At 35.0% G+C, this 72,089-nt stretch overlaps 2 protein-coding genes across 5 annotated transcripts; one reads left to right on the top strand and one right to left on the bottom strand.

The window, feature by feature from the left end:
- Window positions 1-14,676: 14,676 nt before the first annotated feature.
- On the top strand, window positions 14,677-31,995 carry LOC110898133 (exportin-4). The gene is made up of 33 exons (XM_022144886.2): window positions 14,677-14,841; window positions 15,015-15,100; window positions 17,390-17,477; window positions 18,329-18,437; window positions 18,716-18,814; window positions 19,012-19,054; window positions 21,907-21,978; window positions 22,055-22,150; window positions 22,921-23,145; window positions 23,848-24,031; window positions 24,103-24,214; window positions 24,600-24,686; window positions 24,802-24,940; window positions 25,626-25,722; window positions 25,803-25,853; window positions 26,067-26,176; window positions 26,440-26,544; window positions 26,630-26,703; window positions 26,791-26,866; window positions 26,952-27,182; window positions 27,273-27,344; window positions 27,849-27,920; window positions 28,249-28,313; window positions 28,396-28,498; window positions 29,166-29,297; window positions 29,381-29,524; window positions 29,677-29,784; window positions 29,860-29,910; window positions 30,008-30,085; window positions 30,163-30,276; window positions 30,735-30,931; window positions 31,058-31,127; window positions 31,484-31,995. The coding sequence occupies exons 2-33, from the start codon at window positions 15,017-15,019 to the stop codon at window positions 31,670-31,672; spliced, it is 3,477 nt and encodes a 1,158-aa protein (XP_022000578.1). The 5' UTR covers window positions 14,677-14,841; window positions 15,015-15,016; the 3' UTR covers window positions 31,673-31,995.
- A 34,454-nt stretch (window positions 31,996-66,449) lies between these two features.
- Window positions 66,450-68,618, bottom strand: LOC110898134 (RNA-binding protein 42). 4 transcript variants are annotated; one of them, XR_002569234.2, is made up of 6 exons: window positions 68,413-68,551; window positions 67,758-67,976; window positions 67,553-67,650; window positions 67,431-67,475; window positions 66,853-67,084; window positions 66,450-66,770 (listed from the first exon to the last, which is right to left on the bottom strand). XR_002569234.2 is itself a non-coding variant. In XM_022144887.2 (6 exons), exons 1-4 carry the CDS (start codon window positions 68,515-68,517, stop codon window positions 67,464-67,466), a joined length of 426 nt encoding a protein of 141 aa, XP_022000579.1. In that variant the 5' UTR covers window positions 68,518-68,618; the 3' UTR covers window positions 66,450-66,770; window positions 66,853-67,084; window positions 67,431-67,463. The 4 variants fall into 4 exon arrangements, 2 of the variants coding, with proteins under 2 accessions (XP_022000579.1, XP_022000580.1); XR_002569233.2 differs by having other exon boundaries at window positions 67,758-67,927; window positions 68,413-68,550; XM_022144887.2 differs by having other exon boundaries at window positions 67,720-67,930; window positions 68,413-68,618.
- Window positions 68,619-72,089: the final 3,471 nt, after the last annotated feature.

Raw genomic sequence — 72,089 nt, forward strand, 5'->3', positions numbered from 1 at the left:
AAGCGCTCCCTTCAATCCATCAACCGCTGTGAGTATACTCGAACCCTTTTTGCTTTAGCACTTTTGGGTGTTACATACGTTACTTATCTAAATCACAATCGAACACACTAATTATTTTAAACGCTAACCGTTCTGCATGTATTACGTGACTAAATGAATGCCTGTTGTTATGTTTACACGTGGAATGCTGTCTACCTGCCTTAACGACGATAGTACTATAGTTTGGACTCAGCACCCGTTCACACGGGGGTTGTTAAGGACAATTACTTGCATGGATTACGGTGTTAATCATGTATTGCGAACTGCCTCGGGCAGTCAACCCGCAGTCATTGGTATCGATAGATCCAAGTCGATAATTAACATGCTTCGTTTTCCTCTGTGTACGTGCTGGTTATGCGCAAACTATTTCGAACTCTATATGCTATTATCAAACTTGTATGCTCACCTTTACATTATATGTATTGACTTTATTTTAACGTATGTGACAGGTGTTTAAGATGCTTACCTACTAGGGAAGCGAGGCTGGAATAAAGCTCTAGAGCCCAACAAATAGTTGTCTGTAGTGGTCAATTTAGGGGTCTCTAGAAGCAGATAAACAATTGTTGTATTTATATTTAAATCTGAGTTGTCGGAACATAATATTTGCCTAGATGTTATCTGTAATAATTTGTTTTACTATTTAGGATACGGTATGGGACGTATTATTTAAACTAAATAGTAAGGATAGTTGTTGTGGAAACTTCTGGACAATCTGTTTCGCTCAGTGTCATGCCCCGATGATTCCGCCATCGGTTGGGGTGTGACAATTTTAGTTTTCATTTAGCCATTTTAACAAACACCTAGTGTGCATAATTTTACATATTTACTAACTAGTTCATAACTAGTTACTTTTACCAAGATTAACATCAATTTGGCAATTTCACATCAATTTTAAAATCAACAAACCTGAAATTGCTTTATAGAATTCAAATAATCCTAGTGTTTTCATACTTCTAAATCACCCATTTAACACCTTCAATGGTGATTATGGAATTCTCAAGCATTGAGCATAATTTCAACAATCTAATGACTAAGGTTTATCCCTAGACACTATTTCATTCTAATTTCATCCAAACAACATTCATGCAACACAAATTTCGAATCTCATATGTTCATCAAAATTTCAAGATGTAACTAGAAGATGAAATTTGACATACCTTGTGATCCCCACGACTAGGTGATCACGAATTTGTAATCGTGCAGACGATTTGGATTTCATTTGAGCTTCAAGTTGGGGTTTAAACTTGAACTAGGGTTTACTCCCCTTTTCCCTTTCCTCTCGTCGATCCACGCACACATACACACACACACACACTAAGTGTGTGTGTCGTGTTTTATTTATTTTTATTAAAACTAGTTTACCCACTTGACAACATTAGTCCCTTGTGTTTTATCTTTCATAAAAAGGGTTATTACCCATGTTTTCTTCATTGTTTTAAGACACCTTTTTAACTAGGTTAATATTCCTAGCTACTTGGTGAATCCGGGAAAGTTATGATTTAGTTTATTTTAAGTCCCGTTAATTCGAGCCTCTTATAAACTTATTTCCTTACAAGCTTTTATTCACGTTGTATTTAATATTAGGATTATTTGTTTAAATCCTAATATTTATCGGGTTACTCTTACCACTAACGGTACTTTACCCGTCTTTTAGTATTAACGGGGTTTGATTACCAAACCCGTTTTCGGGGTGTTACAAAATGTCGGCGCCTCATCAAAATAATCTTTAATCAAACGATCGTGTGCCGCGCGTCGGTCTCGTTCAATATAACCTCTTTTTTTAATTTTTGGTTCGGGGCGGCGACAATGCTTCACATATCTCACCGCTAGTTGACAAGCACTCGTAACCGCCTCTTGCTCGACCTCCACATCGGTGGAATCATCGCCATCCGCAAAAAACTCTTTGTAGTAAAAATTTACCATGGATAAAGAACTAGGGGAATCCATCAATTTTTATAAAATGGTAGTGTTTTGAGAGAGTTTGATTAAATTTGAAGGAGTTTATATATATATATATATATATAGGTAAAAGGTTTAAAAAAATAAAAAAAAATCAAAGTAGCCGTTATACTAGCCATTGCTAGTTTCTGATTGGCCAGTCAACCCCCATCGAAGCGTGATTCAAAAAACGCCAAATACAAATTTGCCAAAAATAACGCCCAACACGCCGGGGTGTAGTGGCATGTGGGCGTTTTTCGGCGTTTTGTTCGAAAAGTTTTTATAAAACACGCCCCGTTACGGGTGGTCTAACAAGGAACATAATGTTTCATCATTTCACTCAGAATCATCTACGTGAGCAACATATGACGAAAGTGTAAATTAGGGGTGTTCATGGGTCGGTTTGGTTCGGTTTTTACTATTAACCATAACCATAACCACTAGTTCGGTTATGGAGTTTCTGTAACCATAACCATAACCAAACTTCGGTTACGGTTAATCGGTTATGAAGTCGGTTATGGTTCGGTTTTGGTTAATTTCGGTTAAGTAACCATGCAAGGTTTGAAATAAATAGGGTTGTGCACGATTTGAACTTAGCTTGAGCCTATTTTATAAGATAATGGAGACTAAACTTTTTGGTTAAACTACTGATTTAGGGTTCTTTTTAGTAAGGTAATTCTCAGACAAAAACAATTATGGCCATAACACCTTAGTTCTTTATCAAAATAAATGACATCTACATCAAGATCATTTTGTTACTAACATACTTTTATCTTACTAAAAACCCTCTATATGGTTTTGTAAAACACAAATCCATTATGTAAAGTTAACATCACAAGTTCGGTTCGGTTTCGGTTATATCGGTTAACCAAAGCTTCATAACCATAACCATAACCGATTGAGCGGTTATACAAAGTTTCATAACCATAACCATTGGTTATATTGGTTATCGGTTATTAGTGGTTCGTTTATGTCGGTTATGGTTCGGTTATCGGTTATGGTGGTTAATTTGCTCACCCCTAGTGTAATATATGATTATCAAGGGAAGTGAGATTGCTTTTCACTCACAAAAAAAAACATATTCATCAATTCACTCATGGTTCCAGTCACGAAAGAGCTTGTTGTGTGCTGGAAATATGTTCCTCTCTAATTGGTTGACGGTTCAAGTCCAATGACAGACAACAAATTTAGATCTAGGAGCAGGATTAAATAGCGTGCTGGTTAAAAAAAGAAGGGTCATGTAACGACTCTCACTAAAATTAATACTTATTATGTTAATTTTATAAAAAGGAAACCCTAATTGAGACACCCAAGTGATTCTGCATAAACCCTAAAATTTCCAGAACAATCGGAATCAGGATCAGGGCCCCTAAAACTCAAAGGGGGTAAACCCCAGCTAACGATTATCAACATAAAACGTTGTTTAATTCTTATTTGTCAAAATCATCAAGTCAGCAAGGCTAGTCCCGAACCTAGGCAGCCTATAAAAAGACTGCTTCCCTTGCGGACCGTAAGGGATATGGCTTACGGTCCGTAAACCTGCCAAATTTTGTGTATAAATAGCAGACATTGGCACTTGCTTTCTGTCTTTGAAACGACGAAGAAATTCATTGAAATCGCTGAGTTATAATAGAATCGGTCCACAACACACACTAATTCACGAAGTGCTGCTACGATGCCGGGTATTAACTCGATCGTTGTTCAATTCTTTTCTTTCCGTCAGCTTTTATTTTTGTAAATAGTAGCTCGGGATTTTACCCTCTAAATCCCTAAACTCTGCTCGTTATCAGGGTAATAACTCTAATCGCTGCTACGATTCAATCTTCGATCGACTGAAACTATCTGACGGGATGTTTAAGTGCTATCCTTTGTCATTAGTCGTGATTCCGACAGGATGTTTAAGTACCACCAGAACTCGGGGAAATACTCTGTCATTCGTTGTGAATCCGATGGATGTTTAAGTGATTACACTTTGTCATTCGTTGTGAGGGTTTTATCTCGTGATTATCGTTAAAGTTGAATTGAGTTAATACACTAATACGAGTTCTTGTGTCAAGAAATTAGAACTCATAATCAGGAAGCTGTTAAACTAGTATATCAAACTTAGCTATTAAGATAATTTAGTGGGTTAGAAAACTTAATAGCCATGACAACTTAACAGGAAAGGAAACTTAGTAAGCTAAGTAAGTTAATTAATCAGCTAGTCACGTTATTTAATCGGCTAAATAAATTACTTGATTAAACCATTAGGATTAATTAATCGGTTAAGTAAGATTAACCAGTTAATCAAGATTAATTAAGCTAATCAAGATTACTTAAGCTAATTTAATTTAAGCAAGATTGAAAAGTTATTTAGTTAAATGGTTAAGTAAACTTAATGGTTAAGTAAAACTTAATAATTAAGGGAACTTAACAGTTAAGAAAAACTAAATAAATAAAAGGAAACTTAATAATTAAGAAATCTTCCTAGCTAAGAAAGGCATACTCCTTACCTATAAATAGGAACCTAGGATTTCATTTTTCTTTGCTCATTTCTTTTCTTCTTCTCTCTATACGTTGGTGTTCTAACCAATAATCACCGATGCGATGTTCTGTCCGATCGATTCAGGAACCAACTAACGGATGCCAAAGTACTATACTTTGAGAGTTCGTTAAACGGATGCCAAAGTGCTATACTTTGAGAGTTCGTTAAACGGATGCCAAAGTACTATACTTTGTGATTTCGGTAAACGGAATCCAAAGTGTTACACTATGTGAAATTCGTTAAGGTTCGAATCTCGTGACTATCGTTAAGGTTTGATTTGGGTTTTACACAAATACGTATTCCATTCTGTTAAACTATATGTTTAACTACCAAAAATACTCCCAACTACACACTCACAATCAAACAAACTATTAAATCATCAGAAGATCCAGAATAATAAAGTGCATGCTTAATTATCGGAAGAAGTAGAATCAAGAAGCTTGCTAACTCAATCTTGCATGCTTATAAAGTGAGTCATTCTCTTTTATCAACTGTTTTACAAAACTCCAAATTATTTTCAAAGTTATAATTACAGGGATTAAGTCTTTGTAATCACCATATTACAGCCGGTATGTGGGGTTTTGTATACATTACTTGATAATCTTCACCATTGGGGCAGCCATTGGGTGATATGACCATAATCACAGACACCATTGGACAGGTGGGCCAATGGGTCGAGTGACAAAGTACCGTGGGTAGTTGGTTTGATATCAGAAACATTGTAATCGCTCTTAATACTGTGAATTATAACAAATCTGTTTTTGCATAAAACCTGAATGAACTCACTCAGTATTTCCCGCTGACAAAACCTTTTTAAAACGCGTTTCAGGTAATTACAGTAGATTGGAGTAAGGATTGGATCCAGCACTGAAGGACTTCAAGAAGTGGCTTATTTTATTAATTAAATCAAATTAAGAAACATTGTTTTTATTAAAAGCTACCTTTGTAAAACATGGAATTTATTCCATCTATTTAAATAAAATCCGGTGTTTTTAAACTCTTATATTTTTCCTAACTCACGGTCCTGATGAAATATCCGCTGCAATGTTTTTAAAAATAATCACCGGTACCACTTGACTGCTCGCGGCTTCCGATTCCGGCCAGGATGGGGTCGGGGGTCGCGACAGAAGGTGGTATCAGAGCCACTGCTTTAAGCCTTTAAGTGTTGTGATAATAATACTTAAGCTTAAATAAAAAGAGTTAGGAGATTACTGTTAAATGGTAGCACAGCCGATAGCAGTTAGACTTGAACATAAGAAAAGATGCCTTAGTATAAGCTAAGCCACTTGTTTACGCAATTAGGTGTTATAATAATACCTAAGTTTAAACGGAGAATTGTAAACTTAATATTATCTGATAGCACTCTGAATGATATTTAGACTTGAACTTAAGAATTTTGCCTTAATATAAGCTTCAAGATAAAATTTCTTATATAAGTATAATGTAATAGATAGTGGTATGCTATAAGAATGACGGTTAGCAGGTAATAACACTTAATTGCTATTAATTCTTGCTTATTGATATTACTTGGTTTAGATTAAAGATATGTTATGGAAATATAAATTTCCTTAATTCTGGATAAAAGCCCTAATAAAAGAGGCACTTTTAAATATTGAAAAGATACTATTTATGGGAAATAGAAAATTTTCTCCGGCAAAACTGGGTATAGAGTAGCAGACTCTCCAGCTTGTCCGGATATACTGAGATTACCTCTCCGGCGTGAACCGGATAAGACGGGGTACATAGTATGTCGAACAAGTGACAAGATTTCCCTAAATAATATCATGAGCTGATATCTGACTTATTTTGGAAATATGAATCTATTATATACATTTAACCTTATGAAAGGTATGTATATTACATCATGTGAAATATATAAATATATAGATATGTATATCTATAAGGAATTCCAAAAAGTCGATTAAGAATAAAGCACAAGCATATGTGTCAATAATCAATCTAGATTTCTTTATCAGGAATCTCTCGCATATATCTTTAATTTCGATGTCAAACATTCTTTCGTTTGATCATCTACCTCGTAACTCGTGCAACAAAATAATACTGGAAACCCATTAAGTTGGGACACCATCCAAAAATATAAGAATTACCAATGCGTTATCATAAACTATTAACGCAAGTAAGAAACATCTAAAGTTGTGCTAATGCACCAGAAAACACATGAAACCTAAAATTTCACGTCCACAAGACATCAAAGTGTATCACATACAATTTCTAAGGCAAGACCTTTGAAAAATATAAATTTAGGCACGATGATACCAATACTAAATTCCGTCAGTAAAAGAACTCCTAATCAAAAAGCGGCACTTTGCCACATGATCTTACAAACGATCAAAATCTCGCCGAGGTACGTTGGAACAATATTTCACAAACATTGGTGCATAGTCTAACCTGAGTCATAATTATTAGCACTACAAAAGAAGTCATATATTTTTGCAAATCCCCTATTTCATTTCACTTCATTCGACATTCTCTGGTAATGTCATTTAACAGATAGTTATCACACGAAATTCCAGATAAGAAGTTCTTATATTTCTTTCATTGCAATTCTGACTTCTGCCTATAAAGAGTTGACTTTCGTGTTTCTACTTCCTCTAATAGTCATCATACCATGAGTATTTCTTTCATAGTCGCAAATATTGATCTATTTCATTTCTTGGTAAATCCACACTTTACACATGCACTGTTTGTTGCGCATGTGGTTCGTTTGATTTATGAAGACCACTGGAGGGCTTCATTCCAATTTGTTATTTTTATCAAAAGTTCAAATATCGTATCACTATAGTTGATCTTTGCATTTATAAACCACGTTTATTGCAAAACGTTGACTCTTTGATATCGAGTTAATAAGTTTCTTGAAAAACTCAATTTCCTTTAGCATACATGGTTTTTGTTGTAACCATATCCAAAATTTCTTATTAATACATGAACTCGTTTTGTTTACACCAAGTTCAATTGTTTGAACTTGCTCACATTTCAATTCAAAGTCCCATATGATGGATTGAAGCCATCATATTCAAAATAGTCCCAACAAGCACTTCAATTCTCTTGAACCATAACATGCTTGTTTAGTCTTCGAATTCATCAAATCATTTCTTTGATTACGATCACCTTGTGGTGACATTTTTCACAAAATTTGAAAATTGCGCTAATCTCGTTTAAATTATTTATTTTTGGTAAATATTTGTAATAAAATATTAATAATAGTAGGTATTAATATTATTTTTAGGTATTAAGGTTATTATCAAGACAGGTATTGGATAGCGTAGCCTTAGTTAGGCATGGACTGATCACCTATGCTTAAACAAGGCAACACTAACCAATATCCAACCATGATAATAACTATTTAATGTATATAAATTAAGTCACCATACTTATTTAGTAAATTTCAGTTATATATTATATATATATAGAAATATATATACTTTGTACTGTAAAGATAATACATATTTTCATAAAACAATCAAAGGAACGAATAAAATTATCTAAATAATTGTCTAAGTATTCATGAACAAGACATATTATAAATAAATGTTCATCTTGATTAATATTTCACAATTATTGAATACTTATAGAAATATTCTTTTATAATATATATATATATATATATATATATATATATATATATTAAAATATCAAATGTTATTTACGCAAGCCAATATTTAAGTATGCTTGATATTAAAATAAACATTTATTATTTTACTTTTATAATTTAAAATATCCAATTATAAAATCTTATAGTTAAACATACTTGATTTTAAAAATGATAATTGTGAGTTCTAGGATATTGGGTAAACCTATTTATAAAACATATATCATTATTTTGTCAAAATTACCACGGGTTTTGATATTTTAACCTATCTACATATATTTATTATTCTACTTTATGATAACATAAAAGAAAAAGGTATTTAATAAATCAAAATATCACCTATCTTTAATCAAACATTTTGATTAAAATCATCTGAATACAATTATGTATTAAGACAAAAATACACTAACTTTATTGTCTTTTCGTGTATTCTTACAAATCACCCATCTCAGCACATTAATTCTCTCATATCATAATTCAATATTTGACAAATCATTTTCATGTTTTCATTCTACTTTGAACCTATCAATCTTAAGTCTTCCTTAGGCACCAATCAAGGTAAGTTTTCTTCTGACAAAGAATTTTACTAATTCCAAAAAGTTCTTCACCTTCATTTTAAAAATCTATAGATCATATATCTTTTGGCTTAAACATAATCACCTTGGAAACTACATCATTTCATCGGAATGTCTCATCTTTTGAAATATCTAGATTCGCTTCCTTGAAACTCTCCGTTAATTTCAAAAACGGTAAATTTTAAGTTCTTTCAATCATAACAATACCATACAGTATCCATATACATTTGTAGCCTGTGCTAATAATAAACCCTCTTCATACGCCATTCGTTTGATTTGTTACATTCTTGGTACAATTATGTACTCAGATTACGATACACTAAATTCTATTGTCCAGTATCATTTTAATAAATGATATTAATTTTTGGATAATCATTAAACAAATCATTTTCCATACTTCCATTCACAAATAGATATTTATCAATTTAGAATCTCCCTCAAATTGATCAAAGTAAGTTCATTTCGGATATTGAATCCAATTGTTTCTATAAATCATTTTTTTTTTACTTTCCAAATTCATACCCCACAAAATATCTTTTGATTCCATTCCACGATACATTGTTTCTCTTAATTAGAAGAAGAAACATAACCCAAGAAAATATCATAGTCCAAATCTCGAGGACGAGATTTTATTAAGGTGGGGAGGATGTAACGACTCTCACTAAAATTAATACTTATTATGTTAATTTTATAAAAAAGGAAACCCTAATTGAGACACCCAAGTGATTCTGCATAAACCCTAAAATTTCCAGAACAATCGGAATCAGGATCAAGGCCCCTAAAACTCAAAGGGGGTAAACCCCAGCTAACGATTATCAACATAAAACGTTGTTTAATTCTTATTTGTCAAAATCATCAAGTCAGCAAGGCTAGTCCCGAACCTAGGCAGCCTATAAATAGACTGCTTCCCTTACGGACCGTAAGGGATATGGCTTACGGTCCGTAAGCCTGCCAAATTTTGTGTATAAATAGCAGACATTGGCACTTGCTTTCTGTCTTTGAAACGACGAAGAAATTCGTTGAAATCGCTGAGTTATAATAGAATCGGTCCACAACACACACTAATTCACGAAGTGCTGCTACGATGCTGGGTATTAACTCGATCGTTGTTCAATTCTTTTCTTTCCGCCAGCTTTTATTTTTGTAAATAGTAGCTCGGGATTTTACCCTCTAAATCCCTAAACTCTGCTCGTTATCAGGGTAATAACTCTAATCGCTGCTACGATTCAATCTCCGATCGACTGAAACTATCCGACAGGATGTTTAAGTGCTATCCTTTGTCATTAGTCGTGATTCCGACAGGATGTTTAAGTACCACCCGAACTCGGGGAAATACTCTGTCATTCGTTGTGAATCCGATGGATGTTTAAGTGATTACACTTTGTCATTCGTTGTGAGGGTTTTATCTCGTGATTATCGTTAAAGTTGAATTGAGTTAATACACTAATACGAGTTCTTGTGTCTAGAAATTAGAACTCATAATCAGGAAGCTGTTAAACTAGTATATCAAACTTAGCTATTAAGATAATTTAGTGGGTTAGAAAACTTAATAGCCACGACAACTTAGCAGGAAAGGAAACTTAGTAAGCTAAGTAAGTTAATTAATCAGCTAGTCACGTTATTTAATCGGCCAAATAAATTACTTGATTAAACCATTAGGATTAATTAATCGGTTAAGTAAGATTAACCAGTTAATCAAGATTAATTAAGCTAATCAAGATTACTTAAGCTAATTTAATTTAAGCAAGATTGAAAAGTTATTTAGTTAAATGGTTAAGTAAACTTAATGGTTAAGTAAAACTTAATAATTAAGGGAACTTAATAGTTAAGAAAAACTAAATAAATAAAAGGAAACTTAATAATTAAGAAATCTTCCTAGCTAAGAAAGGCATATTCCTTACCTATAAATAGGAACCTAGGATTTCATTTTTCTTTGCTCATTTCTTTTCTTCTTCTCTCTATACGTTGGTGTTCTAACCAATAATCACCGATGCGATGTTCTGTCCGATCGATTCAGGAACCAACTAACGGATGCCAAAGTACTATACTTTGAGAGTTCGTTAAACGAATGCCAAAGTGCTATACTTTGAGAGTTCGTTAAACGGATGCCAAAGTACTATACTTTGTGATTTCGGTAAACGGAATCCAAAGTGTTACACTATGTGAAATTCGTTAAGGTTCGAATCTCGTGACTATCGTTAAGGTTTGATTTGGGTTTTACACAAATACGTATTCCATTCTGTTAAACTATATGTTTAACTACCAAAAATACTCCCAACTACACACTCACAATCAAACAAACTATTAAATCATCAGAAGATCCAGAATAATAAAGTGCATGCTTAATTATCGGAAGAAGTAGAATCAAGAAGCTTGCTAACTCAATCTTGCATGCTTATAAAGTGAGTCATTCTCTTTTATCAACTGTTTTACAAAACTCCAAATTATTTTCAAAGTTATAATTACAGGGATTAAGTCTTTGTAATCACCATATTACAGCCGGTATGTGGGGTTTTGTATACATTACTTGATAATCTTCACCATTGGGGCAGCCATTGGGTGATATGACCATAATCACAGACACCATTGGACAGGTGGGCCAATGGGTCGAGTGACAAAGTACCGTGGGTAGTTGGTTTGATATCAGAAACATTGTAATCGCTCTTAATACTGTGAATTATAACAAATCTGTTTTTGCATAAAACCTGAATGAACTCACTCAGTATTTCCCGCTGACAAAACCTTTTTAAAACGCGTTTCAGGTAATTACAGTAGATTGGAGTAAGGATTGGATCCAGCACTGAAGGACTTCAAGAAGTGGCTTATTTTATTAATTAAATCAAATTAAGAAACATTGTTTTTATTAAAAGCTACCTTTGTAAAACATGGAATTTATTCCATCTATTTAAATAAAATCCGGTGTTTTTAAACTCTTATATTTTTCCTAACTCACGGTCCTGATGAAATTTCCGCTGCAATGTTTTTAAAAATAATCACCGGTACCACTTGACTGCTCGCGGCTTCCGATTCCGGCCAGGATGGGGTCAGGGGTCGCGACAGGTCACCGATCAAATTTATAGATATTAAAAAGGAGAAAACGGTCGGATAGTCCCTGTGTTTGTCCATTTTTCACCTTTAGTCCCTAACTTTCTAAAATTACAGTTATAGTATCCAACTTTTGCAATTTTGTTGCTAGATAGTCCCTGGCGCGGATGGGAGTTAGTTTTTGGTGTTCAGTGATGTGAAATTACAAAATTACCCATACTATTAAAAATAACAAAAAAAAAAAAACATTGAAAAAATCTAATCCCTTCCCTCTTCTTCTCCGACATACTATCGGCGGCCAACCCCAACCTCCCTTCCTTCTTCACCATTCACTAACCCAACCCTCCCTTCCTTTCTGCTCCTAAAAAAAGGTAGGAGTCAGCGATTTGGTGGTGGTGGTAGGTCACGACGGTCTATGTTGATGGCAATTAGGTGTGACGGAGGTGGGCGTTTCAGCTGACAAAGATGAAGGTGTGTGGTGGTCGTGGAAGGTGGTAAAAAGATGGAGATTTGCGGTGTTCGACATCAAATCACTCAAGGCCCCCGTTGCACCACAGTTTTCTGGCGAGCCACGACGGCGAACACCCTCCTCCGACAGTAGTCTAACGGTCCACCACAAACTGTTACAACTGATATAATGGTGGGGTCAAAACCGGATATCCGAAGAATTTTGGACATCCGAAATTTTCGGATACTAGATTTTACTATCCGAATCCGTATCCGAAATTTCGGATACGGATTCGGATAGTGAATCGGATATCCGAAAATCCAACTTTTTATTTAATTTTTATTTTTTTAATAATTTTTTTCATATTCGGAAACGGATATTTTAGATAGTTTCGGATATCCGAATATAAGTTTTCGGATATTTCAGATATTTTCGGATATTTTTCTGATATTTCAGATATTTTTTCGGATATTTCGGATATTTTTCGGATACTTTGGATATTTTCGGATATTTGGATATCCGAAAAGAATGAAAATTAAATTTTCGGATATTTTGGATATCCGAAATATCCGAAAATTTTGAAAATCAGTATCCGAATCCGAAAAATTCGGATATCCGATTTTTCGGATATTTCGGATTCGGATATCAGATATTTCGGATCGGATTTTCGGATACGGATAGTTTTGAACACCCCTAATGGTGGTGCATCAGAGGTGGGTGGCGAGGTCAGTCGCCGGAAAACCATCATCATCATCTCCATTTGTCGTCGTCCCCAACCTCAAAATCCATGACCAACATCAAAATCCATCCCCTTCTTCCGTCGTCTATCTCACTCTCATCGGTTCCTCTCTCTAACAGGGTTCACTCCCTCTATCTCTTTCTTTCTCTAAATCTCATTGTCTAGGTTCTACAATTAAATCAAATCAAATTGGGAGAAGAAGAGGTGTGTTTGGATTGAAGATGAATCTGAATATGAGGAAGAAGAGGTGTGTTTGGACTGAAGGTGGTTATTGATTTAAATGTTATTTTTTAATAGTAAGGGTATTTAGGTCATTTCACACCCAATTAACCGAAAAGACTAACTTCCATCCGCGTCAGGGACTACCCGAGAATGAAATTGAAAAAGTTGGGGACTATTAATTTTAGAAAGTTAGAGACTAAAGATGTAAAAAGCCAAACCACATGTACTATCCGGGCATTTAACTCTATTAAAAAGTGTGGATGTATCGATAGTAACCATAACTTATTAATTTTTATTATTATATTTCCATATTATAAATTTGCAAGAAGTTGTTGCTTTATATTGTTGTAATGTATGCATTGGGAGTTTTTCAAAAAAAAAAAAGTTGCATTTTCCACTTTTAACCCAAAAGGTTTTATCTTTTACATTTTAACCCCTTTTACTTTTTTATTTTTAACCCAAAGTTTTTCATCTTTTACAATTTAACCCCTAACACTTTTATATTTTCAACTTTGATCCCCCATATTTTTCATCTTTCGCAAGTTTTTCGTTTTACGTTTCTTTTTATATTTTTCATCTTTTACAATTTAACGTTTGAACTAATCCATTCGATGTTTGCGAAGAATCCGCGCCGCAACGCGCGCGGGTCTTAATGCTAGTTATTATAATTACTTTAAGCATATTTTGCTTTTCTTTAATAGCTTTCAAAGTACGATGTTTTATAAAACTCCGACAATGCGGTTGTGACGTGCTTATTTTTATCTATGCATTGATATAAAATTTACTCAAAACCAAGTTTTGAATAATAGTGTAAAAGTGATCGAAGCACAAACATGTATGTCCCCAAAGCTGCTTCACCAACTAGTTTTTTTTAAATGACGACGTTGTCCCTGACGTTATTGTAACAATAGTATAATACGATATGTTTATTTTTATCTACGTGTCCATAAAAGTTTTATTTAAACTCAAAAGGGTCAAATATAACTTACAATTTTGTTTTTTATCGTGACGAATCAAATCGATCCTATCCGAACAACATCGGGACCGGCACCAGTTTTTGTTTGTATGGTTTTCTAGATGTTCCTACCAATGCCGTGACGAACTGAATTGGTTCTAATCAAATGACACAGGGCCGGCCCTGAGAATTCGTGTACCCTGTTCGAGCTCGAAAAAATGTGCCCTTAGGCCTTAACGAAATTGGGTATTGGGCTCACTAAAGGTCTAAACCTAATGCCAAAGAGGTTAATAACTAATATAAACCATAAGAATAGTTTTGTAAGAGGGCCTATGTTGGTGTTTTTATGGGTGTACCCTATTAAAAAAATATTTTACATATACATATCGGGTTTTTTTCATAAAAAAATGTGCCCCTCGAAATATCGGGCCCTGGCCGATGGTCCTCCCCGCCCACCCCCAGGGCCGGCCTTGAAATGACATCAATCGTTTGCTATATCAAGTACCGGTACAACAAGCGTGGGTAATCCTATTATCACTTAAATTTTGGATTAGTTAAAACTTAAAAGTTAATAATCATTTGTTCCTAAAGAGTCTCGTGATTTCCTCAGCGACTGCCAAAACTGAAATCCCCTTTTCCCCTCTCCTCCTTCCATCCGTAAACTGCAAAACCTCACCGCCTGCTTAACCCTTTGACACAATTTTCGTTCAAACGTCGGTCATCAACTCCAATCACCATCTCAATCGGTGCGTTTAGATACACGATTTGTATCTATTCAATCACTCAACTACATTTACTTCACACTTGTTCAAATCAGTCTTAAAATCGTACAAAATCACGCTCATGTGCGAGTTTACAGGTGTGTTTTTGTGTGTATATGTGTTTGATTGTTTGCGATTGTGTTTTTTTTTATGAATAGATATGAACGGAGGGTTCGGAAACAGCGATTTAGGTCAGCTTCAAGCTACTATGCAGGCGATTGAGATTGCTTGCAGTTCTATTCAGGTTTTGTTCTCGTTTACTGATTATTGTAACTTGATCTTGTTAGTTGTTAAAATGTGAGTTATTTGATAATTTGACGAAATGTTGTTATGATTGAAATTGTTTGCAGTTCTATTCAGTTTTTTGTTTTATTGATAATTGAAGCTTGATATTGTTGGTTGTTGTTGATGCAAATTATTTGAGTATTTGATGAAATGTGGTCCATGTGGATGATTAGTTGTGACTACTGTGGTTATGGTTGATAAATCGCTACACATCTGTATGAAAAGGTCAATCTATGAATGCAATTGATTTTAGCTCATATAACCATCAATTAGGAAAAAAAGTACCAGATTTAGACTTTAATAGTGATTTAGGTCAGCTTCAAGCTACTATGCAAGCGATTGAGATTGCGTGCAGTTCTATACAGGTTTTGTTCTTTTAGTGATCGTTGTAACCTGATCTTATTAGTTGTTAGAATGTGGGTTATTTGAGGATTTGATGAAATGTGGATGATTAAGTGTGACTTATTTGGTTATGCTTAAAATTGCTTACAGTGATATTCAATTTTTTTTGGTTTTACTGATCGTTGCAACCTGATATTGTTAGTTGTTAGAGTGTAGGTTGTTTGAGGATTTGATGAAATGTGGATTATTAAGTGTGACTTATGTGGTTATGATCATAGTTGTTAAAGGCGCTAGGTGCACTCAAGGCGCACAGGCCTCGCCTCGGGCCTAGGCGCAAAGCGCAAAAAAGCGAGGGCCTGAGAAAAATAAAGCGTATAATGAGAAAAAAATAAAAAATATATTATATATTAGAAAAAAAATACTATTCTTCAAATAACATTAACAAAATCTACTATGTAGCACTTTATATCATCTATTTAGTACCAAAAGTTCTAAAATATTAGTGTATAAAAGTAGTTTTCTTTAGATAAAAGTAGAAATCTAGCTAGATCTTGTCGGAATTTAGAGAATTTTGCTGGAAACTCTCCGCAATCTAGGAATCTCGCCGGAATGTGTGCCTGAACCATCACCTGGAGAATTAAAGCGCAATTTACTCGACTTAAAGCGCAACTGCCTCGCCTCGCCTGAAAAATGGGCCTAGGCGCAAGAGGCGATGGCTTTTAACAACTATGGTTATGATTAAAATTGCTTGTAGTGATATTCATTTTTTTTTGTGGTTTTACTGATCGTTGTAACTTGATCTTGTTAGTTGTTAGAGTGTAGCTTGTTTGAGGATTTGATGAAATGTGGATGATTATGTGTGGTTATGATTGAATTGTAGTTCTATTCAGGTTTTTTTACTGATTATTGAAACTTGATCATGTTAGTTGTTAGAATGTAATTTATTTGATAATTTGATGAAATGTGGATGATCAATTGTGACTACTGTGGTTATGGTTGATAAATCGCTACGCATCTGTATGAAAGGGTCAATTTATGAATGCAGTTGATGTAGTTCATGTAAGCATAAATTAGGGAAAAACATCATATTTAGTTCACATTATTTTCCTGGTGATTACAATCTATCTCCTGGTGGTAGCACTGGTGAGTATACATCGATTTCGTTAGCTTCACATTTTTAGGGTATTTATTAAGGTCATTAGTGGATGTATTAGTGAGTAGTTGGTATGTTTCTTCTTCTAGTGTATGATACTAACATTTTCATGAGTTTTGCTTTACTTTTCAAGATTAAGTCTTATCTAACATTGGGTTATAAGACCAAGTGTAGTGGATTAACTAAAAGGTTGATACGTCACTGCCACATCACTGTTACCTAGACAGTGGGCAATAACTAGGTGTAGTGGATTAACTAAAGATTACCTAAAAGAAAAAAAAACTTGTGATTGGTTGGAATAGTTGTGGCCCCACCATCTTTTTGCCGCGTCTCTCGTTAACGCACTAACGCCCAAAGGGGCTTTGAGGCTTTGGTGCCCGTTAATAACTAGATAGTGGTGTTTAACGCCCCCTATGCTGATTTGGCATGGGGCCGTTAATCGATTACACACAGGCTAGCATTACATAAGTTGTCAAAACTCAAAAAGCAAGAATGAACTAGTTTTTTTTACTTTTTTTTTTTAAAGGTGAGATGATTGATTATAAACTTAAAACCCAGGTTGACAGCTGTATGTCCCTATTATCTAGATGTGCTTTTTGTTCAACCTTCAACTCTTTTTTGGAGTAAGATTGTGTATGCTTCATTTTAAATTTGGAGTTTAACATTCTCTTATTCCTATCCTTTGCAAAGTTTGAATGTACTTGACACTAATACAGAGAATATTCATGACTTTCGTTTGTTTAAAATATGCAGATTAATGTAAATCCAACGGCTGCTGAGGCAACTATATTATCTCTATGCCAATCTCCTAGACCATACCAGAAATGCCAATTTATTATTGGTAAGTCAAAGAGTCACAACTTATTGTGCTTAAATGCAAGGTTTATGATATGATATTCTTCTAGAAATCACATATTGGTTTACTGATCATGCCAAATTACTCACATTTTGGAATTTGCTTTCCTTGTAGTGATCATATACCTTTTAGAGGATTCAACTTTTGTGTCTTAATAGTTGTTCTTGTGTGAAACTTACCCATAACGTCAAGTGTTATGCAATGTTGGAAGTGGGTTCTTTAATTAATACCCAAAAACACAAGTTGGCGAAGCATATAAAATCACCATTGCATATTGCATTAGATTCATACGTTTGATCACAATTTTTCAATGGAACATGCGTTTTCATTTTGGTTTTGCTTAGAGTAGCAGTTAATCTGAACACCTGTTGTCTGAAAAATGGTCTGAAGAACAATGTGAGTGAAAATGAAAGTTTTTATGCACCCCCGTATTCCTAGAAATGCCCTTTTTTGACTTAATAAAAACTTTAGTAATATACTAATACTCCTTTGACTTAATAAAAACTTTAGTAATATACTAATATTCCTTTAAAATGGAGCAATTTCAGTTACTGTATTCCAGTGTTCAGAATTCAATATTACCAGTAATAGAAACCTCTTTAGTACAAGAAAATTTGATATGTGAGTGCAATTGTTAAGTATGAATGTCTGGACAAAATTCAGTTGTACAAGTTGCAGGAAATACAAAATTAATGTGACATCAACACTTGTAATATTCGTGATCTGTACTCAGTTAAGAATGGTTACAATCGCTTTTCGGTTGATTTAGCAAGGAAGAGTGATGCTTGTAAGAGTATTATGTTTCTCTATATCAACAGCCTCTTTATTGTGTTCAGAAAATTCTCAACTGGCAAATGCAAGATTTCAGGCAGCCACAGCAATTCGAGATGCAGCAATACGAGAATGGTCATTTCTTTCACCCGATGAGAAAAAAAGCTTGATCAGGTATTTTAAGATTTTAACAACTTGGCACTCATTGTCAATATCCAATATCAGTGTTGCTTATATATAGAGTGTTTTGTGTTAATAATTAATACATTTATTAAGAAATCTAGTTGATTATAGCTTCTGGTAAAGGTGTTAAAGATTTATATTTGGGTCAGTATGATTTGAAATGCTTTTGACGAAGCCTGCTATATGCAAGCTGCACTAATTGATTACGTATATTTTGGAACTCTGTAAGCCTTGTGTTACTTAAGTAACTAATTTTTTACTTTCTGCAGTTTTTGCTTGACTTACGTAATGAAACATGCAAGTTCACCAGAGGGCTATGTGCTATCAAAAATTTCATCTGTTGCAGCTCAATTGATGAAAAGGGGTTGGTAAGTTCATAAAAATTTTACCATATGATATGTATAAACTAAAATAGGAATGGTAATTCATTATTTATTCTGTTGCCTGTTGGCACTTTGTTTCTTTTTGTGTCATATATACTATAATCGTTACAAATAAACTTTAAAGCCATTTAAAAGAAAATAAAGTCTTGCTAACTGCTTCAGCTTGTCTGGCTCAAGTGTAGGCTAGAATTTACTGCTGCAGAGAGGGATGGATTTTTCTCTGAGGTAATTCTTTCAAGTACATTTATCTATATTTGTTAAATTTGACAGTCTATATAATGAGATAGTTAGTCATCCGTCATCACAATTTCACATGTGTTTGGCTTTGAAGCTTTCCTTTCCTACAAATCTACAATACGATTCAACAGATTTAGTTATTTTACTTTTAGAATTTTACAATTTATAGTGATAGTTGGTACCCATTAAGTGATTTTAGAGCTGATCAGTGTTGTCAATAGTGTCCATAGCGGGAGCTATAGCGAATAGCGTGGCGAGGCGGCCATATACCGCTACAAGGGACTTCACGACCACATATCAATTATTGATCAGATAGCCACTTCCGACGACAAATTCCGGTGGCGGTGCTGCAATTTCCGCCGGAAACCAGGAAGAAGAGCGGCTGCGTGGTTCTTGCGTTTTAGTCTTTTAGGGTAGATATTTTAACATTTAACGCCTCTTATCTTTCACTAGTTTACATGTAGTCCCTAACACATGTAAACTTTTACATAAAAAGTGTAAAATTAGTTTGTGTATTTCAACATTTAACACCCATCGCTAGTTTACATTTGGTCCTTCAACTTCTATACTTATACATAAAAAGTATAAAATTGACATATTTATGTATAAAAATTACAAATAGCCAATTTTTTTAATTTCTTAAATTTATAACTAATTAACTACCTTATCGCTAAACACGAAATAGCGGGCACTATTTCGTCGCTATCGCTACGTTACGTAGCATATAGGTAAGTCTGTTGCTATTGACCACTATGGAGCTGAGCTGATGTTAGCTATGTGATGCTTATGCTTGATTATAGCATGCCTTTTGTTTTCTCTTGCCGACTGCTTTCCAAATAATCATCTGTAATAATTTTGGGCATAGTTATCAAATGCGCTAGGCGCACTCTAGGCGCATAGGCCTCGCCTGTCGCCTAGGCGAGAAGCGCAAAAAAAGCGCGGGCCTGAGAAAAATAAAGCGCAAGCAAATAAAAACATAAAAAAATAATTTATGTATTGAAAAAAACACTTCTTAAAATTCCTAAAGTATTCAAATACCATAATCCTTATAATAAAACCAAAATCATTATGAATCACCAAAATATCCCAAAACCAAATTGTTCAAACTTGAAAACAAATAAAGTTCAAAAAGTAAATTAAATCATAAATTATTTATATGAAGAGATGAGAATGGTTGAATATATTGCATCCTCATAAGATCAAAATATACCTGAAGTATTGTATGTTTTTCCGGCAAAAAAAAGGCAGAAGATTATGAAAGTTGTTTTATCAGATTAGGTTCTTATTTGAATAACAAGATATGATATCTTAACTTTTTTAAATTTCAAATATATTTTTTAAAGATGTATAAGATTTGATTTGATTGAGATATGATTTCCAAAAAATAGACAAATGCTTATAAATATCATCTGGTACTAGGTTATTGCCCCGTGTAATACACGGGGTGAATCATAATTATAACGTGAAATAAAAAAATAAGTTCATAATATGATCTAAGTATATATAATATAGAGTAATATGCAAACCAAATACGAAATAAATATTGAAGTTTTTATAGCCATTCATAATAATATGATCTATTATTTGTTTTAGGATTTGTCATAGGAACTTCAAATTTTGTACCACTATTAATATTTATTGTGACATTTTCTTGTTCAAAGGTAATGTGTCTGATTTTATTTGATAATAGATTATTTTGACGGGTTACTTTCGCTATCATTAACATTAATATAAGGTATGCTCGTATTCAAAGCTATAAACCAATATGAATTGTACGAAATAATTACTTTTATCACAATTAGTAAGGAAACCAATAAAAACTATTGATAATGTAATATGTCTCATACCATTTGAAATGTCTGAAAAGGGACATGTAGACAAATAAAAGTAATGTAAATGAATAGACAACAACTAAATCAATAAAACCAATTAACTATAGTTGAGAAAATACTATGTATAGTGTAATATTTTACATGTACAATGGAACCATGAAACATATATATTAGTGAAAAAATAAAAATAAAGACATGAGACACCATACGACAACTAAGTAAATCTAAATTTAAAAAAAAAAGTTATGACATTCCGAATGTGAAGATACCTTTTACAGACCTCTACATCTTAGTTACAATAGGAAAAAAAAAATATGTATGTTAAGAGTTTACCTTGTTTTAAAACACATATATCTAACTTATCTAAAAAAACATAATGTTTTTTATGTGACATAGATAATATGCATTGCATATGAAAAGTAAAAAAACATACCTAGTATTTAGAATGAAGTGGAGTTTAATTCTAAATATTTGATGTAATATATTGAATATTAAATAATGATTTTTTATATTCTTGACAAAATTTTAATTATCACAAAAATATAATTTGATTATAGAAGGGAAAGTAAAACTTACGAAATTGATTAAATGGTTACTAATTTTATGGGTTTTTTTTTAATAATTTCAAATCAAAATTAAATCCATAAATAATAGATTAGATTTGAAACACATTTTAGACTTTAGATTTACAATCAAAATAAAATTCTAATATAATATTTAAATCTTTTTAATTTAAAATTTAAAATTTATCAATAAATTATTGATGCCCTCATTGAATGACACGTGTCTCAAATCAGGTTTCTTTTATTATATAGTATAGATATGTATAAGAGATAGGATTTCAAAAAAAAGTTCACGTGGCTTTTTTAACCTAGGAGGGAAAAGCGCATACAGGTCGCCTCGCCCAGAAATATCGCCTAGGCGGGAAAAGCGATCGCTTTTGATAACTATGATTTTGGGATATATCTGTCAATGGCATGAACATAATCTTTTTTTTTTGGTCTTCAGATACATTTGGCTATTATCGGTAATCATGGACTAGATGTGCAGTTCATTGGAATCAATTTCCTTGAGTCATTGGTATATATCGCATGCTATCAATTTTACTACTAAATTTATTTTGAGATGTTACTCATGCTTCAAAGTAATTTTGTAGGTGTCTGAATTTTCTCCATCTACGTCTACTGCATTGGGTCTTCCTAGGGAGTTCCATGAGCAATGCCGAAAATCTCTAGAGCATGACTATTTAAAGGTTTTGTTAAACCATTCCCCTCAGGCATTCATGAATAAGTGGTCACAAGGTTGGGTAAACGGTCAAAATGTGTGCGGTATGAAATGGGCTAGTTTTTCAGTATGGGCAAAAACGGGTTAGTTTGGACAGACTGGTAACTCCATTGGGCCCATTTGTATAACTATAATTTGTCAAGACAACTTTGCGATAATGACCTAAATGTTTAAATAGTCCTTGTGGTTTGCCAAAATTTTGGGTTTGGTCCCTAGCTTTCCAAAAGTACACGGATGGTCCCTATGTTTTGCACTTTGTAACGCATTTAGTCTCTGGCCAACAAATCTAAAGGTTTCAGCAGGTCCAAGTTAGCAACTAAATGCGTTACAAAGTGCAAACCGTAGGGACCATCAGTGTACTTTCGAAAATATAGGGACCAAATCGAAAATTTGGTAAACCACAGGGGATTTTCGTGTACTTTACTCAAACCATTTAAAAGTTTTGCAATTAAATTACTGTTTAAAACGTTCGACCTATTCTACCGTTCTTTTAGTTTTGTTTGAGATAACACGCAACCCAAATTGACCCATTTGCAAGTAGATGTTCCAAAATTGCCATTTCTACTCATTATATAAGGGGTCGTTTTTGGATATTTGAAAGCTAATGTTTGAAGCAGGAAAAGCTTTGGGTGATGCTTCTATAGTAGTTTTGCATTTTTATAAAACAACTGAAACTTAAAAATTTAAAGAACTTATCTTTGTGCTTCTCACTTTTTAGTTTTTCTCTTAATTTTACAGAATTTCTATTCTTGGGCGGTAGGCGCTGCACAAAGTGTCACAACTCAAATTACGAATTCGGATGCTGCTGTTTCAGAAGATAGAGTTTGTGCAGGGGCACTTCGTTTCATGCTCCAAGTTCTTAACTGGGACTTTAGTAACAGCGGCAGAGTTGTAAAGAACAGCTTAGATGTCTTTTCATTTGTTGCTAAAGAAGACAGTAACTCAGCCTATACGCTGGTCCAGGTAAATGCTTTTTCTACTTTCAAAATAAAATTAAATTCGATCTTTAATTAAAACTATGTGGGTATGCCTTAAGAACCAGGCAACTTTTCTGTTTTAGCTGAACTATTTACATGACCTATTTGACCCGCTCGAATTTATAAATAACGCAAATTGACCTGTTTATATGTAAATGGATCGAATTTGGCACATTTACCGAACTATTGAAGACTTAATTGCTAAAGCTTATGTTCAGTTTCTATTCATCACCAGAGTTTTTAAATCTACATAAAAGCACTGAACTTTCATAAATTAACGTTTGGGTGCATGTTTAACGGTAAGAAAATGCACGTGGTTGCATCGATGAAGTGAAAATTGCTTTCTTTCTTTTTGATGTCTGCTAATTTTGAAAGTGACATGCCTTTTAGATATGACTTAATTGTTTAAAGTTGCACCTTACCTTTCGTTCTGCTACTAGTCTAGTCGTTGAACTTTCAAAAGTTCTTTTTTAAATCATGCATGTTTATCGGGTTACCAGTTTAGTCCTTGAACTTTCATAGTAGTCAAAGTTACAAGGTTCACAATTAAAAGGATTAATACCATTTTTACATGGGAAGATCAAGGAAAAGATATAGAAACTTTAAACATTAATAATCCAATAGTTAATAATTGTAAGATTAAGTCAACTGTCTTGAACATGAGTGTAACTAATTTTCTTTTTTGAAGCTTGGGCCTTCATGGCGTGATGTTTTGCTTACAAGTGGTCACATAGAGTGGCTATTAGGATTATATGGTGTATTGAGGGAGAAATTCTCCGGTAAAGGTTACTGGATTGACTGTCCTCTTGCGGTTTCTGCTCGGAAACTCATAGTACAGCTTTGCTCTCTCACAGGAACTATATTTTCACCTGGTAACCCTTTCTTCTATTTAAAAATTGTTTAATTTGGTTTTTATTAAAACTAACGCTTTCTTTAATCATAGATGCTGGTGCTTCTCAAGAGAAGCATCTTCTGCAACTATTATCTGGAATCGTTCAATGGGTTCATCCTCCTGATGTTATTGCAAAAGCAATTGAAAGTGGAAGAAGTGAGAGGTAGTATATCTACAGGTGACAAAAAGGAGGGAGGGGGGGGGGGGTAAAATAGGTCATAACACAACTTTTTGTACGCATATACGGGCAGGTCGAGTTTGGACCTGGAATATAATATTTCTAACTTTTTACTCTATGATGTGTGTCTAATATGATCACAAAGATTCTATTATTTTAATAGTAATAAAATTTTTTCGGATGTTTATGCCATAAATATACACTTGTGGCGACTTCAACTCTTTTCTTTAGACTTTTTTGTCTATCACCCAGGAGAGAGAACATAATTTGAAGTCAAAATCGCCTTTTTTTAAGTATATCTTTGGCAGGTGGAAAATACCATCATTGACATTGTGCTTTATGTTTTGCTACTTAATTTCGTTTTGTTCAGTGAGTTGCTTGATGGCTGCCGTGGACTGTTATCCATATCTGCTGTTACCAATCCAGTTAATTTTGATGACCTCTTGAAACATATAAGGTAAGTTAAATGTGCTTATCTAAGAGTACATACACTTTTAGCACTTTAATCAATCAGTGCCTTCTTGTAAACTCGACAAATATTTATTTACCTTTTTTACCTGCTTAATGTTCAGGCCTTTTGGTACACTCAGTTTGTTGTCTGCCTTGATGTGTGAAGTTATTAAAGACCTTATGACCAAAGATATGGAAGAAGAACCATGGAGTTGGGTTGCACGCGATATATTACTAGATACTTGGACGACCCTTTTAACGGTAAATAGTTAATATTCTCAATTCCAACGTATAATACTTGTTACAACAATGGTTGCTTTATACTAGCTAGTGGGTTACTACCTGCGCTCCGCAGCGGGTTCGAAACATAAATAAACACAAGCAGGTTGCGAGCGTTAAAGTTGTTTGATGTTTTAGTTAAGGGGCTAAACATGTCATAATTAAAGTTGAGGGGTTAAACATGTCATTACTAAAGTTGAGGGGCTAAAGTTGTTTCTTATTAAAGTTGAGGGCTAAAGTTGTTTTAGTTAAGGGGCTAAACATGTCATTATTAAAGTTGAGGGGCTAAAGTTGTTTATTAGCAAAGTTGAGAGGCTAAAGTTGTTGATGTAGTTACTAGTTAAGGGGTAAACATGTCATTATTAAAGGTTAGGGGCTGAAGTTTTTTATAATTAAATGTGAGGGGCTAAAGTTGTTTTAGTTAAGGGGCCAAATAAACATGTCATTATTAAAGTTGAGGGGCTAAAGTTGTTTATTATCAAAGTTGAGGGGCTAAAGTTGTTTATTATTAAAGTTGAGGGGCTAAACATATCATTATTAAAGTTGAGGGGTTAAAGTTGGTTAATGCCAAAGTTGAGGGGCCAAAGTTGGTTGATGTGACAAAATAGAATATTTATAGTATATATAATGTATGACTTGTTTTTCTATCTTTTACCAATGTTTACAGGAGACAAACACTTCTGGTGTGACATCATTGCTTCCACCAGAAGGAACAAATGCTGCCGCCAATCTTTTTGCCCTAATTGTAGAATCAGAACTAAAGGGTATGCTTGGATTCTGCAGTGTTTACTTTTTGTTTGTCATAAGTATTGTTTAGTTTGATATTGTTCGGTGAATAATTCAGCTGCATCAGCGAGTGAAGAAAAAGAAGAATACTTTCAAGCTTCTGTAGCTGGTAATCTACCTCTTCTTGTCTTATGTCATGATCAGAGGTGTCGATGTTGACCCATTTATATACAAATGGGTCAATTTGGGCTATGATTTTATAACATGTCAGCGGGTATCCGACCCACCCATTTTTGTCACCTTTATTCTTGAAATTGTGTCTTTCATGGTCTTCATTTGCTTCTCTTAAAGGCACTTTGTAACTCGTGTATTTTGTTTGTAGCAATGGACGAGAGACTGAGTTCTTACGCCCTTATAGCACGAGCTGCTATTAATGTTACAATACCTTTTCTTACGGGACTTTTCTCTGAGCGTTTTTCAAGGCTTCATCAGGTGCTTGTACATAAGTTGATCGCAAATAGTTTGTTCAATTTATCAGCTTAATGTCTACTTAATTTATCATGCATGTCAATAGATAGTAAGAGAAGAGTTACGATTTAATGTTCATAACGACGACCTATATAGCATATTAGTACCATAAAGGAAGGCGTAAAGTATTAAAAAAACAAAAAAAGAATCGTAATGTTGATGTTTAGGGTTTGACTCCTGTGTATTGTTAACCGCCCTTTAATGTGATGATCACTTCATGTTCACAGGGAAATGGGATAACTGATCCAACTACAACAATGGAAGAGCTTTATTCACTTTTGTTGATAACTGGTCATGTATTGGCAGATGAAGGAGAGGGGGAAACACCATTGGTTATACTTCTTTTAGTCGTTATTTTATCAGCATAACATAGTTTCGGAATACCTTTTTTGTAATTATGTAATTTACTGCTTTCAGATACCATTAGCTATAGAAACACGTTTTCCAGAGTACGTGGAAACAGAAAAACATCCCGTAGTTATACTTTCTTGGTAAATTACCCACTTTCCCTTCATCAAGACTGTTCTTTTTTCCATCACATATGATATGTTATGTGAAATATTTGTTTTTATTTGAAGGTCTATCATAAAGTTTGCAGAGCAGAGTTTAGATCCAAATATGAGAGCAGCGTTCTTCAGCCCTCGGCTTATGGAGGTATTTCTCGAAATACTAGCTTCTAGTAAATAGTTTGCTTTCCGTTACAAAGTTTTCAACATTTTTTTTTTTACTTTATGGTTAGGCAATTATATGGTTTCTTGCTCGATGGTCATGTACATACTTAATGACAGTTGGAGAAATGCAAAGTTATAAAAACCCCATAGATGAGGTCACCCTGCTTCAAATGCAGCGATCAAGACAAGCATTGCTTAGTTTCTCTGCAGAACATACTCAGGGAAAAAACTTGCTCGATATTATTGTTCGAATATCATTAACCACATTGATTTCATATGCTGGGGAGAAAGATTTGCAGGTATTAAATATTGATTAATATTTTACACACGCTAGTATGGTCAACAGAGAAGTTTTAGGCGGTAATATATGCATTTCATTTGTGTGACAGGCCCTCACATGTTACCAGCTGCTCGGTGGACTTGTTAGGCGGAAAAGTATATGTACACACCTTGTCACGTTGGTTCGCATCTTCTCTTTCTTAGCATTTATATTTTTTTCATTTTTAGACATCTGTATAAGTTTACAAATTCAGAATTTCTTTAACTTTGGTTCGGCGCTCCACAACGGATTTGAAACGTAGATAAAAATAAGCAAATCGTGAGAGTTAAAGTTGTTTATTTTGAAAGTTGAGGGGCTAAAGTTGTTTTAGTTAAGGGACTAAGCATGAGGGGCTAAACATGTCAATATTAAAGTTGAGGGGCTAAAGTTGATTGATGTGACAAATGAGCATATTTATAGCATATATAATATAATGGTAGCTTGTGTAAATATCTTTCTTTGGTATCTTCAAGTTGATATCATCAGGCCTCTTCTAATGTTCAATGATATATAACACAAGGATATTGATGAATATGATTTTAAGATTATATTATGTTATTTGTTTCTCCATTTCTGAAACCTATTAACCATAAGTGGCATATTAACTTCAGAAATAATGGTGATTATTTTTTTGCTTTCACTGCAGGACTCATGGCGTCATCTAGCACATTGTTTTACAAACGATAAAGTGCTATTGTCGCTAAACGCTACTCATCAGGTAATTTAAAAAGCATTATCCACCTTTTTTTAGTTTTAGTCGTTACATCAACAACCTCATATAGACTAATAATTGTATAAATATTAGTGTCAGTTATGATCACAATTTTTGTAATAATTTATAAAAATTGCTGTGTCAAAAGTCGGGTTGGGTAAAAAAGGGTTACTTTTGGTACTGGCTTTTTTAAGCTACTTTTCTCGATTGTACTGAAATTCTTTAGGGTAAATGGATCGAAGTTGGGATCACTATTTTATGTGCTTTTGTTGAGCCTTAACAATGGTACTAAAGCTTACTTAACTCCTTGTATCATTTACATATATCATTGCAGCGTTCCCTGTCACAGACTCTTGTTCTTTCAGCTTCTGGCATAAAAAATTCAGTGGAAGCAAATCAGTAAGACATAAATTTCTTTTTCTTTTATTTCTAGTATTAATGTTTATCCATGCTTCTAACATTTAAATTTTAATTCCTGAAGGTACATAAGGGATCTCACAAGCCATATGACCGCTTATCTTAATGATATATCTACCAAGAAAGATATCAAGAGTATTTCTCAGCAGCCAGATGTTATTCTTGTGGTAAGAAAAAAAAATCAACAAATGTACTCTTTTAAACAACACTCAAAAAAGTAGTAACAAAGAATTAATTTTGCAAAAATTATGTATTGCTAGTGGGATTATTATTGGTACGGTTTGTTACAGTACCAATACGATATCGACACTCGGCATAGCAATCGACGCGTGTTTTACTTCGATTAAAAACCATAAGAACGAATACCCTTATCGGTTTCGTTACGGTACTGGCATCGTACAGACACTTGATATAGCTTACAATACCAAAACCATATATTATTGCGAATACAACTCTGTGTTTAATGAACTTTATACTGCCACATCGAGAAAACTATAAAAACGAATACGGTACCGATACTGATGTTTGGTCGGTATATGTTCGGTGTGTGACGATAAACAAATTAACTATATTTGACCCGGCCGAATTGAACTTTTATCGAATCCTACATAATAATAAGCACATGACGATGGTATATTCGCAATTATATAAAGCATTATATTATTTTAATAAAAAACGACAAGGGTAATTAATCGGCATCATTTAAAAAAAACTAAACCAATGTAGTTATAAAATCTATTATAATACCTATAATATTAATACTTTATTATAATTTTGAAATAATAAAATATGAAAAAAAACTATAATTATCAAAATCTATTATAATATATGTAGGTCACTTGCTTACTGGAGCGGCTTCGAGGAGCGTCTAGTGCTTCCGAACCAAAAACACAGAAGGCAATATATGAGATGGGATTTTCTGTGTTGCAGTCGCTTCTTAAAATTCTTGAGGTTTACAAGCATGAGGTACTATAATCAAACACTTACTTTCTTTCACTATTAGCAATAAGAGGTTAATGATATGATCACTTATCGTTGGATATGTTCAGTCGGCAGTTGTGTATCTTTTACTCAAGGTTGTTGTTGATTGGGTGGAGGGTCAAATAATCTATCTAGAGCCTCATGAGACTGCATTGGTTATCGACTTTTGTATGCATCTGCTTCAGCTTTACTCTTCCCACAACATTGGCAAGGTATTAACTTTATCATTAGTGTCTGATTACATTACTGGTGGAAATTCAATCCATTTGCATATGAATGGTTCTTTCTCAAACCGATCAAATAATCTTCTTTTTGTCAGTAGTTATTTTGTCTTTAGCTTTGTGTCACTGCTTGCACCTTTCAGATATCTGTGAGCATTTCAAGCAGTTTACAAAGTGAAGCAAATGCTGAAAAATACAGGGATTTACGCGCTCTTCTACAGCTTCTTCAAAAACTATGCACAAAAGATATGGTACATTATTCGACGTTTCTTGGTCAAACGGACTTCTGATGGATAAGATTTTACATTAACATATAAAATTTTCAGGTTGACGTTTCATCAGCTGCCAGTGACGATCAGCAGACAAGCATTTCTCAGGTATATGACTATATTCATATTCTCATTTGCTTAACAATAACCCATGATGATCATCCAATTAAATAACTAAACCGGTAACTTTTTGTGTTGTTTGCAGGTTATATATGTTGGTGTTCACATTGTCAGCCCTCTGATAACAATAGAAATGTTGAAGTATCCTAAGCTTTGTTATGATGTAAGCTTTCGACTTTATAAGGGATGAATATCTTGATTCTAATTTTAAGGTCTAATTAGTATTTATTTTGGGAGTAGCACTTTGCTCTGCTGTCACATATGCTGGAGGTTTATCCTGAAATGATTCCCAAATTAAACCATGAAGCCTTCAGTCATATTTCAGGAACACTTGATTATGGTCTCCATCACCAGGTAAATGATATTCCATAAATGCAGTTAATGCGGTAGTATATCGGATATCGGTCAAGGACCGATATTTGAGATATAGGTTATCTCGGTGAGATGTCGGTGGGATATCGGTAATTTTAATATAATGCAAAATTTACATATATAGCAATTTAACAATAATAATTCAGTGATATATCGGTCAAATATCGGTGATATATCGGTTATATCGGTCAAATATCAGTGAGATATCGGTTATATCGGTCAATATCGCCGATAATATCGGTACCGATATTCTGACCGATATTTGACAACGATATTTTACACTAGGGGACCGATATGACCGATATAACCGATATCTCACCGATATATCACCGATATTAACTGCATACATAATTAGTTTATAATATCTGTGCACTATTCATTTACACGTGCCATTTTGACCCGTTGCTAATATTGTGGTACTTTATTTGGCGATGACTTAGGATGAGGAGATTGTTGGCATGTGTTTAAGATCTCTGAGAGCACTTGCATTCTACCACTACAATGAAAGAGAGGGCGGTAGAGATGGATTAGGTCCACATGCTACAAGCTATAAGGATGCTGATGGAAACTTTCAGGATGGCATTCTTAGTAAATTTTTGCGATCGTTAATGCAATTAATTCTTTTTGAGGAATACAGGTAAGATGCAACTCTGTAGCGTTGACCTTTTTTGACAGATTGTGTAAACTGTAAAATAAGATCTTTTAGTTTTAGATTTCATTTTCATAGTTATATGATTGAAATCTTAAATTTGTGTGGTTGTAGCATGGATCTTGTAGGAGGTGCAGCTGATGCTCTTTTCCCGTTAATCCTGTGTGATCATGGTCTTTACCAGGTATCTCTCTGCTTTCTTAAATTTGTCTGTTCGAACGTGTAGGTCGAATCGGTTTGAAAATCACAAATTTGAATTCAATTTGGAAAACCATAATCGGATGTTAGGCCAATTTGAAATTTGAAGAACCGAAGTAATTCGATTCAGTTTCATTTTTTGTTTTTTGGAGTCTGATTCGAATAATGAACACCTCTAGTCTGACCCGGTCTATTTTGATCTGTACCAACTACTTCTTTGCTACCTCTAATCAGATACAATAAGCCATTTAATCATAAGTATAAAATGTTATTTTTTTGCATGTTGTCACTCTCTGCTTGTGTAAAAAGTTTTTAGGTCTAATATGGTCATTATTTGTACAGAGATTATGTAATGAATTGGTTGAAAGACAGCCAAATCCAGTATTGAAAACAAGAATGGCGAGTGCACTGCTCTCGCTAACCACCTCAGGCGATATTTCTCAGTCTGCTGATCGGTTAAACATGAGAAAATTCAGAAAGAATCTTAACCAATTCCTTGTTGATGTCCGTGGTTTTCTACGTGTAATTTGATGCTGCTGCCGCTCATGGAACAACTTTCAACAGATGATATTTTCTTACCCTGTGAATGGCACAGATGATGCAGGACCCTAGATCCTCTTGTGACGGGTCGTATTCATACACGAATGTTATGAACTTGTTGGCTTTTTTCTCTGTACATTCTTTCTCGAATCTGCTACAAATAGCTGAGTTTGCCAGTTTATGGACTGTTTTGAGAGAGAGAGAGAGAACTATCTAATGTAGAAGTGCAAAGGTTTTGAAGGTAAGCCGGAAGTGGTGTGTTAGATTTCCAAATGAAAGAATAATGTGATTTAATTATTCCATTTTTGGGTGTATTTTTGGTTTGGTGATAAAATAGTGAGGCACAATATGAAGAATACTGATGTTGAGGATGAAGGAACATGTGGTGGTTTTAAACAGAAAGAATCGGCCGGGTTGGTTATACTGGTTGGTTTCAGCGCTTTGGTGGTTTGAACTGTAATGACATTTTGAATCGAATAATTTGAAATTAAGAAAAAAAATTAGTGATAAAATGGTTCCTAGGGGTGTGTAAAGTTGGCTCGGCTCGGTTATGAAGGGGTAGCATGACTGATAACCGAGCCTCGGTTATTGAAGATTGCATAGCCATAACACAACCACAACCAATGGTTATATGGTTATAGGCAGTATGCCATGAAAAAGATCTTTAATGCATTATGGATAAGGCTCTCTGCAATGGATGTTTGCTGTTTGTAGTGGGCCGATTGGTTTAGTGGTCAAGATATAGATTCTGAGTATTTGTTATGTATTTTTCTTTCTTTTTTTCTTCTGTTGTATCATCAGCTTTGTGCTCATTTGTTTGTTTCAATAAAAAAGAATAAATAGAACACTAAACCATAACTATGTCTGATTTATCGATTAACAAAATAAACCTTAACTACAACTGTTGGTTAACATAGGTTTTTGGTTAATTTGGTTATCGATTAATGGAGTTGAGGTTTGCTTGCCCCTTCCGTGCAATATAAACAAACATCCCCAAAAAAGTTCCGCCGATAGGTAGGGTATATTGAGGGTGAGACGGTAACCAGAAGCAAACCTTACCTCTACTTGGAGGATGAAGTTTGCAGTTTGCGATATATGTTATACATAATTATATATATTAAAAATGTAAAAAAAAAAGCTATGGAAAAAACTAGTTCGGTCAAACCACTATAACAAACAGCATAAATCTAAATCTCGAACTGACTTGCATTGGCTTAAATTAGTTGGTTAATTTAAAGGTTTATAAACATTCCTAGGTAAATTTAAAACCGGCCGATTTATAAACATATCTAGGTACCGTTGACCCAGTTGTTTGAAAATTTTTTCATCAAGGCATTCAATGACGACCCTTTGAATTCATGATTTTTGTTTTGTTTTTTCCTTTGTGTACGCTCCATAAACACCACCTTCAACGATCATGTGTAGGAATTTTTAAGAGGGTGTTTGGGTTGTTTATTTAACTCCAAAAGTGTTTTTTTTTTTTTTTGTCAAAAGTGCTTATTGACTTACGACTTTTTCAAAAGAGTTAAAAAAAAAGGTATTTGATTTAGCTTTTGTGATGAGAAAAGTAAAATGACTACAAAAGGATAGAATATATTTTCATATTTAGTTGCTATTTTAACAGGGAGTGATAGATTAGGGTGCACGGGGCACATGCGGTGACCCCATGCGGTGACCCAAGTTGCCGTGCTGGTACACCGCCACCATCCAATTTTTACCGCGCGAGGATGGCTTGGCTCGGTGAGTGGTCACCGATTGAGAGAGAGGAGAGAGAGAATGGGTGATTGGTTATTAATGTGGGTCCACCCTTTTTCCACCAATCATATTTTTTCATCTTTTTTTATAAAAAAATAATTGTGTGAGTGGAGTGATGCCAACGTTTGAGTGCAAAATGGGGACTTAAGATGGGAGTTGACGTGACACGTGCTGATTGGGTGTGTGTAAAAGAGGGGACTCCCCTAAGAGAGGAGTGCCCCTCTCACCCTTAGTAATTTAATGATCAAAAAGTCAAAAGCTATTAAAAAAACCAGGATTTTGTGGCTTTTGAAAAACAACCTTTTTACTTCTAATAAAAAAGCAAAAATAAAAACCACTTTTAGCTTTGCCAAACATTTTTTTAACTTATTGGCTTTTAAAAAAAAAAAAAAAAAACAATAAGTCAATAAGTCATTCCCAAACTCAATCCCAAACACCCTCTTAATAACCACAATACGCTTAACTAGTTTCATTGTTACCTAAGTGGAAAGTAAGTACATGTTATTGCCTAGCAATATCTTTAACCGTTATTAATTAAAAAAAAAACGAATGTGTTTTCTAAGGTGTTAAGTTCACAAGTTCAAGGCAATCAAAGTTCATCCAAAACCAATCCCCTTCGTCACCTTTCACGGCTTGGTACGCTCGAGTTTTGGAAGGCTCGGAATTAGTTTGCATGTGGATGTGGGAGCCGTGGCCGGTAGGTTTTTGCTAGGGAGTGAGGGGGTCTCTTTTGTGGTTGCCAAAGTGTAAGAATGCATGGTTATGTTATGTTTTGTATTGTATTTATAGGTGGAGAGATGTGGGGTATGAAGCACTAACAAACAATTTAGCCTTTAGTTAGAAAGTGGGTTTAGAACTCAAAAGGATTTGAGGGATACGGTTGAGGACAAAACAGATTATAAGTTGGTGTTGTACTATCTTGCTTTGTTTATTTATGTCTCCATATCACCTTGCATGCTTGTCTGGAAAGTATTGTTAAAGACTTTTGAATATTGTCTTTTGCTATTTCTTTTCTTCTTTCTTGGATCCATTGGAAACAAGAGAAAACAAGAATTTTTCTTGTTCAAACTTTTAATCCCAAGACCAAGCATGAATTTTGCAAGACAACATGTGGGTTTTGTAAGTTCAAGAGAAATATCAGTTTCCAAGGGAAAAGGGTGATTGTACAATTTTTGTAAATAAAGAGTTGAAAGAAGGAAGAAGGAAGAAGGAAGAAGAGTTTTTAAAATTTGTTTTTAACATATTTGGTCTCTTCAAGTCTCAAATATCTAAAATTTGTTTGTAAAACTTGATTTTTAAAACTGGTTTTTAACATATTTGTTCCATGCAATTATGAAACCTTATTTTATTTAATGTTTTTTATTTAACATTAAAGGGTTTTAATTTAAAAAAGTTAGAAATTAATAAAAAAATTGAAAATTAATTAATTAAGTAATGATGACAAAGGGGCTTTATGACTACGGCCTCAAGTTGCATAACGCCCCATAAAGCCCCGTGGTGACATGACGTGCCACATGTCGCATAACGCCCACAAAGGGGTCTTATGATTACGGATGGCCTAATAAACTTAAAAAGTGTCTTGTAGTAGGGAGTAAGATGATTTTGTATATTTTGTGTGTTCTTTTATGTAAATAAAGAGTTGAAATGTTTATTTTTTATATAATCATAACATAATTAATACTAGAAAGATGTTAAAAAAATATCCGACGTAGATTAATTCATAAACTTTATGGTTTTATAAGAAAACCAATCTTAGAATTTGAATTTAGTACCATCGGGTTATGTGGCCTTTATATCTATACTTATATCCATTGGGTATATACGAATAGTTTCATATATAACCATGCGTGTTCGAATTCCGGAAACCTTTAAAGTGCAAAGTTATGTATGTGGATTATATAGATTGGAAGCAATCTAAAACTAATATATATCTACTAACTAGTGGAATTCCCGCGCTTCGCTGCGGGCTTTCAGTCTGTATCGGTTTGATTCGTTACTATATAAGTATCAGTAATAGTATTGTTTGGCCGGCATCAGTTCGACTCATTACGGTACCGTTACCGTAACAATGTTGTTTGGCACATTAAGTAAATCATTAAAAATGAATATGGTACCTGTACCAATGTTATTTGGTTGGTATCAGTTTAGTTTTCAAGGAAAGAACATTAAATAACTATATTTGACAAGTTCAAATAATATTTTTTTTTTTATCAAATTCTGGATAATAATAAGCACGGCGTAACAAATATTCAAAATTTATAAAACATTATATTATTTTGCTACAATAGCGAAAAAGGTAAACTCGTCACTTTAAAAAAACTAAATCACAATATAACGTTGATGACATATACGCATGTGCGTTAATCACTTGTAAATTATTATTCACATCTCGGTTTTAAGCATATCATAATGATATATTTAGAATTTTACAAAAAAAAAAATTATCTTAATAGTTATAAGAAAAAATATAATATGTTTAAAAGTAATTTTAGTATAAAAATTGTTATAAAAAGATTTATTTTAAAATAGTAAAATAAAAACCACAATAAAAAAACATTTCTAAAACCTTTTACTTTGACACTTGTAAACCTTTAGAGAAGTAATACATTTTAATTGTACCTTATGTTTAAATAATTGTAATTCACTGTTAATGTTCTTTACATTTGTTAGATTATAGAATATATCATAAATAGAAATAGAATATTCAAGTTTTGTTTTTTTTCCGCCTAATCACCAATGTTCATTTTTGTTTATCGGCTAATCATATACTAGAAATTCTCATGAATTAGTGGGTATATGTAAGGACCGGCACAAAAATGTCCTAAAACGCTCCGTAAGTAAAAACTCGAACCCCTAAAACCCTAATTTTTATAAAAAAAATCAAGAAAAACAAGTTTTATTAGTTGGTCGCGGGCCGCAAAAGAATTAAGGAAAGTCTTTGCGGGGCGCGACGGTGAATCTCCGGATAAGCATTAGGGCCACGTGTTGTACACGTGGCAGGTCTAGGGCGTGACACGACAGCCCTAGCCGTAGCTAGGGTGGCCCTCGCGGGCCGCGAAGGATTCCCCTTCAGGCTTACGCGGGCCGCGAGAGACCTAATTTTCAGCTATAAATTCGGCGTTGCATGGCCAGTTCAGTTTGCTCGAAATATTTCACTCAAACAGCTTACTTTCTGTTCGAAATTTCAATTTAAGTGTCGAAACGCTGCTATGATAACAGGGTAATAACTCGATCACTGATACGATACAATGTCCAATCGATTAAACCGTTCCGACGGATGTTTAAGTGCTGCCCGAATCTTGGGCTATACTTTGTCATTCGTCGTGTGGGTTTCGATCTCGTGAGTTATCGTAAATGTTGTATTAAGTTACTAACCTAGTTTCATTTGCATTATTTAACTAGGTTATCAGACTTAATCAGTAGGCAGACTCTGTGCGTTTAAACTTGCAATGTGAGTCATTCTCTTTTTGTCAAATGGTTTCCAAACCCCTATTTATTTTCAAAGTTATAATTATAGGGATTAAGTCATTGTAATCTTCAATTACTGCCGGTATGTGGGGTTTTGTATACATTACTTGATAACCTTCACCATTGGACAACGAGTTAGCCAATGGGTGATATGACCATAGTCACAGATACGGTCGAGTGACAAATACCGATTTGGGGTAATAGGTGGACATAAACATTGTAATAGCTCTTAATACTGTATATTATAACAATGTGTCTTTTGTACAAATTGAATGACTCGCCAGTATTTCCCCGCTGATACAATCTTTTTAAACATGTTTCAGGTGATTTACTGTGAACAAGAAAAAGTGTCGCGTAGCACTCCAGCTTGAATGAAGTGGCAGTAAATAAATAAACATGTTTTTGTAATACCGGGGGATTTCCCAGTGAAATTCCTTTATTGTAAAAATACGGGGTTTGTCCCGAAACTTATAATAAAATAATTGGATGTTTTCAGTTTAAACGATCCTGTTAAAATTTCCGCTGCCAAATTAAAATACAACGGGTTTCTGTCCCGCGGCTTCTGGACCAGGCAACTGGGCCGGGGGCCATGACAGAAAAGGTGGTATCGGAGCCACTAATTTAAGCCAATTAAGTATTTGAAAAATACTTAATTTTTCAATTTGCCATTTTGTGATTCTGTGAAAATTATATTTACAATAAATAAAATTTTAATTTAGATTTTTGTGTTTTTTCATGTGTGTCTAACATCTTGAATGAACTATGGAAGCCCTCCGAAATTTCACAATCCATACTACTGATATGGATACAACAGGAACCCAGTCCGGTTATCAGAGTGACACCGAGGAGCCACTAGTGTTTCAGGCCCAGTCACAGGAAAACCCAAACCTAAAAAGAGGAGGAGGCTTCTGGACTGGAAACGAGGGAGGAAGAAGAAGCCCGCAACCGAAAGGGTGAAAAAGACGGAGGATCCAAAAGTAAAAGGAAAAGAAGTAGGGGAGAGCTCTGGTCAAGCTCAGGAGTTGCCACCTTGGGAGGAACTCGATAGAAAACTGGCAAACTGTGACCTCATCGGACCTGCTGACGAAACCCTTTTCAATTTTCCCGCTCAATCAGAACTTCCTATCAATTTGGAACCTGCTATTCCAGACCCAATTGTCAACCCTCAACCTTTTACAGGGCCGCTGGAAGAATGGTGGACGAGCGATTTTCAAATGACTAGTTGCTTGATGCACTTGCAGAGTAATTTTGACTGGTATCTTGCATTAGTGTTGTCACGGCCCCGACCCGGTTTGACCCATTTCTGGAGCCGCGGGACAGAAATCCCGTGATATCTATTTAATTGATTGTAGCAGCGGAAGTTTATCATCAGGATCTTTTTAAAGCTAAAAAAAACTTTTCCTGATTATTTTATTTCACAACTCGGGATATACACCCGGTAATTTACAATAACATGATTTCACTGAGAAATCTTTATTTTTACAAAACATATTTCTTTATTTTATAATGAGCCACTTTCTTAAGCTTGAAATGCTCCCCAGCACTTTTCCTGAATTACAATAGATCACCTGAAACATGTTTGAAAAAAATTTTTGTCAGCGGGAAATACTGAGTGAATCATCCTATTTAAAATGACTCGTTTATTATAATTCACAGTATTAAGAGAGATTACAATGTTTCTGATATCTACCAACTACCCACAGTATTTGTCTCTCGACCGGATCTGTGACTATGGTCATACCACTATTGGCTGCCCCAATAGTGACGAATATCACAAATTTTAGGTTCGCTCACCTAAAGTGATAAAACAGCAGTAATATATACAAAACCCCACATACTGGCTGTAACTTGGTGATTACATAAACTTAATCACTGTAATTATAACTTTTGAAAACATGCTTTTGAAAATAATTTGATAAAAAAAGAATGACTCACATTGCAGATTTAACACGGACAGAATAGGGATTAGCCTTGTTAACCTAATTTAAATAACAATGCACACAAAACCGGGTTAGTGATCAATACAGCATTTACGATAACTCACGAGATCAAATTCTCACAACGAACGACAAAGTGCGATACTTAAACATCCATCGAATTAACGACGAACGACAAAGTATAACCCTAATATGGGTGGCACTTAAACATCCATTGGATATATTGATCGGTCGGAAAATGAATCATAATAGCGATCGAGTTATTACCCTGTTTTGTGGTAGCACTTCGTAAATTAGTGTGTGGTGTGGACTGTTGTGGCTATAACTCGATGTACACAGAGAATTCTTACGTCGTTTCAACTTCAGAAAGCAAGTGCCAATGTCTGCTATTTATACTGATTTTTGGACACGCTTACGGACCGTATGCCATTTCCCTTACGTACGGTCTGTAAGGGAAGCAGTCTAATTATATAGGCTAGCTGGGTTCGCGACTAGCCTTGCTGACTCAACTCTTAAACGAAATTCAATTTAGACAACGAATATTTTAGATAATCGTTAGCTATGGTTTACCCCCCCCCCCCTGAGTTTTAGGGGCCCTGATCCTGATTCCGATTGTTCTGAAAATTTTAGGGTTAATGTAAAATTACTTGGGTGTCTTAATTAGGGTTTTCTTATTGACTAATTATATCCCAATTATTACTTTTTGTGAGAGTTGTTACATCCTCCCCACCTTAAGAAAAATCTCGTCCTCGAGATTTATTGAAATAGATGAGGGTATTTCCGCTTCATTTCTGATTCTAACTCCCAAGTGTATTCTGGTCCTCTCTTTGAATCCCATTTGACTTTGACTAGCACTAGTCGTTTGTGTTTGAGAAACTTGATTTTCTTGTCTTCTATTTGCAGTGGTTTCTCTACAAATTTCAGCTTTTCATTTACCTCTATATCTTGAAGAGGTACTACCAGGGATTCGTCTGATAAACATTTCTTGAGATTGGATACATGAAATACATCATGTACTCCAGCTAACTCTTCTGGTAGTTGTAACCGATAAGCAACTGGTCCTATACGTTGGATTACTGGAAATGGTCCTACGTATCTTGGACTTAGTTTTCCTTTCTTACCGAATCGTACTACTCCTTTCCAAGGAGAGACTTTCAAAAGTACTTTGTCTCCTATCTGGAATTCTAGTGGCTTGCGGCGATTGTCTGCATAGCTTTTCTGGCGATCTTGAGCCGTCTTCAGTCTTTCCTTGATTCGAGTTATCTTGTCTGTGGTTTCTTGTACAATCTCTGGACCGGATAATTGACTTTCTCCTGGTTCCGCCCAACAAACTGGAGTTCTGCACTTGCGTCCATACAGTGCTTCGAATGGAGCAGCTTCGATGCTTGAGTGATAACTATTATTATAGGAGAATTCAATTAAGGGTAAATGGTTATCCCAATTACCACCAAAATCAATTACACATGCTCGGAGCATGTCTTCTAGAGTTTGGATTGTCCTTTCACTTTGCCCGTCTGTTTGTGGATGATATGCAGTACTGAGGTTTAGTCGAGTTCCCATTGCTTCTTGGAAGCTTTTCCAAAAATGGGAAGTGAACCGACTATCTCTATCTGATACAATGGAGAGTGGAACTCCATGTAAAGATACGACCTTATCTACATGCAACTTTGCCAATCTTTCCATGCTAAAGGTTTCTTTCATAGGTAGAAAGTGAGCAGATTTGGTTAATCGATCCACAATTACCCAAATCGCATCATTACCTTTTCTGGTTTTGGGTAACTTAGTAACAAAATCCATTGTGATAAGTTCCCACTTCCATACTGGCATCTCTAATTGTTGTAGTAGACCTGAAGGTTTTTGATGTTCTGCCTTAACTTGTGAACAAGTAAGACATTTAGAAACATATCTAGCTATATCCCTTTTCATTCCTATCCACCAGAAATTCTTTCTTAAATCTTGGTACATCTTATTGTTTCCTGGGTGTATAGTATACCTAGATTTATGAGCTTCCTCTAAAATCTTAGATCTTAAATTTCCCTGCTTAGGTACCCAAATTCTACTTTTGTGGAATTTCCAAATTCCATCATTTCCTTGTTCCAATTCTTTTATGTAACCTTTCATTCCTTCACCATCATCTTTGATTGCTGTTTCTTGAATTTCCTTCAATTGTTCCATTAAATCTACTTGTAGATTTATTCTAAGAGCACGGACTCGCTTTTGCTTTTCATGATACTTACGACTTAAGGCATCTGCGACTGTATTTGCCTTTCCTTCGTGATATTGAATATCACAGTCGTAATCACTCAGGATTTCCATCTATCTTCTTTGCCTCATATTTAACTCTTTTTGCCCAAATATATACCTTAAACTTTTATGATATGTATAAACAGTAAACTTACTACCATACAGATAATGTCTCCATATCTTAAGGGCAAAAATTATAGCTCCTAATTCTAAGTCATGAGTCGTATAATTTTCTTCGTGCTTTTTCAATTGTCTTGAAGCATATGCAATCACTTTTTTGCGTTGCATAAGCACACATCCATATCCTAGTTTTGAAGCATCACAATATATTTCAAAATCTTCAGTTCCTTCTGGTAAGGCTAAGATTGGAGCATTTGTTAATTTCTGCTTCAAGATTCTAAAGGCTTCTTCTTGTTTAGGTCCCCATTCAAACTTAAGGGCTTTACAGGTTAGCTTAGTTAATGGTACAGCTATCTTGGAAAAATCCTTAATAAACCGTCTATAATACCCAGCTAAACCTATAAAACTTCTAATTTCCATTGCGGTTTGCGGAACCTTCCAATTGGTAATTGCTTCTATCTTAGCAGGATCTACGTGAATACCTTCATGATTCACCACATGTCCTAAGAATTGCACTTCTTGTAGCCAAAATTCACACTTCGAGAACTTGGCGTACAACTTTTCTTTTCTTAACAAAGTTAAGAGTGCATGCAAGTGCTGACAATGTTCGCCCTGACTTTTTGAATAAATAAGTATATCGTCTATGAAAACAATTACAAATTTATCCAAATATGGTTTACAGATCCTGTTCATCATGTCCGTGAATGCTGCAGGTGCATTAGTTAACCCGAAGGGCATGACTGTAAACTCACAATGTCCATACCTAGTTCTAAAAGCAGTTTTAGGTATGTCTTCTTCTTAAACCTTTAATTGATGATATCCGGAGCGCAAGTCTATCTTAGAAAAGTACTTAGCGCCTTGCAATTGATCGAAAAGATCATCAATTCTAGGTAATGGGTATCGATTCTTAATTGTAACCTTATTTAGCTCTCTATAATCGATACACATTCTCATTGATCCATCTTTCTTTTTCACAAACAACACTGGAGCTCCCCAAGGGGATGAGCTAGGTTGTATGAATCCTTTACTTAATAATTCATCTAATTGCTTCTTTAGTTCTAACATTTCGGTAGGAGCTAACCGATAAGGTGCCTTGGCTATCGGTGTAGTTCCTGGAATTAGATGAATCCTAAATTCTACTTCCCTATCTGGTGGTAATCCAGGTAAATCTTCTGGGAATATATCTGGGTATTCTGAGACTACAGGAATTTCCTTAAGTTCTTTACCCTTAGTACTAATGATTACTGAAATCATATATACTATTCCTTGTTTTCGTTCATAATTAGCAACTTTCATTACTGATATGAACTTCATGGGTTTACGCGGTTTATCTCCCGTAATCATGATTACTTCTCCAGTAGGTGTTTGAATTTCTATAGAGTTTTTATCACAAATGATTTGAGCATGGTTGGCTATTAACCAATCCATTCCTAACACAACATCAAATTCAGCTAATTTCATAGGTAATAGGTTTGCAGCAAATTTATGACCTGAAAGTTCTATTTCTACTTTTTGCAAAACCTGATTGATTTTTACTGAATTCCCATCTGCGGTTTCGACTGTAAAAATCTGCCTAATGTATGTTAATGGTAACTTAAGAGCTTGGCAGAATAAAGTATTTATAAAACTTTGATTTGCACCCGAGTCAAATAATACTTTTGTGTATACGTTGTGAACTAAGAATGTACCAGCTATCACATCTGGAATGAGCTTGGCTTCTTGAGTGGTTAGCTGGAATGCCTTGACATTCTTCTTAGTAACTCCTTCGGTTGCCTTGGGTTTGTTGTCTACTGGTTTGACTAATTTAGGACATTCTGTTTTGAAATGTCCGACTTCTCCACAATTGTAACAAATTATGGATTTCTTTCTGTAGTTTTCTTCACGATGTCCTATAGTTTTGCAAAAATTGCAAGTTATATTACATCTTCCGAAATGTTTCTTTTTGCAAGTCTTGCAGAATGGCAGAGTTGAAGATTGCCCTGCTCCTCTTCTCTTGAAATTACTACTATTACCCACCCGAAATCCTTGGGTAATTTTCTGAGCTAATTCCTTTTTCCTGTCTTCATCTCTTGTGCATACCAGTTCATCAGTTAGGGTGTTAGCTAATTCTACTGCATCGTCAATAGTGCGAGGTCTCGCAGCTTTAACGATATTGCGAATTTCGCTAATTAATCCCCAAATATAGCGAGAAATGAGTACCGGTTCTGGCGAAGCCAGTGTTGGTACCACTCTAGCATATTCAAATAATGTCGAAGTATAACCACGACAATCTATACCTATCATCCGATGATTTAGGAACTTATTTGCCATTTGTTCCTTTTCATACTCAGGACAGAATTTTCTTTCTACAAGATTCTTAAGTTCTTCCCAAGTCATAGCATAAGCCCTATTTCTTCCTTTAGCTTGTAACATAGTGTTCCACCATTCGAGTGCTCCTTCCTTAAAAAGATTTGATGCGTACATGACCTGATCATTTTTGGCACACTTACTTATTGCAATTACTGCTTCGGTTTTCTCTAACCAACGCAGTGATGCAGTTGCCCCTTCATTGCCTGCAAATTCAGTGGGTTTACAAGCAAGGAATTCTTTGAAAGTGCAACCAGGTGTTGCAGCTTTCAGTTTCTTAGGGAGCGGCGTATGCTGGGATTCATTATCATGATTAACATGATTATTGCCCACGTTTATACTATTACTGAAGTTATCTTCAGAAATACGTTTACTAGGAACGATATGTTGTGGTTCGATTGGATTTTTCACAGCAGCAACGATTGTTGGAATAGCATTGGCTATCCCTTGAGCAACAATATTTTCAATATCTTGCCTAGTCATATATTGATCCCCTGGATGTTGCTCTGACTGATTAACCTCATTTACCGGTTCATTACCAATGTTTGCCATCTGATAATATATATATAGTTTTTATTAGTATCTGATAAATAGCAATTATACAAAAACAATCAGATAATTTACAATACACATATAGTCAAAACTATCGATTTCTCGATTCCATTTTATATCAGTTATAGTATGCATCACTACACACCAATATCTTACAAAGTTTTATTCGTAGTTATTTAGAGACTGATTTTACTATTACTTTTGCTACATAACCATAGTTTTACCATCCTACTATCTCTCGTCACTTGTTGTCCTGAAAACGAAGTTCCCTTTCATCATATTTCCAGGCAATTTGTCCCCCTATCTCCCTGATTCTATTTCCTGCATCTATCAACTCTTCACCAAAATGGCGAAGTTCAGCCATATTTTCGTTACTCATTGGTGGATTAGGTAGGGGTTCTGGATCGAATTGTGGAAGAAAGGAATAAGGATCGTTGACAATATTTTGAAATTGCCAATCATTCGTCCACCATTCGTCCATTCCTACAGGTTGGGAGTGAATTATTGGTTCTGGGATTGCTGATTCAAAATTCATAGGGAGTTGATTTTCAATAGGACAGGTAAAAACATTAGTATTGACAGGCTGAATAGTCTCACAGCTTGCCAATAGAAAATCTATTTCCTCCTGAAAAGTTATTCCCTGGTTTTGGTTGGAGCTCTCTCCAATTTCCATCTGAGTTGGTCTAGAACCTTGTCCAACTTCCATTTCTATTTCCTTAGAATATTCCTCAAACTGCATTCCCATTTGCCTAGAATCTTCCTTGACTTCAGTTTCCATCTCCTGCTGTTTACAAGTTTCCTGGGATACAGTTTCTTTTCCTTTTTCTAAAGGATTATTTATTTTAGGAAGTTTTGTAGCTGGCTTTTTCCTACGTATACCACTCCCCCATACATAATTCTTTCTTTTCTTTCGTTTTGGCTTTGTCAAAGGTGGAGCATTGAATTCTACAGGTTGTTCCACATCAGGAAAGTATCCAGTAATTTCTTTGGAAACTTCTATATTCACCAGGTAAAGATTGAGGTTCTGAAAAGCTTCAGATATCTCACTCATGCTGTGTAGCATATATGCCAAATGCACAAAAATGCTAAGTTAAAACTTTGAAACAAAGTTTAACAAATAAACATTGAAGTTTTATTGCACACTATTTGTACAAAATAACAGGAAAGAACACACTCGGATTTATTTATTTATTTACTGGGAAGTGTTATTAATAGACTTAGGGTGTTTAAAGATCTGCATGTTCTGCTACAGTGGCTAGCGTATACAAATTTGCCCATTTCTCATCTAGCTTGTCTTCCCAAGGTGATTTATTGATTAATTCCTGGGTTTCCTTTTTAATCTTCTTTTCTCGGATTTGCTCTTTACTTTTCTTAATAATCATACTCCTTTTTCTAGGAGAAAGTGGTTTCTCATATTGTGCTTTTCGCACAAATATTCCTTCTTCAGGAATTACAGGGAGTTTTGAAGATTTGGTTTGGGATGAACTTCCCTTTTCGTTGACTGACCTATCTAATTTAAGATAGATATTTAGCAGCTTTTGCTTACCCATACTATAACTAACAAATAGTCAGTTTAATAAAACACATAATCACATAATAGTAATCAGGAAAAAAATTAAGTATTTCTAAATACATAATTAGCTTAACTCAGTGGCTCTGATACCACCTTATTTCTGTCACGGCCCCGACCCGGTTTGACCCGTTTCTGGAGCCGCGGGACAGAAATCCCGTGATATCTATTTAATTGATTGTAGCAGCGGAAGTTTATCATCAGGATCTTTTTAAAGCTAAACAAAAACTTTTCCTGATTATTTTATTTCACAACTCGGGATATACACCCGGTAATTTACAATAACATGATTTCACTGAGAAATCTTTATTTTTACAAAACATATTTCTTTATTTTATAATGAGCCACTTTCTTAAGCTTGAAATGCTCTCCAGCACTTTTCCTGAATTACAATAGATCACCTGAAACATGTTTGAAAAAAAATTTTGTCAGCGGGAAATACTGAGTGAATCATCCTATTTAAAATGACTCGTTTATTATAATTCACAGTATTAAGAGAGATTACAATGTTTCTGATATCTACCAACTACCCACAGTATTTGTCACTCGACCGGATCTGTGACTATGGTCATACCACTATTGGCTGCCCCAATAGTGACGAATATCACAAATTTTAGGTTCGCTCACCTAAAGTGATAAAACAGCAGTAATATATACAAAACCCCACATACTGGCTGTAACTTGGTGATTACATAAACTTAATCGCTGTAATTATAACTTTTGAAAACATGCTTTTGAAAATAATTTGATAAAAAGAGAATGACTCACATTGCAGATTTAACACGGACAGAATAGGGATTAGCCTTGTTAACCTAATTTAAATAACAATGCACACAAAACCAGGTTAGTGATCAATACAGCATTTACGATAACTCACGAGATCAAATTCTCACAACGAACGACAAAGTGCGATACTTAAACATCCATCGAATTAACGACGAACGACAAAGTATAACCCTAATGTGGGTGGCACTTAAACATCCATTGGATATATTGATCGGTCGGAAAATGAATCGTAATAGCGATCGAGTTATTACCCTGTTTTGTGGCAGCACTTCGTAAATTAGTGTGTGGTGTGGATTGTTGTGGCTATAACTTGACGTACACAGAGAATTCTTACGTCGTTTCAACTTCAGAAAGCAAGTGCCAATGTCTGCTATTTATATTGATTTTTGGACACGCTTACGAACCGTATGCCATTTCCCTTACGGTCCGTAAGGGAAGCAGTCTAATTATATAGGCTAGCTGGGTTCGGGACTAGCCTTGCTGACTCAACTCTTAAACGAAATTCAATTTGGACAACGAATATTTTAGATAATCGTTAGCTATGGTTTACCCCCCCCCCCCTTGAGTTTTAGGGGCCCTGATCCTGATTCCGATTGTTCTGAAAATTTTAGGGTTAATGCAAAATTACTTGGGTGTCTTAATTAGGGTTTTCTATTGACTAATTATATCCTAATTATTACTTTTTGTGAGAGTTGTTACAAGTGTATTATTGATGAACCAATAAAGTAATTATGATACACTTGTAGAGTAATTTCTCTGATATCCTATAGTACTGTTGTAGTTAAGTAGAGTAATTATGATGCACTTGTAGAGTGATTTTAAGTGACTAGTTGCTTGATGCACTTGTAGAGTAATTTTTGATGCTTTCTTGTATTAGTGTATTATTGTGTGTATTATTGATAAACTAGTAGAGTAATTTTGATGGACTTGTAGAGTAATTTTTGACTGATATTTTGTACTGGTGTATTAATGATGAACAAGTAGAGTAATTATGATGCAGTTGTATAGTAATTTTGAATGACTAGTTGTTTGATCACTTGTTTAGTAATTTTGAACGATACGTTGTGTCACACCCCACTCTGCTAGTGCGAGCGGATGTGGGGTTTGAGTGTGACGATTGTATACCAGTTTCACAGCGTTACGGAAATAGGAAGTTTATGTATTAAAGTACAAGTATCGAACTCGTCAAATTATATTAAAGCTTTAACATATCAAATATTCGATATAAGTATCCCAAAGGTAGGATCTAAAGAAAATAGATTCTGAGACGTCATAGGTATTTTGCCATGGAGTCGCAAATTTCAAAGCTTTTTGACTGAGCCTTATCTAGCCTACTATTGAGGTTCGTCACTCGTATGTTAATCTTTAAAAATACGTTAGATTTCGCTGGTAAATAGATTTAATCGACTCATTTGTAAAAATTTTAAAATCATATATGAGTCATTGGGATTTTCTTGTTACCAGATTTACATGCTTGTCACATTCAGGATCCAATGTTCAAAACTGGCTTTTGATTAATATACACACCATATATTTTGTGCCTGTCAGGTGTATTCCTACACCCGCACTTAATGGCCATTACAATAAATGAATCTGGACGTCCGGATACAGTACTATCAACCCCCAAATGTTTTATGTTAATCAAGCAATGCGGATTAAAATCGTGTTATCAACATTCTGAAAGCAGTTGCTCGTTGCAATACTCGTACCAAGTGGTTTTGTACCATATCCCAAGTTTTATATAATAAAAGTTGTTAAAAAGTATTTACCTGTACTAGTTGTGCTTACAACGTATTTGGTTCGTAGTACAACCGAATTCAAAGTTTATTAGCCTACTGTGCGGTTTTCGGAGAGCTCTATAGTCCAAAGTGAATGTAAATATTTATCCATTAGAATTGTTTACGGGTCATTATAAGTTCGTTGGACTTGACTGGTTAACAAAGATTTGAGCACGGTTCCGGTAGATTAAGCGTTGACTAGATAGAATGTGGTTTATAACCATACGAGTGAAGGCTCTCGTGTGTTATAATTGAATAACCTTACATTCTGATTTGAAAGTGTTTTGAAATGGTTTTGACCCGTTACGACTTGTTTATATGATTTATGTCATTTTAACGAGTCGTTTGCATAAATACGGGATTGGATAGTTAAATGGGTCCGTGACAAGTCATATATCTTAGAACATATTTTTGTGGTGTTATACAAACTATTTTGGTGTCAAAACTTTAGGTTATAGTGCTTAAAAGTTCATTTTCCGAATTTACACAAAGCTTAGTTTTGACTTTTTAGAATTTCATGACTTATCATTTTGACCCACTTAGACGTGATGATCAGGCACTTTGAATGTAGGGTTTTATTCTCTACATTATGAAGACCATATGGTTGAGTTTAATTTAAAATCAGTTAACCAAAGTGGTCAGAACCTAAGGTCAAACAGAAAAGTCAAACTGTTGACAATTCCAGACTTTCGAACAAAATTAAACTTTGAGACTAAATCGTAATGTAAAGAACTAAGGAAGGAGACTTGCTAGATTCAGGGGACTTCTTGAAACACCTAAATAAAGGCTTGAAAAGGCGGAGATTAAAACTCACACTTACACATTTAAGTGTTTTTAGTTGGTGTTAGAATTATGATGGTTCAATGGTTATTTATAGCAAGAGATGATGCACAACAGGTTTCCAAGTGCCTAAGGATGGTTTTAAGGATTGATTGGCGTTCCTTGAGGTGGCATAACCGGAGAGATTAGTGGCAAGGAAGGATATATGTGGCATAGTGTTGCAGAATTGCTGCTGCTAGTAAACATTCTGCTGTCTGGGGACCCCTTGCGGACCGCAAGAGATACCTCATATGGTCCGCAAGGACCTTTAGTGCGTAGTATTAGTTATACACCCTTTGCAGACCACAAGGGGTTATTGATACAGTCTGCAAGGGACCTTCAAAAAAATAAAATTTTGCTTTTTTTGGCAGCCTTAGCTCCTCAACTTTGTATTTTCCCTTTTTGACTATTCTAGCCCCTCTCTTTCAACATTGTGAATTATACGAAGGGTCTTTAGACACGTGTCACCTTAGGATTTGATCAATAAATATCGGGGTATCACAGTTGTCTGGTTAACTAGTATGATAATTTTCATTGATATGTTTTCAAAGCACTAGTAGCATAGGTATTATATGCATAATTGAGTACATTTTCAAATTTTGTTTTAGTTCCTATAAAACGAAGGAAAAGTAGTAGAATTACTATAAAAAGCCTTAAAAGATATGGGAGTGATGAATCAAACCCCGTTTTCTTTGATGTTGATGATATTACTTATGGAGAAACATTAGTTGGTTAATAAAAGCATGATTTATGTAGAGTAATTGTTGTTTTTTCCTTACTATATTACTTTATGTTGATACAAAAAATATAGCGAGGAAAAGGAAGGAACAAAGGAAAAAAAGTATTGTTAATAAGAAACAAACTATTGGACCGGTTTCCGACCCTAAACAGTCAGTATAAGGCAGTTCATCTCCAAATACAAAGGCGGAATCAATGTAGATGAAGTAACACAGCTATTCCTTTCAATTCTTTCTCTTTTTATGCTTTCTGATTCAATTTTGACAGAGTTTGGTTACACAAGCAATGACTAGGTTCCGCTCCAACGTACACGACTCAATTATGTGGTTTCGCTCATACTGACTATATATAGTGCCAGTGATTTCGCTTATATGACCTGACTAATAAGCGAAACCCCCCTAAAACCAAATGAGCGAAACCCTAAGTGACACAAAAGCGAAACCTCCTGTACAAATGTTCACATAAGCGAAACCTCTAATATATAACCTAATTTTGACTTTCAAGCTCCTATGTTGACCTAACTTGACCTAAGACTCAATGCAGACGAAGTCAACAGACATTTTGAGCACCAACAGACTCCCCCTTGGATGTTGACGAAGTCTTTAGCTCCGAGTCTTCAGTCTTGGTCTTTTCTCCAACTCTCTGTCTTTACATCATAAGCATTCTATCTTCACAGGTTCACAATCTTGTCCTGGCTCCATCATCAGACTTCCCTTTGACCTTTGATCCAGACTCCCTCTTTCACAGACTCCCTCTTTCAGTATGCTAGAATCTGAGGTCTTGATCTGGTTCAAGCTTTGACAATTAGCTTCCGTGAGAATAATGAAGTCCAAAACCTGTGTCTCAAACATCAAACATTACAATTCTATATTTTCACAAAATCACACAAACTATCAGTACTCAAAATCCACTCAAGTATTCAGGTCCAAGTTAATGACCCTGATTACTCAATTAATCTACCAAGTCCAATTTAATGACCTTGGTTGATCTGATTGACAACATGGACTGATTTTGTAAAAACTTTTTCAAACTTTTTCTGAAAAATGTAACAAGCATCAAATTAATGAACTTGTTTTAACTTGAAAACTTCTCAAACTCCAACAAAGTAAGCTCTCCTCATTCTTCAGCTCAGAACTTTCCTGCATCTGCTTCAATCTTCAAGAATCCAATGACTAACTCTCCACTTTGGTTTGTCAAAAATAAAGCAGAAATAAAATCGTTTTGGATTTTAATAAAGTGTTCTAAACTATGAAATGAAATACAGAAACTTAAATTGCAGAAAATAAAGAAATTAAACTATTTACAAACTTATTTTTTGGCGAGCGTGTCAGGGAATCATATCAGCTTTTTCAGACAAATTACTAGTACCGTTAAGCTTCATTACATGCTCAGACTTAAACAATTCACCTCGATTGTCGATATATTGATCCATCTTAAATTCTCACACAGATTTCAATCTATTCAGGATACGATTTAGATGACTTATGAACTTAGCTCATTCATGTGTCCCACCTCTTGAATATACTCCCGTATCCAGAATCCCAGATATTCAGTCTTACAGGTGAGTATACCACAGATGATATCTGTAAGGGGTTAAATGCGAGGGCCGTGAGAGCTCAGGTCGATACTTCTGTATACGCAGAGAGATGACGGCTTCGACTTTCTGGTGTGTCCCCTTTAGAGGATCTTTTAGTTACAACAGCAGCGACTATCAATTTTATTGTTTCATCAGCTTGCTGAGGGCGATGCTATGTTTCAAGCATTTGCAGAAAGTATTATTCGGGGACTAGGTCAGTACTTCCATACAACAGAAGTCCCGGAATAATACTCCAGATATCACTGAGTATAAAGACCTAGTATCTCAGAATATGGGACCTTTCAAACGAGATTTCAGGGGTTACTATATATCCAAGTAGTGTTCCCCACGAAGTTTGCAAGTTTGAAATTTTAGGTTTATATCCCGAATAAATCTACTAAATGTGCGAAAACCTATTGACACATCAATAGTGAGACTGTTTAACTCATTTAGACTTTACAATTCTTTAGCATACTGTAATTGTCTAGCCGATGACTATCATTTTCCCTTTTTACACAAGCTCTTTTCCAATTTTATCATGTTTTTGGATTTTTCCATTTTTTACTGTTTTTGTATTTTCTGAAAATAAACCTATATACATCTACTCCCCCTAAATACCAAAATAGGTAAAAAATCGACAAACCATTGCAGATTGTTTCTCATCTTTATCCCCAACAGTACTCTCATCAACGCCAATTATGCTATCCGACACCGAAAGAAGCTTCATACCATTCAGTTTTAACAAATATTTAAACCGATTTTTATCAAAAGCTTTGGTATGTAAATCAGCTTTCTGTTTGTCAGTGTGGATTTTCTCAATTCGTATCAACTTTTTCTCGAAACAATCGCGAATAAAGTGATGACGAATTTCTATATGTTTAGTTTTAGCGTGATGTACTGGATTTTTTGTTATATTTATAGCGGCCTCATTATCAACAAAAAGAAGTGTGTTAAGAAACTGCAAACCGTAGTCGCGCATCTGTTGCTGTATCTACAGGATCTGAGAGCAGCAACTGCTAGCAGAAACGTACTCCGCTTCACATGTAGATAACGCCACAGACGTTTGTTTCTTACACTGCCAGGTAACCAATCTAGGTCCAAAGAACTGGCATCCTACAGTTGTTGATTTTGTATTGACTTTGCAGCATCCGAAATCCGAATCGGAATACCCTTCGAGCGTAAAGTCGCCTTTTCTAGGATACCACAACCCCAATGTAGGAGTTCCCTTCAGGTAGCGTAATATCCTCTTCACAATAATCATGTGCGAAGCTCTCGGGTTAGATTGATATCTTGCTGCAAGGCACGTTGGGTACATGATATCAGGACGTGAAGCAGTTAGATACATCAAAGAACCTATCATGGAACGGTAGAACGTTTCATCAGCCTTGTCTCCGGTGAGATCTGGATGAATCCCATGATTTGTTGCAAGTGGGGTAGCAGCTGGAGTAGAACTTGACATTCCAAATTTCTCTAGAATATCATGCACGTACTTCGTCTGGTGAATGAAAATTCCCTCAGATAGTTGTTCAACTTGTAGTCCCAGAAAGAATTTCATCTCCCCCATTAATGACATTTCGAATTTTTGCTTCATCACCTGTTCGAAATCTTTGCACAATTTCTCATTTGTTGACCCAAAAATTATATCGTCTACATAAATCTGAACTATCAGAAGATGTCCGTCGACCTCTTTAGTGAAGAGAGTGGCATCCACTTTTCCACGTATGAAACTGTTGGCTAGTAGGTGTTGAGACAAAGTCTCGTACCAAGCTCTCGGGGCCTGGTGTAAACCATACAGCGCTTCGTCCAATAAGTAGACCTTGTTTTTGTGGATTGGGTCAGTAAAGCCCAGCGGCTGACCGACATAAACCTCCTCTTTGACCTTCCCATAATGAAACGCCGATTTTACATCCAACTGATAAACTTTGAAGTTCTTCCAAGACGCAAATGCAAGGAAAATTCTGATTGCCTCTAGTCGTGCGACAGGAGCATAGACTTCTGTAAAATCAATCCCCTCCTGTTGACTAAAGCCCTGAACAACGAGTCGAGCTTTGTTCCTTACAACAACTCCTCTGTCATCTCTCTTACACTTGAATACCCATTTTGTATTGATTTTCCTTTGACCATCCGGTAAATCCACTAACTTCCACACTCCCAACTTTTCAAACTGACTCAACTCTTCTTGCATCGCAATGACCCAAGAGTCTTCAGTAAGCGCCTCTTTATATGTTCTCGGTTCGATCTGCGAGATAAAACAACTTAATGAAAATTCATTTTTTAAAGGTGCTACTGTAGAATAAAAACATGTTAAGCCCTGGTCTATTTGACGTCTCGTTCGAACGCCTGAATGCAATTCTCCTATGATCAACTCCTCTGGATGATATGAAAGAGTTCGCGGCATTGCTTCGCTTGGAACATCCACATCACCTTCCAGATTAGTCACATTTTGATTTGCACTTTGTTCACCAATTTGGTTTGTTTGACTTGAATCCTGAATCTGCTCCCCCTCAGAATCTGAATCTCCATGATCAAAGATCGGCATGTTCTCTGATTCTTGATTATCATTCTGATCCGACTGATTATCTTGAGCAACTTCATTCTGTTGGACATCATCGTGTTCACCAGCATTACTCGGACCTGCTTCATTGTCATTCGAAGTTTCCCGTGGTCGTCTTGAATACTCAGCTGGGAACCTTTGCTGTGACTCGTACTCACGCAAAATATCCAATTCATCAAAGAAATCTTCTTCTTCCTCTTCTTCCATCATGTCAAATGATTCCTACAACTTGTCGTAATGATATCGCCATGAATCTCCTGGACTTTGTGGCAGCATAGTATAACCTTGACATTCAACATTTGCAACTTCAATAATCCGCTTCTCAATTGGAACGAAGACACGTCGCGTAGGACTTGAATATCCAACAAATATTCCCTCAATGCACTTCGGACCAAACTTTCCATAAGGCTCTATAACTGTACAGGGTGACCCGAACGGTTCTAGATACTTCAAATTCGGTTTGCGATTATTGATCAGCTCAAAGCATGTTTTGTTGAACTTTTTGACAGTGAGAACCCCGTTGAGCGTATAGCATGTGGCAGAAACAGCTTCAGCCCAGAAATTAATTGGTAACTTTGAATCTGCGAGCATAGTTCTGGCCGTCTCGATTAGTGTCCGATTTTTGCGTTCTGCGACTCCATTCTGCTGCGGAGTGTACGGAGCACTAAACTCATGCAATATACCTCTTTCATCACAAAATTCTTCCATCTTGTTGTTCTTAAATTCAGTACCATTATCACTTCGAATTCTTTTGATACGCCTTTGGTACAAATTCTCAATCTTCTTGAATAACGCCATTAAACTATCAAACGTTTCGTCTTTCGTCTTCAAGAAAGAAACCCACTAAAATCTGGAATAATCATCAGTAACCACAAGACAATATTTATCTCCTGTAATGCTCTTGACATTCACCGGACCAAACAAATCCATGTGAAGTCTCTCCAGAGGTCTTGAGGTTGAATTGACTTGCTTTATAGGGTGTGACTTTTTCTTCTGCTTGCCTTTTACACAGCTAATGCACTCCCCTTCCAGATGAAAACCTTTGACATGAACTCCTGTAACCAAATCATTGTGCACCAAGTGATTCATTTTACTAAGATGTATATGCCCCATCTTCCGGTTCCATAATCTTGATTCTTTCTCAGTTGCTCTGGACACGAAACAATGAGCTTGACCCGTGGTTGTAGTAGCTACACTCATATCCAACACGTACAGATCATTAACTCTCGGTGCCCTCATGATAATCCATTCCTCAGGGATAACAAATCCTGGTTTCAAGATCAAACATTCTTTATCAGTGAAGTGAGTGGTATACATCATGTCACAGATCTGCGAGATACTCAGCAGATTGTTCTCCAGCTCAGCAATGTAGTTAACTCTCTCAAACGTCACAATCCCGTTGGATAACGTTCCTTCACCAATAATCCTTCCTCCTTGATTACCCGCAAAACCAACGTATGCTCCATTTATGTTTCTGACATCATACAGCAACGCAGTCTTCCCTATCATATGTCTTGAAGCTCCACTATCCATGATCCATCTGGATACAAGTTTTGGAAGATCTTGTACATAGCAAACTTTGACTTAACCAATTTCAATAAAGATGCCGATTCCTGCTTCGCGATCAAGGAAGCTCCGGCAATTCAAACTGCTTAGTCAAACATGGTGTCCACCAAGGCCTCATCAGCCTTGGGTGTAACCTTGACAGTTTTAACTCTTGCAACTTGAATTTTAAAGTTTTCAGCCTTTAGAGGTGGAAAATTCACATCATAATCAATTTGAATTGAATCCTCAGAAGATGAAGCCTTTTTCTCAATTTTTGGTTTCCAAACTTGTTGAGATAATGCAACCCGTTTGTAAAATTTGTCATTTTTAGTTACCGACTTCTTTACGGGTTCATTTTTCACTTTGATGTTGTCATTTTTCACACTCTTTTTCTCAACAACGATTGGTGCTTTACCCTTCACTTCAACTTTCTTTGTTGAGTCTTCACAGTTTCAGTCTTAGGCTTCGCATTGGTACACTTTCGTGCAATGTGACCAACTTGATTACATCTAAAACATGTTCGAGTATCAACACCTCGACTTGTGCCTTCAGACTGAGCCTGTGAAGCTCTTTTCTCAACGAACTCTTCATTCGATTTTGAAAATATCTCTTTCTCTTCATCAGCAAGTGAACTTGAACTATTCACAAACTTTTTCTTTTCAACAAACCTTTTGTTTGGAACATTTCTTTTCTGATAAGGCTTACCCCCATGATAACCACCCGACCAACTGTTTCGATTCTTGTTGTTATTATAAAAACGCGATGGACTAACAGATTTCCTGTTGTAAGCTTTTTCTTTCTCAAAACTAATTTTTCTCTTCGTTTGACTCAGATTGTTCACTTCTGATAACTCAACTTCGACCAACTTGAAAACATTTGTCAATTTGTTCATGTTAACATTCTCAATCGGAAACTCTGAATCCGAAAACAACTTATTAGATCCCAACATCTTGTAGATAACAAGAGTAGGTTCATCATCTGAGTTGTTCTTGGACTTTTGTTTCGGAATGTATTTGTCCATAAAACACCCATCTTCCTCAGTAGTGTCACTATCCGTTTTTAGCACATTTTCAACAACACCTTTTACAATATCATTTTGGACACTATCGTCATTGGAAGATGTGAATGTGACATCAATTGAATCCGAAAATTTCATTTCACTTTCTTCCTCAATTTCAACCAACCCTGATTGTTTCTTCGTGTAATTATCCAAAATCGGCGGTGGAACTCTATGAAAACCCACCCCGGTTCCATCAGAATAAACATCTTCGCCAGCTTTGTTTTTCCCGATGGGTTTGGGAACAATATGTTGCAAAATAAAGCTTGCGGAGCTGTAATTGTTAAGCTTCAACTGGATTCGCTCGTTTTCAATTTCAGCCTCTTGAAATTTAAGTTTTAGTTTAGCGATTTCATCCAGTTGTTTGTTGATTGATTCTTCTTTTACTCTCAGCGCTGCTTTTAGATGAACGTTTTCTTTATAAGTTTTACCATTTCGATCATCTCTATCTTTCATTGTGCTTTTGAGTTTTTCAAACTTCTCAGAAATCTGACTGTTTTCAAGAATTAACTTTTCATTTTCATTTTTAACTCTTTCATGATCAATTTTATCATTTTCAATTTGGTTAGTTAACTCTTTTATCCGTTCAGTCGAAGCTTTAACTCTTTTGTCACGCTCAAGAATTTGATTCTCAACGCTTCTGACTTTTGCTGTCAGATCCTCAACTTTCTTTCCGTTGAGATACGTGACTGTATTACAAAACTTGCATTCTTTGTTGCAATTTTTGCAATCAACATTTCCATCAATTTTCTTACCTGACGCATTTGTTGACAAGTTTGAACTGACCTGGCGTTTTGACTCAGACACGGAGTTAGAGTCTACCTCAAGTGCCTTAGCAGCCAACACTTTGTTAGCCATTTTTCGGAGGTTTTCAGTAGTTAACTCCTGCGTTGTGTCAATAACCCCAGTGTCAACTTTCTTTGTCTTCTCTATCTCTTCTTTTTTTCTTCTTCTCTTTCTCTTCTCCAGTTCCCCACCATTTATTCTGCCAATAATCATCTTCATCTTTGAACTCCTTGATTATTGCTTCCAGATCAATCGTTTTGTCATCGACTGCAATATTTCCATAAGGATCATGATAACACTCTCTGTCCGGATCCCATCTTCTTGCTCTCTTCGCTTCCAGATAGATACCAGATATTCGAATTATTCTGTTTTCAGCCAACATTTTTCTGTGTTTGTACTTCTGCTCTTCAGTTCTGTTGTCTTTCCACGGAATAGGTTCGGTTTTTGCCATGAATGCGTAGCCAACCGCATCTTCCTCTGGTAGAACTTCTTGACTCCAATCATACCCCTCATCATCATAAATCACCGCAAGAGCTCTAGATTTCTCTTTGTTGTCTTCAACCTGCTTCAATCTAGGCGGCTCGGATTTATTCTGATGATATATCGCCTTCTTGTAATAATCTTCTCTGAAAGGGTTCTCCGACTCATCAGCATATGCGTTTCTGCATTCTCGCTTGAAGTGACCTTTCCGCTTACACTTGAAGCACGTCACCTTGGACTTATCAAAACCCAGCTTGGTAGATGGACCACCAATTGTCTTTCTGCCGATTATTTCCATGAAACGCTGTGCTCGACGAATAGCACTGGCCATGCACCAACGAATGTCGATTAGTTCCATTTCTTCAGGATCTATTTGATCATAGTCCTCTTTCGTTAGATTGGTGTTGCCTATCTTCCCTGCTACTAACCCTTCATAAGACTCCAACACAGATGCTAGAAAGATCATCTGATGTTTAGCTGACTCCTCATCAAAATTCTGAGCATTCTTTAAGTCTATTGCGATGTTGCATTGAAACTTTGCCTCAGAATGACTTGCAGATGATGAAGATCCACTGTGATAACCATAATGATTTCCACTGCTTTGACCACTTTGACTTTCTTTGCTTGCTGTGGACACATTCTCAGCAGAAAATGCTGTCTTCGGAGAAGTTGCTTTTGGCATCATGCTTTTTGGATAATACAAATCCAAATTCTGCTGATAGGATGAGTGATTGACTTTGTATGTCTTCTTCAGTTCCAACTCGTGACTTTCAAGTCTCTCAATCAGCAAATCCATAGTCAACTTTGCAGGCTCGATAGTGTTTTTCAGCATCAGCGCATAATATCTCCAATCCATCTCGTCTGGTAATGAATCGAACAATTTGTCGATAAGCTCATCCTTAGGATATCTGATATCATGTCTTGTTAATTCCAGCTTCAGATGACCAAACCTCTCTATCATTTTACAAACTGACTCGTTCTTTAAACAGCCAAACATATCAAATTCTTTCCTAAGAAGTTTCTTTTTACTTTTCACAATTTCAGCACTTCCTAGACATTTTGTTTCTAGTTTTTTTCCAGAGATCTTTTGCATTTGAATAATCGATCAATGAGATTATGTCCTCCCGGATGGACTGAAATAACAATGCCACGCATTTCTGCTCAGCCACAAATGATTCAATCTCCTCAGCTGATGTTAAAGTTTCACCATTTTTATTTCCATCTTGATATCCAATTTTCAGACTCCTCCAACTGGGAAATGCAAATGCCATCAACCAATCTTCAAACTTTCTTGACCACCGACTGTATTCCTCGATAGCCATAAGCTTTGGAGGTTTATTGAACGTTCCAAAGGCACTTTCCGATTCCCAAGCTTCCTTTTTCTTCACATTCGACGGATTCTCATTGTTTTTGCTTGTAGATGAATCGTCTCCTGAATTTCCAGAAAATGCATACAAGTCGCTGAACGGATTCAAGAATATGTCATCCATCTTGAATGTACCTGTAAAATCAGCCAACACTTAGAATAATTTTCGAAGTTTTTGAACAACAGTGACGAATAAGCGAAATATCAATTTTGTGACAGATAAGCGAAACTAGATATGTCACAAAAGCGAAATAGCAATGTTGATAGAAAAGCGAAATCTGATCTGTTCCTAAGAGCGAAACCCTATGAGCGAAATAGGCAATGTACGTATGAGCGAAATAGCAAGATGTCCCTAAGAGCGAAATACCAATGTCCGTATGAGCGAAACTACCGTATGAGCGAAACCAGGGTAATTTCGAGCGAAACCTTTGAGCGAAACTAGGTATTTCGAGCGAAACCTTCGATGTCCGAATAAGCGAAACCCTATTTTTAACCAATTTTTACCATTTTTAAGTCGTATTTTAATCTGATTCTTTCTAGGGTTTGTTATTACTATGTTTCACACGTTATATTCGAAAATCAGGCCATTTCAACCGTAGGAACCAGTTCAAATCGAAAAAATATGAAAGAAAGTGAGTAGAAGTAAGAGAATTCGGTAGAATCAAGCTGTAGTAGTATGAACTCCTCGTCCTGAGCTCTGATACCACTTGTTGGACCGGTTTCCGACCCTAAACAGTCAGTATAAGGCAGTTCATCTCCAAATACAAAGGCGGAAATCAATGTAGATGAAGTAACACAGCTATTCCTTTCAATTCCTTCTCTTTTTATGCTTTCTGATTCAATTTTGACAGAGTTTGGTTACACAAGCAATGACTAAGTTCCGCTCCAACGTACACGACTCAATTATGTGGTTTCGCTCATACTGACTATATATAGGGCCAGTGATTTCGCTTATATGACCTGACTAATAAGCGAAACCCCCCTAAAACCAAATGAGCGAAACCCTAAGTGACACATAAGCAAAACCTCTAATATATAACCTAATTTTGACTTTCAAGCTCCTATGTTGACCTAACTTGACCTAAGACTCAATGCAGACGAAGTCAACAGACATTTTGAGCACCAACACAAACAATAGTTCCTGATGTTGAATCTGTTAAAAAGGATGAACAAAACAGAAGAAGAATAACACGAAACAAAAGAAGAACGTCACAAAAGAGAAGAAGGATGGTAAGAAAGAAACAGTAGTTCCTGATGTTGAATCTGATAAAAAGATTAAACAAAACAAAAGAAGAATGACGCGAAACAGAAGAAGAATGACACAAAAGAGAAAAAGGATGGTAAGAAAGAGAACAAAGATGGTAAAAAGGAAAGCATGAAGAGAAAATAGGTGGACTCGTAAGTTGATTTTAAAAATAGCCAAAAAGAGTAATTTCTAACGAGAAGAAACATGATACGAAAAAGAAGAAGAATTGTTAGAAGGAAGTTGCAAAAAGAAAACAAGTGGACTCGCAGGACGATTTTGAATCACCTGTTAAAAACCCAAAAAGAACAATCGCTAAAGGGTTTCCACAAAGGAAATTTGTACAATTCACTAGCTATTCGTTACACATGAAGTGCAAGTCGACTAGTCTCTTTGATGCTATAAGTTCACTTTCTGATGAACAAAAAACAATTGTTAAAGAAATGGGATTTAAATCTCTACTTTCTTTGAACATAATTGTTGTGCCACCAATGTTAGGATATTGGTTGGTAATGAACTATGATGAATATAGATACTAGCTTAATACAGGAAATCATCGTATTCAAATAACATCAAAATTACTCGAAGAATGTCTCGGAGTACCAAGGGGTGACACTGACGTAGTTGAGAAAAACAAACCTAGAAAAGGCGTTGGTGAAAGAGTTGATGAATTTAAAGGTCAGTTTGAAAACTCAAAAATCAGTGTGCTAAAAGTTATTCAATTGGTACAAAAATACTTCACAAGCTAGAAGGGTATTCAACACAAATTTTCTGGTTATAGTCAATACTTTTTTGGGACAAGCAACCTAATCTACAACAGTCAACTAGAGGTTCATCATAGGTATTTAAAAAAGATTTAGAAATTCCGAATATGGACTGGTGTCGCTACATGAGCGAGTGTTTAAAAAGCGTAAAATCATGGAAAGAAGGAAAAGATCAATTCACTGGCCCGATAATATTACTCGTGGTATGATAATTACTCTACTTATAAATTATAACTGATTTAGTTATTAAACATGTTTTTCATTTCTCGATGACAGGTAATATTCGCACATTCTTATTACAAAAGGCATAAAAATCAGGTGTTAAAGTTGAAACTCCAACAATAAAGTACATCACAACAGACTTATTGTATGAGTTGCAAACACATTTCTACAATAATGGGCCAATGACAGATGATGAAGAAACGAATGTTGATGAACAAAATAATGAAGGTCCCAAGAATGTTGAAGCTGTAGATGAAGAATGTGCTGATCTTGGAGATAAAAGCAAAACAAAATGTTGAAGCTGGTGATGAAGAACGTGGTGATCTTGGAGATAAAAACAAAAATAATGTTGAAGCTCCCAAGACTGTTGAAGCTAGAGGTGAACAGTGTGGTTATGAACCAAAAGATGATAACACTCTAACTGGAATGAATAGTTAAGATAATCCATCTGATTTCATCGACTCGCGTATGTTATTTCATATAATTACACTATTATGCAATTACAAATCTCAAAAATGTTTTAACCATTTGTTGTTTTGCTTGTTCTATGTAGTGCCTTATATGAGATTGTCTAACTCGCCATTAGACTTGGAAAATATGGTGATTGGAACAGAAACCCAAAGGGTTATCGATGATTGTGTTACACCACCAGAGTTGTCTGAATTAACAGCCTACTTAGGCCCTGATCATAGATCCAATGAAACGGTAATAATTACTCTACTCAGTAAATGTACACTATCAAATTCATAGTTACTCTACTTATATGTTAGTCATGATATTTATCATTTGTAGAAATGGTTGATTACTCTAGAAAACCATATTGAACAATATGAGAAGTTATAGATAATATGGCGAATGAGGAAAAAACAAAGTATCCATGGAATCAAAACATACTAGATATAATTACTCTACTGTTAGATCAACTACTGGCATTGTTATATTTTCTGTTAATTACCCTACATATAGATATAATTACTCTACTTATAGATTAACTGTTGGTATTGTTATAATTCTGATAATTACCCCACATATAGTTATAATTAATCTACAGTAAAATTAGAGTTCAATTAACTGTTATATTACAACTTCAGAAACATGGATGCTTATAAATGCTAGTTTTGACAAATATTACAGGAGAAGGTACAAATGCTAATGATAATGAAAAAGATGTTTGTGAAAATAAAGGGGAAGAAGTTGAAAAGGATCAAGTGGAACATGGGACAAATGTCACATTACGAAATGAAATGGAGATTAAATGTCAAGAAACAAAATTACAACATTTGGTTGCTAAAGATGCTTCCTTGGGATTCAATAAGTTTTCTACTTTAAACAACAAATGGACAGTAAATCCTATTAGTAAGTAACAACCTATTGAAGGTGATCATGCTGGGAAAAAAAGGTTCAAGATGGTTCTCTCAAAGAAACTGAAAATCAACATATCATCAGTTATAGAATCATTTCCGTTTCTTCAAAAGCCAACCAACCAAAAAACAGTTATAACCCATAATATCCCTGAACAACAAAGAGCTGAAACCCATACTACCCATGAACAACAAAAACAAAAGAGAATAGCAAAACCAACTTCTGCATATAAATCACCTTATGTTAACCAGAATGTTGAAGTAAGCTGTCTGATGACGAACAATTGATAATAGATGATGTATTTGCTCTAATTGATGAATTGTAAGTAGTGTTTTAGTTATTCACAAATGTTGTTTATATGTTGTATTAATTTATCTAAGTTTGTTTAAAACAACGGAAAGTTTGTCTACAAATCAGTGTACGGGACAACTAAATCAAAATGGTCTTTGAAGCAATGTATAAAGGTGAGAAACTTATGTCAAACATCATTGACAATTGGTGTGAAGTGCTAAACGATGAAGAAGAAATAAAAGTCCGATACTCACTAAGCAAGTTTTATTGCTCATCATTGCTATTAGTATGTATTCAAAATTTACTCTCTTAGATTATGTTATGGTCAATATCTATATTATTTGTTTCTGCAAATACTTATTATGCTAGATATCTCTATTGTGATAGAATAGTAAGCATGAAATTTCATATGTAGGGGGTGGGTTCAACATGATTCCGTTTGCGAATTATTGAGTATCGTAGGATTTGTTAATGATGATTCTTGTGTTTACGCTTGTTAAATTATCATGTTAAAAAGATTTTAAAATAAGAAAATGGATAATTACCCTACATATGGATACAATTACTCTACTAATGGATTCATTATTGGTATTATTATATTTCATATAATTACCCTACCTTTGGATAAAATTACTTTACTGATAGATTCATTGTTGGTATTGTTATATTTCATATAATTACCCTACATATAGATAATATTACTCTACTGATAGATTGACTGTTTGTATTGTTATATTTCAGATAATTACTCTACATATAGATAATATTACTCTACTAATTGATCTACTGTTGATATTGTTAAATTATAGTTAAGGAATCATTATCTTTCGGAAATCATAGATGAAGCTCGACTTGAGGTGTTCACACAAAACAAGGATCAATGGCTTCAACAATTTAAAGTCAAATTAATAGTAGATTTCGACCTCTTGTGTCCCATTTTAGCTTTGGAGCATTACTACGTCTCGTGTTTCAATATGAAAGCTTCAAAAGTTGTGTTGATCGACAACAACAAAATGAGTGATAATTTTAATGGAATCCGTCATATGTTGGTATGACTAATAATAACTTTACCATGTTACTATTTTTAGAATTTTCACAACTTTTTTTTTTTTTGCATATATTGTAGAGAAATGCATTGTGCAATTATTTCGAGAAAAAAAAAAGAAATCAAATTTGCCAATATAACACTAAGAAAGGCGACCATCAAAATATTGAAAATGCCATAGAGGACAAGTGAAAACAATATAGATTGTGGCATTTATACAATGCGCCATATGAAAACCTATTTTGGTGTTTATAACTGGGATTACAGCTTCTCATTAAATGAGGATGCTCAAAAAGGACAAATTAATGATTTGGGGGGAAAAATACTTGCAAAAACATTGTTGTCAAAAATCAACAATGCGCGAGCTGATCATATAAGGGATGCACTCACATATCGAAACATGGATGGTAAAGTTAGAGCTGAACTAGTGAAGGATTTGAAAAATATGATCGATCAAAGGCTATCATGGTTTGTTCGAGTCAGTTAAGAATGTTAGCTATTTTAATTTGGTGTTTTGAACTAATGTTAGATGTTTGGATTTGACTTTTACAATTGTCGGATTTTCGAAAATGTTAAATTCTAGCTAAAATCCCGATCGCACCCCTTGGAAATTTTCTACCGCTCCCTTTAGAAAAAAATATTATGAATTTATAAAAAAAAATATAAACACTGATTTGAACTAAAATAAAATAACGCAATCCATCGCTATTTTCCGTTCTCTCTCGGCTCCCACTCTCTCTCTGATCCCCCAGACACAAACAACGAGTTTCGGCCACCATTCCATTTGCAATCACCGGAATTTGAAACCACATGGGTATGCTTTGATTTTGGATGTTGTTTTTCTTGTTTTATTTGGATTTTTAGGAGAAATAAAGTTGGTAACACAACTTGAAATTTTAGTTGTTTTGATGTTTTTTGAAACTTTAATAGGGTGATTTTGTTGTTTTAGTAAAAGTTTAGTTTGTTTAAATGGTTAGTTATAAGGAATCAACAATTAAACTAGGGCTTGAAATTTAAATTGAAAATTATGAAGTATGATTGATGATTGTTTAAGGGGCTGTTTGACAACATCTGAATGGTTAAGTGTTGAACCAGTAAGAGATCTAAACCATTAAGAGCTCGTATAATACTTAACCGTTCAGAGGCAAATGTTTGACCAATTCAGATTAGAGGTCTTAACCATTCAGACTCTGTATAAATCTTAACCATTTAGAGGCTAATGTCTGAACCATTCAGAGGCTAATGTCTGAACCATTCAGACATCTGCTCGTGAAACAAACAGCCTGAACCATTAAGTGTTGAACCAGTAAGCGATCTGAACCATTAAGAGTCTCATTAAGAGGTAAACAAACAGCTCCTATGACTTTAGATGTTTAGTGTTGTTTTTAAGAGTTAAATGCCATTTTAGTCCCTATGGTTTGGGCCATTTTGGCAGTTTAGTACAAAGGTTTCATGTTTCGCCTTTGGGTTCAAAAAGGTTTCACCGTTGCCATTTTAGTCCACTGGGTTAATTTCAAATTAGTTCTGTTAACGAGAAGGGCAATTAGGTCATTTTATATGGCCGAATTGTCCTTCTAGTTAACATAATTACATATAGATTGACCGAATTGCCCTTCTCGTTAACTAACAAATGGATGAAGTTAACCCAGTGGACTAAAATGGCAGCGGTGAAACCTTTTTGGACTCACAGGTGAAAAATGAAACCTTTGAACTAAACTGACAAAATGGCCCAAACCACTGGGACTAAAATGGCATTTAACTCTGTTTTTAATGATGTTTTACATATGATAGGAAGTTAGGAACACCATGAGTACGGAAGTTATGGCGCGATTTCTCAAAAGGAAAGGGGTTGAACCTCTTTTTTTCGCCGGATTCTTCTAATTAAAGACAAGCGTATTTTTAGATAAGTTTTTTATTGTTTTAGTTAATGATTAGGAGAAATAGAAGTAGAGAGGGTTTGAACTTTAATGATTTTTGTTAGTTTACTTGCTTATGATGGTTTTTTATGTTGTTTGTTTGTTTTAGTTGAAATTTTATTTGTTAGTGCGATAAGAAGTTAGAAACTAGGGTTTAATTGTTTGAAAATTAAAATTGACCCAACCTGATCCGAATAGCTATAAAACTTTGTTTGATTATGTTTTACTTATTTTACATTACCTGACTCGATTCGCCCGCTATAAAACAAATTTATATAGCTAGGGGTTAAAATCTTTAAAAATTTTCCACGAAAAAAATTCCTGGTCCACCAATCAATGGCCACCAATCAATGGCAGCCCTTTGAATTACACACTTTCACGATTCTTGTTTTGTTTTTCCTTTGTCTATGCTCCACAAACACCATATTCAAGATCATGTGTAAGAATCTTTTTAATAACCACAATACACTAATTTCATTGTTACCTCATTTGAAAGTAAGCAAATAGCTTAGTAACATCATTAACCTTCTTTAGTTAAAAAAAAAAAAAAAAAAAAAAAAAAAAAACAAATGTGTGCAGGAAGAAACCGGTGACGACGGCTGCAACCCAAAAGTAAACACGAAAATACACAGGGGATCGGACAAGTATTTTAACCTGCGAGTCAGTTGTGAAGATTATACAATTGTAAAACTTATTGAACATGATACAATGTTGCTCACTTATGAAGGACACTCTTCTTTGGCAGCCTCACCTTCTTCTGATCGTGTTGCTGTGATGAAAGAAAAAGAAAAAAAATGTTAAAACAATACGACAAGCGCGAACATGAAACCAATTAAGGAAATGAAAAATACCTTCTGCTTTTGCAAAGCCTCGAAATCTGTTCTTTGTTTCCAGTTGCTCTTACGGACGGTTTCCAACATATTTTCCTACAAAACGAAACCGGTGAGACAAACTAACCACATGCTAAGTTTGACAAGAGGGGACCATTCATTTCTTTGAGAGCAGAAGCCAGATCGGTTGGGTTAGCAAAACTAACGAATCCATATCCCTTGGTCTTCCCCGTCCGATTATATCTCTCACAACCTGATATAAACAATAAAGTATAATTATTGATGATCCACCCACTATGAAACTGGATTATACTTGTCCATCATAATATTATTGATTCATTCAACTATGATAGCTAAACTCATGTCGGTGTCATAAGCTCTCGACCATTTTTCTCGTTTTATTATTCGTATTTAACAAACACCATCTCACTTCCTAACAGAGATATCGTTCAAATACAATATTTAGCGAAAAGAATGAGAAACTAGTTTAATAAACTAGAAACAATAAGATAAGATGATTAAACAAACGGACTGAAATGTTTTGAGGTAATAACAGTGGAACGTGATAGCCGGTTGACAACCATATAAGAGAACCCTACCTTATAAAGGAGATATGGCAGTGCTCCATGACTTCAAACAAACATCTGAAGAGACACAAATGGCTCGCTCATGTATACCAATTTAAGTATCATAGTGTTTAAAGTTTAATAAAGAGACTTACTCTGGCCATGTTAAAGGAAGGAAACCGTGAAAATGCTTTTGAAAGAACATCATCGTTCACCTCGTTCCCAAGATCACCACAAAATAAACGGTAATCATCTGCAAACATCGTCATCATCAAAGAAGAGCATTAATAAAATTGATGTCTAATTAACCAACAAAACAGACCATGCTCGGTATCAAGAAGTATGAGATGAGGGCCATACTTTCGGGCCAAAGTAGGATCCTCCCAAGTTTGACCAGCCGCTTTGCGAGGTATGGCTTTCTTTTTTGTTTCGGATTTGTGCTCTATTTCACTACTTGCGAGTGCAGCTTTTACACTTTTCAGAGCTTCGGGTGTAATGGTCTGGGCATCCTTTTCAAATAGTTGTTGTGCCTGCTAACAACACAACACCATCCTTACTTTGTCACCATTTGCTTCAAGACTAAAAAAAAAATCCATGAAAATAATGTTGCATTATGTTAATTTTTTGATGTGAATATAAGCTACATACTCTCTGTTCATCTGTCTAACAACTTCATCTTTAATCTCAATCCAACAATAATTTCGACCAGTTTGGATTCATAAATACTAAAAAACATACATAAAACAAGAATGAAACATATCATTCCCACATAAGTATGATCTGCCATTTAGAAACAATACAGAAACTAGAGTTGTTCAATTGAAATTGGCTCTGCTGAGTTTGTAAACAAGAAGCCGAGCCCCAATACAAACACAGATTTGCAAACTAATCACCAAAACAGGATGTAAACTTCACATAATATAAACAAGAAGGTGTTCCGGTTGAAGTTATAACTAAATATTATTATTATTATTATAATTTACTCATGGTGATAACTTAGTGGCTGATTGATTACCTGAGGGAGATAAACAGAAGGATAAACGGGAAGCGTGGGTTGTTGAAGGTGGAAAGGGGTGGGGAAGTAGGAAGGGGGATTGGAGTACGTGAATTCAGATGCCATCAACAATTGTGATTATAGCTTATAGGAGGTTCTCATTGCTTTTTTAAGAGACCTGGAGAAGCTTCTGGTGGAGGCTGGAATCGGATACCTCCTGTGTAATATGGAGCTTTTTTTTTTTTTTTTTTTTTTTCATATGCAAGAGGATTCGCATCGACCTACCTAAAAAAACAAACATTCCACTTAAAAACAACTCTTATATCAATATATTTTTATTAAAAACAAATATCTTTTCTCTCTGATTTTCAATTAATTTATCATTACATTTTTCTCTCTTTCACTCACAACTACTTTCAATATATATTAAAAAATTATAATGGGTGAACAGTGTCCCCCCAAATATACAGATAAATATTAACATTTTCTCTCTCCTTCACTCACAACCACTTTTTATACTCTTTATATTTTAAAAACCCTACACACAAATTTTGATTCCCAGGATTTTGAATGCTCTAAAGTCCTTTGTTTATGAAAAGTTAATTTTAACGCAAATCTATCTTTTTCTAGGGCTGTAAACGAACCGAAAGAGCACGAACAAGGCCATGTTTGTGTTCGTTCGTTAAGGAAATTAACATGTTTGTGAACTGTTCACGAATGCATACCAAACATAAGTTTATGTTCGTTTTCGTTCGTTAAGAAAATTCAATTGTTCACGAACAGTTCGTGAACACTGGTCTCGAACACACACGAACGCAAGCAAATAAAAATGAAAGCAAACAAACATTTAACTTGAAAATAAAAAAAATGAAAACATTGTTATCCTTAAACATTGGATATAAGTAGTTAAATACAACCATCAAATGATAAATCAAAACACAAGAAGTTTACCACAGTACCACACCATCAGACCATAAATAAAGTTTAACTAAGTTAAACATAATTATCCCCAAAAATGTCTTAGAATGTCCAAATTTTAGTTAACTTAGAAAAAAATGGGGTTTCAAGTTTTCAATATGATTAAATAAAAAGTTTATTATTTATTTTTTTTTTTAATATAATCGAACGAACATATTACCGAACGTTCACGAACACAGTCGAACGAACGAGACCTGTGTTCGTGTTCGTTCGCTAAGCTAACCGAACATAATTTTTTGTTCGAGTCCGTTCGTTAAGCTAATCGAACGAACATAAACGAACTTCCCGCCGAACGGTTCACGAACTGTTCCTTGAACGTTCGGTTCGTTTACAGCCTTAATCTTATCTAATAAATAAATAAATAACTTGGGTAACCTATGACAATCCATCATTCATAATTTGGAGGGAAACTTTGTTATATATTTTAGTCTAATTGGAATTGATTTGGTGATCAAAGCAAATAATAATACACATCAAGCAAGTTAGGAGTTTGTTAAATATTTTAGTGTAATTGGGATTGACTTGGTGATCAAAACGAATAAGGTTTTGTTGATCAGACATGATCGTAGAAAAGAAGAGAGGAGTGTGCTAATAGAAATAGCGGTGGGCGCCAATGATGAAACAGCTGGTAACCGAGATGTTAGTCAACGAGTCGAGTCTCGTCAAATAGGGTTAATCCCTTCTTTCCTCGTTCGATGCTGGGCCGTCCTCTAATCTGACACCTGCACAGTGCAAACACACCGTGACTCGCAACAAGGAGAATGAGGTGGGGGTTGCAACAAGGAGAATGGGGTGGAGGTTGCTCCTTGTTACCACCCTCTTGCGTGAGTGTTGGTGGCGGTGGAGTAAATTTTGATAAGCTTCTATATTTATATAAAATTATATATTTAATATATGCATCCACTTATTAACCAAAAAGTGTTGGTGGTGGAGGGGAAAAAACCATTTTAAAATACTGCAGTGCAGTGGTCTCAAATTTAAGTTTTGACACTATTGTTTTATTTTTGAGTTAAATGTCATTTTAGTCCCTGTGGTTTGAGTCATTTTGTCAGTTTAGTCCAAAGGTTTCATTTTTAACCTGTGGGTCCGAAAAGGTTTCACAGTTGCCATTTTAGTCCACTGGGTTAACTTCATCCATTTTTTCTGTTAACGAGAAGGCCAATTCGGTAATTTTTATGTAATTCTGTTAACTAAAACGGCAATTTAGCCATATAAAATGACCGAATTGGTCTTCTCGTTAACAGAAAAAATGGGTGGAGTTAGCCCAGTGGACTAAAATGGCAACGGTGAAACCTTTTTGGACCCACAGGTTAAAAATAAAACCTTTGGACTAAACTAGCAAAATGGGCCAAACCACAGGGACTAAAATGGCATTTAACTCTTTATTTTTTAAATTCATTTCCTCTTAACCACAATTTTTGGCCCAATTCTTTTTGTTGCCCGAGGCCTAACTTTTTTTAGAGTTCTTGGGGACGGCTCTGATTGGGACAATGAGCCGGGTGATGGTCACTCGCGCCCAAACCTGGTGCGAGATTTGGTACCATACCCAATCAGTCTCATAATCTCATAATCTGATATATTTTTTTATTCAACTAGCTTTGAAGTACTAGGTTCTTTATAAAAAAAACTTATAAATTAATCGAAAAACAAATGTATCGAAACCAGTTTGAAGTTTACCGTAGTTTTGAAGAGTTCAAAGACATGTAATGTTATAGTTTCTTCTTAAATATATAATATATAATCATCATGTGCCTGGGAAGAAACTTTTCTGGTTTAAATATATAATCGTCATGCTTTTCAAAAAATACTAGCGTAAATCGTAAATATCGAATGGATTAGTCTAAACATCATGTGATGTGTTAACCATATGAAAACGTGCATCTAGACGTATCATAGAAAACGTAACGAGTATAACGAAAAAGCTGACACATATAATCAAAAGAGATTAATTAGAACTTTTGAGAAAAGGGGAAAAGCCACAATTTAACTCCACTCGATTCGAAATAAAATTAACGAAACATTCATAAAATAAACATGGGAACATATTATATTTGACCTCACTTATTTCCCAAAAAAGTTTACCTTGAAACATACACAAACTCGAATTTATACGAAACGTACATAGAAGTAAGCACGTAAATAATGTTTTTTTAAACAAAAACGTATTATATTTGATCTAACTCGTTTCCAGAAAATTTACGTCAAATAGAGCAAATCGAATTCATATCGACACGTAAATAAAAATATGCACGTGAAAAATAGTTTATTTTAAGTAAAGGAGGTATAGGGGTAAAATCGAAACAAATAATTTTTAGTAAAAATTTTAATAGGTTAAAAACGTTTGTAAAATCGTGCCAAGTAGTGCCAATGCCACACCACCAACAACAGAAGAGCTCGTAAAACAAAATAAATAAAAAAGAAAAAATAACACTGACCAAAAAACAGACGTAAAATCGTTGAATCGCGCACCCATTGCGACATGTTAATGCGAAGAGATTAGACCGAAACGTAAACCGTAGAAATTAGAAACTAAGTCGATTTAGGACCCGCGCATTGGAACGAACTTGTAAAACGGCGACGGGTATGTCAAACGGGAAAATAGCAAAAAAAAAAAAAAACGTTGAACCACATACACACGTTGCGGCGTGTTGATTCACAAAATTTTGAACAAAACGTAAAACTTACGAAAGATGAAAATTATAGGGGATCAAAGTTGAAAA

Source organism: Helianthus annuus, chromosome 14 (genome assembly GCF_002127325.2).
Source record: "Helianthus annuus cultivar XRQ/B chromosome 14, HanXRQr2.0-SUNRISE, whole genome shotgun sequence".
Classification (NCBI taxonomy): domain Eukaryota; kingdom Viridiplantae; phylum Streptophyta; class Magnoliopsida; order Asterales; family Asteraceae; genus Helianthus; species Helianthus annuus.

Excerpts from the sequence above, each read along its gene's own strand:
- LOC110898133 (XM_022144886.2), top strand. The coding sequence starts at position 15,017 with ATGAACGGAGGGTTCGGAAACAGCGATTTAGGTCAGCTTCAAGCTACT. Across the intron at positions 29,911-30,007 it reads AGCAGACAAGCATTTCTCAG|GTTATATATGTTGGTGTTCA; the intron begins GTATATGACTAT and ends TGTTGTTTGCAG. Across the intron at positions 30,277-30,734 it reads ATTATGGTCTCCATCACCAG|GATGAGGAGATTGTTGGCAT; the intron begins GTAAATGATATT and ends GCGATGACTTAG.
- LOC110898134 (XM_022144887.2), bottom strand. The coding sequence starts at position 68,517 with ATGGCATCTGAATTCACGTACTCCAATCCCCCTTCCTACTTCCCCACC. Across the intron at positions 67,931-68,412 it reads CTTCTGTTTATCTCCCTCAG|CAGGCACAACAACTATTTGA; the intron begins GTAATCAATCAG and ends TTGTGTTGTTAG. Across the intron at positions 67,651-67,719 it reads ACTTCTTGATACCGAGCATG|ATGATTACCGTTTATTTTGT; the intron begins GTCTGTTTTGTT and ends CGATGTTTGCAG.